At 50.7% G+C, this 69,832-nt stretch overlaps 3 protein-coding genes across 9 annotated transcripts; 1 reads left to right on the forward strand and 2 right to left on the reverse strand.

Moving 5' to 3' along the window:
* The first annotated feature begins 2,770 nt into the window (after positions 1–2,770).
* On the forward strand, positions 2,771–24,315 carry LOC105700914 (RING finger protein nhl-1). Of its 3 annotated transcripts, XM_012427197.1 has the most exons (16): positions 2,771–2,828; positions 5,170–5,275; positions 10,155–10,339; positions 10,463–10,696; positions 12,069–12,418; positions 12,494–12,766; positions 13,112–13,427; positions 14,270–14,481; positions 14,685–14,962; positions 15,060–15,354; positions 15,962–16,141; positions 21,321–21,797; positions 22,102–22,260; positions 22,327–22,471; positions 22,956–23,237; positions 23,522–24,315. In XM_012427197.1, the coding sequence occupies exons 3-16, from the start codon at positions 10,160–10,162 to the stop codon at positions 23,951–23,953; spliced, it is 3,813 nt and encodes a 1,270-aa protein (XP_012282620.1). In that variant the 5' UTR covers positions 2,771–2,828; positions 5,170–5,275; positions 10,155–10,159; the 3' UTR covers positions 23,954–24,315. The 3 variants fall into 3 exon arrangements, with proteins under 3 accessions (XP_012282620.1, XP_012282619.1, XP_023290109.1); XM_012427196.1 differs by lacking the exons at positions 21,321–21,797; positions 22,102–22,260; positions 22,327–22,471; positions 22,956–23,237; positions 23,522–24,315 and adding an exon at positions 16,217–18,987; XM_023434341.1 differs by lacking the exons at positions 21,321–21,797; positions 22,102–22,260; positions 22,327–22,471; positions 22,956–23,237; positions 23,522–24,315 and adding an exon at positions 16,217–18,987 and having other exon boundaries at positions 14,688–14,962.
* On the reverse strand, positions 10,746–11,893 carry LOC105700915 (Golgi-associated plant pathogenesis-related protein 1). Its single transcript, XM_012427199.1, has 5 exons — positions 11,803–11,893; positions 11,623–11,716; positions 11,381–11,535; positions 11,087–11,297; positions 10,746–10,883 (listed from the first exon to the last, which is right to left on the reverse strand). Exons 1-5 carry the CDS (start codon positions 11,808–11,810, stop codon positions 10,821–10,823), a joined length of 531 nt encoding a protein of 176 aa, XP_012282622.1. The 5' UTR covers positions 11,811–11,893; the 3' UTR covers positions 10,746–10,820.
* Positions 24,316–24,782: 467 nt separating the features above from the next.
* On the reverse strand, positions 24,783–59,171 carry LOC105700971 (calmodulin-binding transcription activator 2). 5 transcript variants are annotated; one of them, XM_012427329.1, is made up of 16 exons: positions 58,873–59,171; positions 54,600–54,994; positions 53,894–54,158; positions 46,975–47,066; positions 37,900–38,088; positions 37,367–37,765; positions 36,490–37,245; positions 36,067–36,402; positions 35,700–35,947; positions 35,413–35,606; positions 35,143–35,250; positions 33,898–34,052; positions 33,200–33,690; positions 32,071–32,223; positions 31,932–31,956; positions 24,783–31,549 (listed from the first exon to the last, which is right to left on the reverse strand). In XM_012427329.1, the coding sequence occupies exons 2-16, from the start codon at positions 54,813–54,815 to the stop codon at positions 31,454–31,456; spliced, it is 3,723 nt and encodes a 1,240-aa protein (XP_012282752.1). In that variant the 5' UTR covers positions 54,816–54,994; positions 58,873–59,171; the 3' UTR covers positions 24,783–31,453. The 5 variants fall into 5 exon arrangements, with proteins under 5 accessions (XP_012282752.1, XP_012282753.1, XP_012282751.1 ...); XM_012427330.1 differs by lacking the exon at positions 31,932–31,956 and having other exon boundaries at positions 33,224–33,690; XM_012427328.1 differs by lacking the exon at positions 31,932–31,956.
* Positions 59,172–69,832: the final 10,661 nt, after the last annotated feature.

Here is a 69,832-nt window from a genome sequence, read left to right on the forward strand (position 1 = left end):
TAATAGACAGTTAATTATTCATGATTATAATAAATGCTGACTCGTTGCTCGACTGAAATTTCTGCGTGTCCGAAAATGCTGGCTCAGTTTTAGACCGTGAGTTATCTCGCGACATAGACGTCACTTTACATAGGCAGCAGGTAATGACAACGGGTCTGTCATTGACAGCAGCTGTCACGCCCACACGTGTAAACCCATTCGCTGTGGAGACCAGATCGAGACACACAAATGACATTGCTCGTTACCACATTCGATGTGGAAATTTTCACCACCCCAAGAGCTACTCCACAATATTGACCAAATCATCCACGACATAAAAGTGCGGTCTAACTTAAAAAAAAAAAATAAAAAAAATAAAAGAATTATGACATTCTCGATTTACCTGTCCTGTCTCATCAGCGACAATGGTTTCGGCCATTGTCATGTATTCGCTGATTTTCAAAATCAAGCCGATATGAGAGCGAATCCAAAACTGCCATTCGATTGCCTTATCGCCAACTTTTGTCAACCAGCACATCCAAAATCGGAGTTTCTCGTGAGGAACAGCTTCGAGGCGGTCAAATGTGTCCAAAACTTCCCTGAAATGGTTATTAATTTTTGGTAATCTAATTTCAATCGATCTAGACTGATTTTCCAACTTAACCTACTGCCTATCTAGAGAGCGGAATATTTCGAACTTTTTGGGATTCGACCAACTTTCGGCTTTTTTTTCTATTTAACAGTGATTTTTCCCGTCCTCTTTTTAACCGGAGGAAAATTGTTTTGACTGACCAGGATTGACAAATGCTGTTGATTTTTCAAACTTTGGAGTTTAGAAACCGGTGGGCGTCGGATGTCGCGTGTACGCAATCTCTACATGTATTATCAACGGTCTAGAAATCGGAGAAGATTGACCAACGAGACCGCGAGATAGCTTCCTGTTTTCCTGTCTACGTCATGCAACCTACACCTTGGACTAAAATTACCGATTAGGGATGGTCGGGACTATTTTTGGAAGGAATTTCCCGCAGTCTGGGAGACACTCGCGAATCACTCGCGAGTCTCTCTAATATTCTGAAATATCCTCGGAGAGATTCTAATAATATTTCAATAATATTTCACACGGCTCTAAATTGATCATTTTAAAATGTAATGTATTCTAGAAGTCGTACCCTTTCGGCTGGAGAAAAAGGGGTGTCAATTTTTCGGTGGACGGGGTAAGAATGATTTTTTCAGCCCGTTTCCGCCTCCTCTCTTCCTCGTGGATTTCCTCCTCGGTATCCTCCATTCCCTCCTGCGTCATGGGACATATTTCCGCTCATTAGAGTGATTAACTGTGAATATTAAAAAAATAAAAAAAGAGGGGGGTTCTTCCGCCCCGCCTGTCCATTTCCATCGTCCGAAACGCACTTCCAAATCTCGGCCAGTGAAAAGAAAAACAGTCGACAAAGAGTTTCCCGCCAGGCCGGACACAATGGGCAGAGAATTTCCTGGGGGATCCTTTGTTTCCCATTTTTGAGGCACTCCGAATATATCGGGCCGAGTTTCCATGACTCCGGGAGAGCATAATGACTCAGTCTTTTGACAGCTCGGAAGCAGACAACAAAGCGACAAAGCTTTTTATTTCGGTCGGTGTCGTTGTATCGCTGCCGGGAATATTATTAATAAATTTCAAGGCCGAGCTCGAGGTTTGAAATTTCCCGCCCCCGTGTAGCAGGTTAAGGGTGTCCAGGTGATAAGGAGGAAGAGACTCAGGGGGGTCGAAGCCTATCTAGCAACGGGAATGAAATAAGCCCGTCCTATACTTGACGTGGTTATAAATAATTCGCGGACCTGGGCGAAAATAGATTGGGCAGGTCCGTACTCTCCGCATCCCATCACCCTGGCCATTATCGACACTCCGATCGAATTCGATTTTCGTCCTGGCCTGGTGCGAAGGGAGTGTTGGAAAGAGACAGACCGATGCATGCCAAACGTGAGAGAAAAAGACGAACGCCGAAGAGGCCGCATTTTTGGCGGAAAGAGGGCCAATAATTAACAAAAATTTGCAGACTTTAATGAGGGCCAGGAATTTAGTATCTTCGGGAGAGGGTTTCGCAGCTCCGAGGGAAGGTCGAAGATCGATGGCTCGTAATTTGTATATCGCCAGGGATGTTAGGCAAATTTGGCCGATCGTCGTCGCCGACCCCTGGGAACCATTGTACGGCACGTCAGGGCCAGGCTCCAGTCTCGAGTAACATAATCGATTATTCAAAGTGGAAATGGAAAGGTCCCTGGAATCGCTGGTGGTGGCCTACCCGAAAGGGATTTCGGGGGAAGCAACCGGGCCGCGATTGAAAAAAAAAAAAATGGCGTACCCCGAGATATCTCCAGGAAACATAAAAACCCCATTATCTCAAGCTGGATTTTTCCCTCCCGGATTTTCGCCGGGATCCATTGAGTATCCAACACACGTGGGCGGTAATTCCTGCATCTTGGCATTTTTCATCCGAGGTCCTTTCCTCTCCACTCGAGTCCCAAAATATCCGTCATACTTGGCCCTTGTACATAAACCGATGGAGTAAAATTAGTATAAATTTTCCTTAAGACTGAAATTTTCCGAGTGGAATTATTCCGGAAGGGGGAAAAGTTGGCTCCCGAGGTCGCAGTACGTGGGCGCGCCGGTAGATGTCGCAGGTCCTGGGGAAGGGAGCGAGAGGATGGACGGTCCAGCGAGGGGAAGTGAGAAGGAGCTACTAACGTTAGAAGTGGCAGAAGACGGAGAAGATCCCCGAAGTGGTCCCTCCCGAAATAACTAATAAGAGACACTCACTCTTAGACGGGCGGCCATCCGGCCCGGAGCGAACGCGGTGCGTCCCGAGTCTTTAAAAGATCACCCCAAAAGGACTTCCACCCCCAGCCCACCCCCTACGTTCCTAAATCCCCAAACTCCTTACTTAAGTTTTCCTGGACCGCCCGAGAGATTGGAAAACGCGAGGAAAAGAGAAAATTATCGAAAGAGAACCGAGCGCTTCGTCGGGGATTAGAGTTGACCTCGCGCGGGGGTGGATAGAGGGAAAATTCCAGGAGGGAGAAGATAAACCGTGGAAATACTCCGATTCCTCGGGACATCTCGGTTCCATCTGACGTGTCAGGTTCCCCCTCTCCAGCTGTTCCAGCTGGCCAATAGAAGGCCCCTGTGTCATCTTGGAGAACTCGTCGAGCCTGTGCGAGCGACTCAGTGCAAGTGGTCTCGCGGCTAATCTCGCGATTTGGGTGAACAAGTGAAACTGTGGCAACACACTGAGCCCTCGAAGCCGATCTTGAAACAGTGGCGCCGTTTATAAGTGGCGGTTCCGAGGAAATCCCGGAAAATTCCCGGATCCCAAGTCCGGTGATATCGAGTGCCAAGTTAATCTTCACGCCGAGAGGGACCAATTCCGTGGGAAAATAAAGGAAGGTCGCGAAGGAAATCCTGGAATTTTCGAAAACCGCGAGGATATTCGAAATCCTCGGGAAAATTGAGCTCGATTCGATGTGTCGCACTCCATGGTTTGGCATTTCCTCTCTCCAGGGGCTTCCAGCTGACCAATGACGCGGCGGCCATATTGGAATCCCCAGCGGTCGGCTTCTTAGTGAGGGGGCAAAATACCAATCACTTCTAAACCGACACGAGTGTAAGGGTCTGGCCAGCAGTTCACAATTCGGGAGAATATCTTCCTCGATGTGACGGAACGTCGAAGGATATCGGCCTCTCGTTTTGGAGAAATCTGCAGAAGTCTCATCCCGGCGCCGTCGGACCTATTGACGTGCCTGCTAATTTTAAGTGTTAGATAATCCGAATCCGGCCGGCGTCCGGCTTCGATACTAAAACGGGTCCGGCTGGCCAAGCCGACGCGATTCACGTACTCGAGAGGCGTCGCGACGCTTTTACGTCGGAAGCGAGAGGGTGATGGTGAGATGCCGGTCCCTGTGCCAGCCAAGATGGCGGCCGCCTCGGGACGCCGAGAGGAACGCGTCCCGAGGGCAGTTCTAATATGGCCACCTGGTGTCCAATTACTCGATCTAATTTCTCTCTCCCTCGGGTGCTTTCTTCATCTCTCTCTCTCTTTCCCTATCTCCTGGTGCATCCAAACCGACGACCATCCGTGACGCTTCGGTTTTCCGCCAACGGTGGCGCAGCCGGGTTTCTGGAGATCCTCCCGCGAGGTCTCTCAGAAAACGCGATTTCCTAGAGCGAGGGTCCGTTTCCCAGAGAAATCTCTCTTACAAAAGTTGTAGGGCATGATTAAGGGGTGAATATTCGTTTGGGACTTTTTTTTATATCTTGGAAGGGTTCTGCAGAAAATCGGATCCTTTCCATACGGGTTGGCGCTCGTCGAGGCCACCTCGTCCACTCCCCTGTCGCGATTCTAAGGGAATCGCTCTCGGCTCCCTTAACCTTGAATTTTGGTCCAGAACAAATGGCTGGTTTGTCTGAAATCTCTTTTTAACTGGTACCATCAGTGACCTTGACCCTAAAATGCCCCAGAAAATATGTCTTCGACCCTGACTTCGGTGGCGTTAGGTGGTCTTCTTTTACTCTGGAAGGAAGGAGAGGCGTTGTCGTCTCTTAATCGTTATCATCGTCTTTCTTTCTCGGTACCTATCTTTGTACATATTTTTTTGCGTCCATCGGCTCCATCTCACGGCACACGCATTGTGACGCATTAGGGGTTCATCGAACCTCGCAGAATGGCTCGGGGTTTAGACTTGCATTGCGTTGCACGTAAGAGATCTCGAGGTACGATTAAAAGTCGCCCTTCTATTCTTAGCACGCGGAAAAAGATGGCGGAGACAAGAAGAGGCTAATTAGAAGGCTTGGCCGGCAAGACGCGTTCCATCGCGGTGATCTCTAGTTCATGACACGTCAATTGTCATTTTAAAATTCCCCCGAAAAGCGACTCGTGTCGGATATCACAGATCCAGAAACTTCCGGTGCAATGACGAGCCTACTGACGTGATAAAACAAAAAATTAACACTTAATATAAATTTTAATTATTTTTTCTTCTTTGCGAAAAACGTTCTTGGGGCGACACCCAAACGCCGGGAGTTCTTTACGTCCTCTCCCGTCCTCCCAGAAATGTCCTTTAATAAGTTGCCAGTGAAAAGTTCCGGGTGAGGAGAGGAGGTTTCCTAATCATTTTTAACGACAAGTGCTTGAATTACAGCTGACACAGCGCCGGATTTTGGTGGCCCAAAGTGCAACGACTTGGGGCCCGAACAGGAGGGCCCCAACTAGAGAGAGACCGCCTTAAGGCGGCGCAGAGAGAGAGGGTAAGAGACTATTTCATTCATTTATTAATATCGATCATTTGGCTCGGTTGTAACGATGAAAAACTCCGCATGAAGGGGTCGAGACAAGTATAGAAACCCGGGGTGCCGTCTCGAGCGCGCTTGAGTTCCGCGCCAAATTCTTCTCCAGAGGGGTGTACGAAAAAATTGCGATTCAGAGGCCGAATTAAATGGAAAAAAGGGGAGGGTGGAGGAAGACGGATATTCCGCGCAGGAAATGGCCCCGGGATGCGGCTCGACATTGTCATGCTTATTTTCCGTGTTTCTCGCGACCGTTTCGCGCAATTTCCTTAACCGGCCGCCATTATAAGCGTCTCGTTTTAAAGGCCGTTAAACGCGGCCTTCTATTCCGCGGCTTTACAGCCGTAACCACTCGGGTTTATACGCAACGGAAGGGGACTTTTTTCCGACGCGGATCAGAGCCGTGATTGCCCCCGAGTGCAGTGAACTTCCTTGGCGTTTTTATCAAAAAAAAAAAAGAAAAGATTTCAAAAGATATCCTGGAGTCCCCGAAATCCTCAAAACGAGAAGTCGCAATAAATCAAAAGTAAAATCGTTATAATCGTATCTCACGTATCTGGCGGATGAAATGTCGATTTAAACGCATGATAATTAACATGATAATGTACGTCGCAAGGTGGGGGGGAAATTTAGGGCGAGATTAAAGAAAGGAATGGTGAGAAAAGCTCTTAATTCGTTTCTCGAGTCGGTCGCTCGGCTTTAACGCAACGGCTTAACGAAGGCCCCACTTGAAAGCGGGCAAATGAAAAAGAAAAAAAAAAAAGGAAAATAAATAAATAAGCATCCCGGAAGGAAATGAATTTATAATGTTCCCTGGCGCGGTGGAGACTTCGTCTCCGGGCTCCGTTTCCGTGAATGGGAATAATTGCGTCCAAATGACAATTAATAATCGCTGGGAACGGTGACATAACCTCTGAAGCGCGGGGAAAAAAAGAATCCGCGGAGGAAGTCCTCGAAACGTGGATTTTGTTTCGGTCTCTCGCCTGCGGAAAATCGGGGAGGGGGGGGTATTAAATTGTTATAAGGAGATATTAAACGGGAAATAAAAGGAGAGGAAGAGGGCAATAATTTATTTTCACCCTCGGGCGGCTCGGCCGCTGCGCTTTAACACAGGAGCTTAACGAAGCTTCCACTTAAACTCAGCTGAATAGAAAAATGAATAAACACAAAAGCGCAGGAGGGAAACTCGCCCGGAGGAGCGGCGGTGGTTTCATTTTGTTGTCCCCTCCCCAGAGGCGGCGCACTTCCGGAATTAAACGGCCGTTAATAAATAGCAATAAACATTTCGAGTGGAACCAGAGGACCGGGAAATCCTCCTCTCCCGGGGGATCGTCACGAAGTGGCAGTGAATACTTGTAAAATCATCGGAGAACCGATAAATCCCCCTCTCGGAATTACGGGGGCCGCTATTAAATGGTAATAAATACCTGGAAAGTAATTGGGGGGGGGGGCCGATAAATTACTCTCGCACGACGCCGGTATTACGGGTTCATTTAATCCGAGAGCTTACGGTAACTCGGGCTGAAATTTCCGATGAAAAATTCATGAATAAATAGAGATATTCGAAGGTGTTCTTGGGAGCCGCCATTTTGGTACCCGCGGTTCCCTCTTTGGGCAGGCCGGAAGATGGTCGGTCGTTGAAGGATATTTACTGTTAAATAAATACCCGGTAAACGGGTAAATTACTACGGGCAGGGGGCAGCATTACAGATCCGCTTTAATGCTACGGCTTAACGAGACTTCGACTTAAACTCGGAGGTGGATTCGAAAGCACTCGGTAGAAGCTTCGGAGCCGTGTTCCCGCTAAAACCCCGGAACGACCAGCTAAGCCGAGCCCAGTTAACCCGAAAACGGTGAATATTTTCCGGGCCTGGCAAATCTCGTGGGAAACGCTCCGATCCTAAGAGCTTTCCATCGGGTGTCCCTCTCTCTCGGAGACGTTTCGGAGTCGTTCGAAATAGTCCGTTCTGGCCGCGCTACTCTCGCAAGTCGTAAATAGATCGTCTTCTACGGTTAGCGCTAACTCCGCGCTCGTAACCCCCGACGATCCGCTAACTCCGGTTGCCTTATCCGTGCCAATTCACATTTTTCCGGATTTTCTTTAAATAAGTTCCGCCCCCGGGCTTATCTTTCGATAAATAGCCCCGGGATTATCACTAAGCCTTCGGCGTGCAGACTTTCCGAAGGACGCACCTCTGAACGTCTTTACTTATCGTGACACTCATTCGCCAAAATCTTCGAGATTCTTCCATATTTTTTTTTTTTCGTCTAAATTCTGCTTTTCAGATCCTCAATCGAGGGAAAGCGTTTCGAAAGGTCGTTCCAATCTTCTTTTATATCCGCGGAAATGACTGGTAGCGCCATCTAGCGGTGGCGTTTGGCCGTCTCACTTCGTAGTTCCAGGCTTCGCCGTTCGCGTCGTGCAACTCGTTCCCTTTTGTCGGTAGCATGGAAAATTTCAAGGAATTCTGAACCACGTACCGACGGAGTCCAGATTCTGAACCAGCTTCTCCCGTTTCAAGAGGGATGGCAGCACCAGTGATTCGGACCGGGAGATTCCAAGAGGCCGCTGCGCCGAGTCCTCCCAAAAGACGCGGTTCCACTTTCCGCGGATTATCAATTTAACCCGGAGAATCTTGAAAATGGGATGCAAACTGGATGTACCGGTCCAGAGAGAGAGTTACCGAAGGAAATATCGAGGTCGTCCTAGAGGTGGGAAGCGATCGATGTATATTATTTATCAAAGTGGAACCGCGAGCATTTTTCGGTACCACTTTCCGGCGCTCGGGTAGCTCTCCTTGTCTTGGCGCCGGTCCAAGAGTGGCAAAGGTTGAAAATAAGCCGCTGGAAAAGTGGAAGTCTCGCCCTGCCCCCCGGGACGCGCTTCCGTCTAAATTTAAACGAGACCCGCACGGCACCGGCGGCCACCTCCTTCAGTATATCAGTGTCCGGTTCCGCGGGCCGCTGGAGATATCGATATCCGCGAAATCCGCAGCTAAGCGGCGCAGCGCCCTCTTGCGGGTCTCGGACTGAAGTACGCGAACCGGGGAATCCCAGAGAAGTGGAAGCCAAGTGCGAAAACTCGGGAATTCGAGTGCATCCTAGAATAAAATCGGCCCTTCGTCTCGGTCCCTTCCACGTGGGCGTGTCATTTCCCCTGGACCCGCGAGAGCGTTCGCGATTGGCTGTCGGCCGGCTCCAACGGTATGTAGCGGCGAGCGCAGCGCCGCCTGGCGGTCGAAATCCAGCGCGACGAAGAAAATCGATTTTCTCAGCCTAGGGGCGCTCGAAAAAATCCGAAAAAATTCCAGTATCTTCCCCGATGAACGGGGAATCTTTTCGAGTACTCCGGCGAGGCCGGGAAATGCGCAGGGCGCCAGATACGCGGCTGTTTTCCGCGGCGCTTTACTCGCCGGCTATTTATAGAGACACGTGTCTTTGACTCGAAAGGCCGTGCACCCCGAATTTCGAAATTGCCAGCAGAGAGCGTTTCGAGAAGGAACGTTTGCACGTGGTCTGGCCTTTCTTTTGAGGTTGCCGAAAAGCAGGAGAGGGAGGGAAGATCGGAATTTCTCATTATTTCGGAACTTTAGACGCTTGGGTCGTCGGCAGCGCTTTTCAAGGTTGCTCTTTGTCCTCGCGCGACATCTTTCGCGAGGAAGACGCGGCGACAAAGAAACAAACTACGTGACGCTTTGGGAAAACAGCGGGCGTCATTGTTGCGGGTTCTTGACTTTACTTCGAGATAATGGTTGGGCAGATAAATGCGCTCTAAATAGATCAGCGTAATTGTTCTTCTTTTTTTTTTCTTTTTATCAGTGGAGCGCATTGTTCACTGTTCTTTGTGCGTGGCGTTCAGGATCGCGATGGTACTTGGAATATTTTAGAATGCCTTCCCCAGGATGTGGGGTCCCTAGTTTCTGATGGGAAGGCATTCTGTTCGACTGTCTACTGCCACGGATATTGCTAAAGCGTTGTTAACTATAAATGCAAAGTCTGGGATTATCGATGAGGGGGCGTCGATATTGGGAACGTCCCTGTGAGCCGGATGTTCCACGAGGTCAGGTCTAGGAATAATCCAAGACCCTGAGGAAGACGCGAGAATTTCGGGAATTATACTCTACTCGGATTAATCTCGTCGAATAACTCGAGTACTATCCAAGAGCGATAATAATGCTGGAAATTTGTAAAATCGCCACAATTCGGTGAAACTTGACGCCTACTCTTTAGTCACAAAGACGGGTCGATTTAATTTTTCGAAAGAAAAATTCAAACTCGGATATTCTGGTGAAAAAAGGGGATGAATGCCTTCTTGGTAGCGGTACCAAAATGGCGGACGGTATCTCCGAACGTCCTACGCAGTTAATGTTGCACGTGGCGAGGGTTGGAAATTAATCCGCGACATTGACGCAAAATCCGGGAAGGCAGAGATTATTAAAATAAAAATTCAAACTCGGATATTCTGGTTAAAAAAAGGGGATGAATGCCTTCTTGGTAGCGGTACCAAAATGGCGGACGGTATCTCCGAACGTCCTACGCAGTTAATGTCGCACGTGGCGGGGGCTGGAAATAAATCCGCGACATTGACGCAAAATCCGAGAAGGCGGAGATTATTAAAATAAACTCTGGTGTACCGAATGCTAGCTTTTACATATATGTATATATATAGAATTGAAGGATAATCGAGACGCGTCGATTTTTCTAGAGGGGAACCCCAAGACGTCAGACGACCCACGCGAAAAAAGTAACAGACTAATAACTCGGAGCTTGAAAATAGAGCGGAGGACCGAAGACATCGGCTTAGGGAGTACGAGGTTAAATATTAATATCATGCTTTCAGAGAGCATGGAGCAGTTCGAACAACTGCTGACCTGCGCGATTTGTCTGGACCGGTACAGAAATCCAAAACTGCTACCATGCCAGCACAGTTTTTGCATGGAACCATGCATGGACGGTTTGGTGGACTATGTACGTCGACAAGTCAAGTGTCCGGAATGTCGAGCGGAACATCGCATACCTTACCAGGTGAGAATACTTGAAAGAAAATAATTGCTCGAATTTTTATCCTCACCGGTTAACGAATTAAATTGGATTTTTTCCATAAATCGAGAAGAAAGCTGGGAAATTGTTGCGTCTTTTTCCTTTCAGGGCGTCCAGGCGTTCCCGACGAACGTCACGCTGCAGAGATTTTTGGAATTGCACATAGAGATCACCGGGGAATTGCCGGACCCTACAAGTGGACAAACCATGGAACGTTGTGGAGTATGCTCCGAAAAGAGCTACTGCTCCCTTTGCGTCCATTGCGAGAAAAAGTGCTGCCCGGAGTGCAAGGACGCGCACATGGACATTCTCAGGCGCGAGATAGCGCGAATCAATTCGCAGGTATTTCCCACAATTTGGCATTTTTAATCACGGACATTGAACGGTTATTTAATTTCAAACTAAATATGTAAGGGTGTGATTTCTCATATTTTCGTTTTTTTTTCTCTTTTTTTGTTTCTAATGTTCATTGGCCTCGTTTAGCTTTACCAGGCCCTGGGGCGGACCTTTTCCTCTTTTTCGACCTCACCTGAAAGAAAGTGAGGAAAAGTCGAGTTCTCATTTCTCTGGCCGGGGAATTTACTGGAAATGGTCGCAGCAGTCTGGTATTGGGAAGCATTTTGGATTTTGTCGAGAATTTTCGGGACTTTTTTTGCAAGGCGAAAATGGCGAAGAATTCGGAGCGTCGACGGGAACTCCTTCGTAGGTCGTAGAATTTATCGGAAGCATTACCTTGGAAGGCGGGACCGATTTTGGAAATTGGCCAACGACGTTCCCTGGTGGATCGTAATTGCAGACCACGTACACGGTACCTCCAGTGCTCGTTGCAAGGCCGACTCCTACTTTTAGCGTTTCCTTCCACACCACCTGAGTGAAATGTCCCACTTCGGTCAGATCCTTTGGCTCGTCTTCGCCAAACTTGTACAGAGCGACCTCGTCGTACCTAGGCGAGGTATGAAGAAGAAATTGCGTAAAAAATATCTTTTCCCCAAAATTTATTTCCCGATAGCCTGCAGAAATTCTGACCAGGATTTTACGGCATCTTCGGCGTGCACTCCTTTCCACTCAGGATCGGTATTCGACATTGCATAAATATTCTCTCCATATTGATCCTGATCTCTGTGCTCTGCTTTGTCCTGCTTTGCCAGGCTCTCCGCCCATTCTTGCGCGAATTTGTTCAGCTAAAAAATATGCCGAGAACATAATTGAGTAAAACGAGGGAAGCAGATTTAAAAAATAAATGGACATGTCCTGGGAGTATAGATCACCTCTTCCTCGATCTTCAGATCCGGAGATCCATGCAGAGCCCTGTACTTGTTGTGTACTTTCAAGCACTGTTCTATAAATTCTGGGTTAATTTCCCTAATTAACAGACAAGGGTTAACAATAAATCCAGATGTTCATGGTAGTCCGACCTATTAACCTATAAGGAAGGAAATTCGGCTTACTTCGACATTTTTAGTTGCGGGCTGGAATTTTCGGTAATTAAAAGTTAAGCGATATTTCAGAATTTTGTAAGGAGGTTTAGTTGTTAATTTTGGTCGATGATTTTGAGGCCGAATAATTTTTTAAGATGCCCGAAACATTTGTTCGATCTGATCACAGATCTGACATGACCTGAAGGTAGCTGAAATAGGGGAGAAGAAAATCCTAGAAAATCCAAGAAAATTACTATTCCCGTGGCATTTCGTAATTCTATTGTGTTCAATTACAGGTGCGAAGAGGTCTGCATCGCCTTCAGGATGCCCTGGCACTGGTGGAGAAGAACACCCTGGGTCTGCAGACGAATTGTGCATCGGTTGCCGAAGAGGTCGACGAAATATATCGGAGGCTGAGCAAAGCCCTTAAGGACCGCACGGAGCACTTGAGGAACGAGGTCGATCGTTATCTAGGAGCAGAACTGCGAGGTCTGATCCAACTGAAAGAGAACCTGGAGCTAGAAATCGCGAACATCCAGAGTAACTGCGACCTTGCGGAGGCCCACATCAACGAGAACGTGCCATGGGACGATGCAGAACTGCTAGACACGAAGGAGCTCTTCCTGCGTACGGTGGAGTTCATCAGGTAAACATCCCGAAGCTAAAAAATCCCCTACGAGAGAAAGAAAAAAAAGAATTAACAATGACCTCGCAATTGCAGAAATTTCGAGTACGAGGCCGGTGACTACAACCGCCGAGTGCGTTTCGTGATGGCCCACGACCCCAATCAGCTGGTTCTCCACGTGGCTGGTTATGGAGAACTGAACATCAAGCCGGAAACCGGAAGCGGGGCGCTGCTAGGCAGTACAGGTGGACTGGCACCTCCTGGGGGATCCCCTGGTCTGATGAGGAGCAAAAGCGACCACCGCCTCGCCTCCCAGTATCGGCAGGACGAAGACCGCCTCTCCAGGAACCGTTACGTCCCCGACTATGAGTAACTATCAGTCGTTTAATTGGTATAGTATCGTATGAAAAACGGACCTTGAAAGGAGAAGCAGTAAAAAGGGCGAGGCGAGTAAATAAGGAAACCGCCAAAGGCCAATATGACCTATAAAGGGGCCTTCGATCTGCGTCCGAGATTGCGTTGGACCCGGGCCAACCAGCAGGCGGGATAAGTTTTTTAGAATGACCCACATATCTATTTTGGCAATAGTTATAAATACGATTGCTTCCTTTGAATACCTCTGCCCGTGGGGGGTTTACTAAAAGGCCGGGGAAAATGGCGAGGAGGTCGACCGATCCCCAGGTGACGGTCGCGATTAATTCCCCTGACTTCCAGCTACGACGCCCCGGAGTACGAGCCACCGAGGAACAAGTCGAGGTACCGAAGTCGATTCATGAGACATCGAGATGGAGACGACTCGGACGGGGATTCCAGATCCACGGTGAGATTCACCTCGACCCCTCAGGAGCAGTCTCAGGGTCTTCGGGAACGCGTCCTGGACACCGAGGACGCGGCCAGAGGACCCCTTTCCGGGATCTTCCGTCTGACGGACTCTCCGAGGGTGATGAAGAAGCTGCAAGAGTGCGAGAGGGCCGTCAAGAGGAAGAAAGACGAGCCTCAGCAGCCCCAGCCTCCAGCTCCAAAGCCTCAGGTCAGCGAAAGCGAGGAACCTTCGAGGAGTTAGTCTTGGTCCTGGGAGTCCTGGTCCCGGAGCCCTGGTTCCATCGACGCCAATCAGGAATATTCCTCTTATCGTCTCACCTTATGGTCGGTGTTAAGACGACGCGAGGTCTAGATTCGAGATCCGGATGAGGTCCCGATGAGATCCAGACCTGAGATCAGGAACCCAGGTCCAGAACTCAGGTCTAGAACTCGACCCTTGTCGGCATCGAACTGGTGTAACGAAGATGGAAATTTATGTTTGACAGTGATTACCCCAAGATTCCATGTGTAAGCGCCTCTAGCTGGTCACACAGAGCGGCCAAGCCTCCTTAGACGGCCCACACCCATCGAAAAATAAGTTCGAACGTTGATTCAATGCAGCATGCTGGGGCCTGCACTCGTTTCCTAGTTATCGACTAATAATAGAGCTGGTTTCTTATTTATTCACCGTCGACTCTCACCAGGGGATGGTGTCGGGTCTTACATGTGAACAGTGACGCTCTTGGTTTGCCCTAAACCCCTCTGCCCAGTGTATGTACGAGTGTTGCTGGAGTGTGCAATTGTGGACGTGGATTTAACCCCCTCTAGAGGGTAGCTGTGCGATCGTTTAACCGCCCTCGGATAAGTATTAAAATTCAAGCGAGGGTAATCTCACCCTGGGAAAAATACAGAACTAGAAGGAAACCATAATTTGCGATTGTCTCGAATTTTAATTCTATCCAATTGCGCATTGCACCCGACGCGAGTCGCGAAGGTACTTCCATCTTGCGAAAAAGGGTCTCGGGGAATAATCTCGCCTGAGAACCAACTGGTCCACTCTGCGTGCTGCAGGTCCAAGTCAGGAAGACGCCGACGGCAGTGGCCAGACAAGTCAGCGAGGACGACGAGATCTCGAGGATCAAGAAGCAGAACAAGAACGCTCCACCCCCCGCAGAGACGCTGGAGGAACATCCAGCAACAACCCCAACGCCCACCCATCCAACTCCCAGGGAAACCCAGGAACGAGAACCTGAAGAACCACCTCGAAGAACCCCGATTGCGAGGTAACTTGACGAGCTGATAAGTTATTTCCTAATCGCTCCTTAAGATAGCCTTTTTAACCCTAAAAGAGAATTAAATATGAATTTAACATGGATTTCAAGCGATTTTCAGAAGAGAACTTTAGGATGGGTCGAGAAGGAGCCATCACCTAGTAGTTAGAACGAGATGACATCGATGAAGACCCGGTTTGCAATTTTATTTCCAGCAGGAGAACCTCGACGGAAGGTCACGCACCAGGTGCGAGAAGCGCATCCTCCGACTCCAGTACAGGATCTGAGAGTTCTACAGGTTCTGGGATCCGCAACACTGGTGCGTCCTTCACGGCCGAAGAGATGAAGCAGAAGTACCTGTCGAGGGCCCCGACAAACGTCTCCACAACGACCACGGTGACGTCGGCCCCAGGAGTCACCAGCACCCCCAGCAGAGACTCCACCGGCCCCGCGACCAGTCCCAGACCGTTCCAGAGTCGTTTTTTAGGCGCAGGTGAGAATTTCGACCGGTCCAGCCGAAGCACCTCGAGATCGAGATTCCCCCTGGAGACCAGAATTATCCTCGACCGATTGTTGTGTTGAAAAAACAGGAAATCGGGCGGCCCCTCCACCGCCGGCTCCGGTAGCTAGAGAGGAGCCGAAGAAGAAGGAGGAAGAGGAGGAAGAAGAGGAGACCAGCAGCAGTTCCTCCGAGGAAACCGAGTCGGAGACCGAGGAGGAATCCGAAGCCGAAGCCCAGCCGGCTAATCCTACCCCCAGCAACCCTCCAGCATCCCAGGACCGACATAGGAGCGAATCCGCAATGGCGAGGACCGACATCGGCCCTCTTCTTGCGCGCAGCGCGGAAGCGAGACGCGGCAGCAAGGAAGACTCCCCTTCCGCTAGGTGAATCCAAATTTATTTCAAGTTGAATCTCGTCCAACCACTTGCTAGATTCGCCAACGGCGTCTTCGAGAATGCCCCAAGATCGATTCCGATAGAATCGCTGGTCAAACTCTCCTTGGGAACTTTAGATACCATTTCCAAGGCCCCCGAAATATTCTCGAAGGCACCTCGGCGATTTATTAAAATTTCGAATTCCATCCACGGAACATTCACGGAAAACACGACACGTACAATATGCACGCCCTTGCACGAGGAACAAAGACAGGACACAACAGAGCGACGACTCTTTCACCAGGTGAACCGAAATCTTAATTCTCTGTCAGTCTCACGAACCACGTCAAAGTTCTTGCTTAACAATGCCTTTTTGGAGTACCGAGATGGTAGTTGGTACCAGGCTCGGTTGAAAATGGCTCCGCAAAAGAAAAAGGCCAGGATGCCTGCACCTTGAAGACGTAGGTATAGAATGTTCAGAATTTTTGGGCAAAAGGGTAGCGAAGTTGACGATAGGCGTCGTCAAGGTGCAGGAGGTCCTTCGAGGCTCTTCAGGAGACTCGAGTCCTGAAGAGGGTTCAAAGAAGGAAACGTTAACCTATTTTGTCGCATCTAGATACTCAACCCCTCGAGGGAGTCCCGCCCAATCTGCGTCATCCCCGACGAGCACGACGCCACCCGTGACGACGACGACGAAGACGCACCCGACGCCGACCGCGACAACGCCACTGACGACGACCACGACGAGTAGCTCATCCCCATCAGGAACATCGTCCCCGGGTGGCTACACCAGCAGGTTCGTAGAGTGCAATCACACCAGTGAAGACCCGAGCTCTAATTCCAATAACCCCCTGGATGGTGATCGTTTTAGGGCCGTTAATGACGAAAGCGACTTAGCGTCATCGGGCGATGATAGTGTCGAGGATAGCGCGACTAAGGTTAGCGGTGTCGAGAACGAGCCGATCTTCAGGGTCTCAGGGATAGAGGGGTCGCATCCGGGGAGCGATAGAGGTTTAGAGACTGACGTGGAAGGCAAAAGCGAGGCTAACGACATTGGCGCTAGGAATCGCGAGGATGAGGAGGAAGATGAGGATGACGAGGACGAGAGTCCAGGGAAAGATAGAGATTTAGAGACTGAAGGCAACGCCACGATGGCTACTGACGGTGGAGTTAGGCGGGAGGTCGAGGATGATGACGAGGAAGACGAAGACACCCCATCTGGGGAACTCAGAGTAGAATTAAATGTTGGAAAAAATCTCGGGAACGGGGATGAGTCCTCGGAATCTTACGACGAGGAGAAGAGACCCGATGAAATCTTGAAGAGGGAGAAATTAGAGAGGCAAGGAAGTAAGAAGAAAGAGGATCTCGACAGCTTGTTCGATGACAATGGATGGGTGGTCACAGAGATGGAGGTGCAGTCCGAGAAAAGGAGTTCCAGGAACAGGAGAATCGGAAAGGGAGGTCCGGAGGTGAATAAGGCTGACGAGGTGGAGAAACGCGAAATTCGGAAGCTGAAGAACGGGGGATTGAAGAGTGACGACTCGAAATTAGTGGAACCTTCGAAGCTGGCCAGGAACGGTTCTAAAATGGTGAATGGAGGTCCGGCGAGGAAACCTAGTGGGATAACTTCATTGGACGGGGTTCAAAGAGCCTTGAAGAAGACAGGGAGCGGAAGCAGCTTGGAGAACGTGGAGAACGTGGAGAACGGTGGGTCCGAGTCGAGCAACACCACTGACGAGTCTCAAGAAGATGACTCCAGCGAGCCAGAATCTAGCGAAGTTGCTGCTCTAAGAATCACCGAAGAAGAGTCCAAACAGAGACTGAGACTGGAGAACAGCAATAATTTCAGGAACCAGAACCACGGTGGGTCGAAAATCCAGCCTAACGCGGAGCTGCTGGACCAGGTCCCCAACACCCCAAAAGACCCAAACCCAAGAAATCGAGTTTACAGGCAAAGTAACATCGGCGAAAATGGATGGCTCGTTTCCGATGGATCGGAATCCGAGTACGAGAGAGCTGAGAAAAGATCGGAAGCGTTGAATCGAAATTCTGGAGATGCTGCAAGAATCGAGGTCCAGCCCAGCAACAAAGCGTCGAGGAAGGGCTCCAAGACGCCTCAAGATTCCCTGAAGAGCATCGACGACAGCGGTTGGGTTATCGTCCAAACCTCGGAAAACGATGAAGAGGATGTGGAGGAAGGTGATAAAAATGTTGAAGGTGGAGACAAGGAGCGAAACAATGAGGATCAGTTCAGAGAAGTGCCTCGGTACAAGAGAAGTCGCCCATTGGGTTGGACCGATCGTCGCGATGTCGACGACACTCGGTTTTCGAAACGTCCTGAAAATGGCACCGTTGTTGCGAGTGCCAGGAACTGTCAGAAGACCGGAAAGTCCGGCCAGCTCGAGGAAAGGTCTGATTCCGATATGAGTATACCGATGCAAATGGTAACCACCGTCTTCTGTGTGTCCATACTGTGTTACAGCGTTCTGATTAATCTCTTCCTGTGACTCAAGGGGGAGGACTTGCTCTCTCTCTCCTCTCTGTCCTCGTCTTCGCACGATTAACAGGTTGCTCCAAAAGCACGATAAGCTAGCCAGTAACTACCTCTACTAAAAAGAAAACGTGAACATTGGCTACGAAGAGTGGTAACCACGTAACCATTGGGTCCTCCGACCCCGATGCAATGTCTTGCCACCGAGGAAATGTCGTTTCTTCGGGTTACGACGATGAAGAAACTGAACAATTTCCGAAAAGGGTGGGAGATCGAAACGATTATGACGCCTTCATGTTAAAAAAAAATGGGATAGATATGAGCTTTTATATTTTCGAGGCCCGCGGACCACGAAGTGGGGTCGCGACCGGAGGTTTTCTCCCTTTAGCGCCTTTAGTATCGATCGTGCTGAAAATTTCATACCAGAAGAAAGATTCGTGATAATGTTTCACGGAAAAAAGGTCTTTATGCTTTTTCTGTGTGACGCCCTAGATTAGTTGAAAAATTGGAAAACGTGTTGGAGGGTGACGGGGGGGCCCGTCAGTAATTGGGAGTCGTCCTTTCTTGACGTTGTCACTTTGCTTCCGGCATTCGCGTACTCTGAACAAAGTCACGAGTGAATGTCGGGGAAGCTCGAAGGTTTCTTTGGGAATTGCGAGAGCGTTGCATCGGCATGGGAATTAATCTATGACTTTTGCCTCCACGTCATGGTACTTCACAGGCCTGAGTAGCTAGATCGCTAATAATCTGAGTGGTTACTGAAACGCGAGGGGGAAATCCGCGAGGTCAGAAATCCGAGGAAGGAAAGAAGAGGCGGAGAGAAAGAGAGAAAAAGACGGACGGAACCGAGCATCGAGACGAGATTAATTAGATCCTCGCGTGAAAACCAGGTCCCAGATTTTCATTTAGGCTCGAGTCCCGGTTTTCGCGTCGTCCTTCGACTTCATTAAGCTCGGGGAAGCCATTGCATTTCGTATTAAACTGATTGTGATAACTTTTGGCTAGAGTCGCAAGAACGTTCCTAAATGCATATATCAGCAACCGGAGTAAACGCAATGGATAACGTTGCTCAAGTAGCGGGATAGCTTTTTAGACATTTTTCTACGTGTACTCCTGTATATATACATATAATATATATAGGTTCGTCTGTCCCTCCCTAGTCATTTTTCCAAAAAGAAAAAAAAAGAACCCCAACCTGCCCCGAAAGACTGCCTGTCTCCATTCCCTGCGGAGTTAGCTTCAAACAAGTAAAGAGCTTCGGAGAGTCGAACTAATTTCGAGGTCATCCTGCTGTTGGGCCAGGGATTTAAATTCTCCATTTTCTCAACTCTTCACCGCGACATTGTTCTGTCAAAGTGAAATAGAAAATCCAACTTTCTGAACATCCTGACAAAGGAGAAAAAATAATTGAGGAGCTTAAAAACGGTATCAAGGTCATTCTTCGGCACGTTGGAGAAGCGTCAAAGGGTTGGCTTCGGATTTTTGTAGTTTCTTTTTTTTTTTCTAAGAGTAGTTTCGCTTTGTGGAATTATTTACTTTATCTCGAAGGAGACGTCGTCGTTCAATGAATTTTCAATTATGAGACTGCTTTTATGGGGTTCTTTGAATTAAAGGGAAATGAGAGAAAGTGAAACGGAGTGTTTGTTGCGACCAGCAGTAGGATGAACCAGAGTCATCGGAGGAGAGACAGGAAAGGCCCAAAAAGTGAAACATAAGACACTTCGGGGCCTTTCCTAAGTGCATCCTCCGAATAGTAGACGGCGATACTGTTCCCGGGATCTAGGGAGTTTCCCCGAGTGGCCGAGAAATCTCTAAACTAAATTTAACCGAAGGATCCCTAGTGACTTTTTGCTTCAGGAAATTCCGCGATCCACTATCCGTAAGGCAATGTTCCCAGATTGTTACGTCCAATCACCTTTAAATTGTCTCTGGTACGATTGTGCACATGGGTCTCCCCCCTCCTGCACCGAGAGAACAACCTAACCTCTTCTAAATCTCTCTTACTCCGCAAAACTAGAAAACGCTCGCTAAATGCGAAATAACCAGACTTTTCGAAGAATCGGGATCCGCGAGATAAGTGAGAAAGACTTTCGAAGTTACCTCGCGGTTAGTTAAAGTTAACAATTCCGGAGTGTCCCTTATCTCGGTATGGGGAATTTTTTTCTCCCCCTGTCCTGGCAACATTGTCGCCGCCATGTTTGTGGGCCGATCGCACTGCAGCATTTATCAATTAAGTTTTTGTACTCTCTCCTAGCGAGTAGGCCTGCGTCTTAGTTGTTTGTTGGTGTGGTCAATAAAACTGCATTCTCTGTGATAACTCGCATTATTTATTTCCCTTATACAAACGTATCGATTGACTGTTCCGTCTCGTGGCTTGTTTGAAAGGAGAAAAAAAGAAAGAAAGAAAGAAAAAGGGAACCAGAGAAACGGGAACCCCGGAAAATTCATAAATCTTGCCCCCCTCCCCCCCAGGTCCAAAGTTTGACAAAAGCACGGTGTAGAGTCCTCCCTCCCTCCCTCCCCCTACCACCCCAACGTGTTGATTGTCTCAATTTGTCAATATCCCGATTTGTCAATAATTTCGTTTGCCGTTCAATGTCTCGGTGGCTCGTCTTCGTCCTCTTCTTCTCTCCCGAAGCGAACTCGGCACTTCCGGAGGAAACACCACGAAAGAAAAATCTTAATCAATTGGGATGAAATCAGGCGACCGTAGAAAATCATCTTAATCCCTCATTAATAGTTTAACAGATTAATTCAGCTTGCTGTTTGGATAAATAATCGACCTAACCAGCGGAGTAGGTTAGGCCAGCTAACCCGATCGACTCATTTATTTATTATTTTTTACTCAATTTCAGAAAGGGAATAAATACCGAAAGGAAGGTAACTCCAGGTCTAGTAATCCCAGAATAGCGATACTCAATTTATTCGAAACACTTTGGCAACCATTGCTCGCGTCAGGACTACATTTTAGTATTGCCTCTATGAACCCGCAAAAAGAAAATGGAATTAGCCCCGACATTAGACCGGTATCGACTTTGCGCCCCTTTTCACGGTTAATCTGACATATCAACGAGATCATGTCACCCTCATAATCCTCAATTTCTGCGTCGAATTGACGCTAATGACAGGGTACCTTGAATCGGGGTACAGTAGACTCCCGTATAACGCGACGGATTCCCTGTTAAAAAAATTCCAAAAATAACATAGACCTTTGGTACATAAGATGATGGTAAAAATGATAAATTTCACATTTTTTTTTCTTTTTTTTCTCTATAGCCTACGGTACGCGCTAGGAATTCACGTTGTAAGAAATCCTGCGGGATGGGGATATTTCTTGTATATCGCGCACAATGTATCCTTTTTTTTTTATTTAGTGCGCTGTATGAAGAATCGGGTTACATGAAAAGATTAGTATACTTGGCGTAATAGGAATTCTTTATATGGGAGGCTACTGTATATGCAAAGGGAACGTCGGGATTTGCAGGTTCCTGAATAAGAGCAGAAGCCAGGCGACGGTGGCGACGCCGCGCGAGCGGGAGAGAGAACGAGAACGGGAGCGGGAACGGGAGCGAGAGAGAGAGGACTCGGAAGCGGAGCCGCTTTCCCCTAGATCCCGATACGCGGCCTTGAAGGAGAGGCGCCAGCGATTGGCCAGGTCGAGGAGCTCCCACAACTTTGGGAACGACGACCTCGACCACCTGGACGAGGACCCGCCCTCGCCGACGACTCAATCCCCGAACGCGTACCTGGCGGCCAAGTACGGGGCAGGTTCGGAGCTGGCCAGAAGTCGCAGCACCCACGCCCTGAAGAGCAGAGAGCCGAGCCCGGACAGAGACCGATCAGGTCCCGAGAAGGACGGGGCAGCCCTAAGTTCCTGGGCCCGGTACCTGAAGAACAAGTACGGGAACCGCGGCATCAAGGACAAGGAGCCGCCCTCCAGCTCGTCGATCCCCTCTTCGAGGTGAAAGCCCAGGATCTCCCTAGGCTCCAGGGACTCCAGGCTCGTTGGTCCCCCACCTTCGGAACCTTATCACCTCTCTGGATAACCCAGGAACTTGAGCCCACGAGCTGGTACCCTGAGAAAAGGAACTCAGTTGATCCGAAGGAACAATTGGTCCATCATTTCTTTGGTACCGCTCGTTCCTATTTTTCTCTTTTTTTTTTGTTGATCCTGGGAGTAGGTTCCCAGGGTGGGGACGAGGAACGAGATCTGGACCTCGGCCCGTCGCGATGATAACCGATGATCCTTTCGTTCGTCCCGATAGCGCCAGCGCAGCTTCCCGCAGGCTCTCCCTGGGACTTCCGTTGAGGCACTCCGGGCAGACCTCGTTCGAGTCTTCCGACGACGACCAAAAAAACCCGTCAGGCTCCCCCACGTCCCCTACAGCTCCCGCTATACCCGCGGCAGCAGGTTCCTCCACTAGGTGAGGCCCAGGAAGCGTAGGTACCCCCAGTCCCCGAGCCTACGTTGACCGAACTGATCCTTTCAGGAGTCAGTACCTGCTGAAGAGGAGGCAGCTGTTCAAGTTTGGGATGCGGGGGAGCGAAGCCGGATGCTTTACGTGGCCTAGGGGCCTCGCAGTAGGCCCCGACAACTCGATTGTCGTAGCCGACAGCTCGAACCACCGTGTTCAAGTACGCAACCAACATCGTCCTCGGGTTCAAAGACTCCGATCATACTGTATCTAGGCACATCTCCAGACACGTATATGTTAAGGCTGTAAACTGTCGTCGGGTAATCTCGAGGCGATCAATACAGGATACCGTTGACTCGAAGACATCTAATCAGTCCATTCAGACCAGGAGACCCCAAATCTGCATTGTTTGGCTGCAATAGTTCCTTGAACCCACCCCAAGTGCCCCCGAGTGCTCGATTTCGGCGTAATGCCGTTTAACGTCGACGATGCACGTCATCGCCGAGCCCAAACTTCATTTTTTTTCTTCTCCATTGACATAGGTCAGGAAGTCTAGTCTCGTTGCAGCCGTAGCTTGAAGTTAACTTTCCGTTGGATCCCTGCTCGGGTGGGGACCTAAGATTTGGATTAAGTTTGCAAGGGATCGAGTTTTAACATATATGTGCAGGTGGAGGGCCGACTTAGCTAATTTCGAGTCGTTTTAGGTGTTCGACGGGAACGGGAACTTCTTGAAGGAGTTCGGATCCTACGGGAGCGGCGAGGGGGAGTTTGACTGCCTCGCAGGAGTCGCCGTCAACAGGATCGGGCAGTTCATCATTGCCGATCGCTACAACCACAGGATCCAGGTCCTGGACCCATCGGGTCGGTTCTTGAGGGCCTTTGGATCCCAGGGGTCCGCCAATGGCAGGTTCAACTACCCCTGGGGCATCACCACCGATGCCCTCGGATTCATCTACGTCTGCGACAAGGAGAACCATCGCGTTCAAGTACGCCCCACCTCGGCTGCACCTGCGATTCTTTAACAAGATGTCTTGTCAGGAACAGTTTCGGACTAATCCATCGGGGATCCTTTCGCTTTCGGACGCGTCCACAGATCTCGGACTAGGGTCCTTGGGATTTCGAAACCCCTGATGGGGTTTGGGATACCAAGTTCTTCGGCAAAGACATTCAGCGCCGCTCCTGGTGGCGTTGATGTTGGATAAGGAAGTCCTTGGAGAACGCTTAGCTTTGGACCGAAATGTCCCTTTTCCTAATCTTGGCTGCCTTTCAGGTGTTCCAGTCGGACGGCACCTTCGTCGGGAAGTTCGGGTCCTGTGGTAGCGGTCGTGGCCAGCTGGAACATCCGCACTACATCGCGGTCAGCAACACCAACAGGGTGATCGTCAGCGATGGGAACAACCACCGGGTGCAGATATTCGACGTGAATGGCCGCGTGTTGACTGCGTTTGGATCGGAGGGCTCCGAAGAGGGGCAGTTCAAGTTCCCCAGAGGAGTCGCCGTCGATGACCAGGGCTTCATCGTCGTCGCAGACTCCGGGAACAACCGCATTCAGATCTTCACTCCTGAAGGAGTCTTCCTGAAGGCCTTTGGGAATTGGGGCAGCGGCGACGGGGAATTCAAGGGCTTGGAAGGAGTGGCGGTCACCTCGGCTGGGAACATCGTGGTCTGCGACAGGGAGAACCATCGGGTCCAGGTGTTCTGATGACGCGGATCCGCAGCAGCCCTTGTCCTGGTCTGGGATGATTTTCCGACGGCAGTCTTGACACCCGTTGATGGCTAGATGAAGTGCATCATCACCATAGGCAACCATGACGCCGTTTCCGGGAGGACATCAGTTTTCAAGGATCGACCATCGTCCTCGATGATGGAGTGTATGTGCAGAAACCAGGAACATCGGCAAGAAACTCATGCATCTCTTTCATCCTTGGTCCTCCCTAGGATACATCGCATGGATGCAACCTGGTGCCCTTGATATCGAGAATAATTTAATTTAATTTGTATTCAAACACATTGTTTGTACTGTTTGTATGCTTTAAATAAACCGTTGCGCAGGAACTATGCCAAGATGTTGCCTGCTGGAAGTCAGATTTACGATTGACGGAAATTGGACGCTACGACTTCCGTCCACTTCCTTCGCGTCATCGGTTCTAATTGTTTTGTTCGGAATCTACGGTGAAGCAGGGAAGTGTCGGAAAATCAGCGGGCTTAGGTAGAATAATAAGGTAAGTCAATAAATATATAATTTATTAAATGCAATGATGAAATGGTGTAACAATGGGGGAGGGGGCGGGCGGAAGGAGGCCGCGGTGGACCGCGGCGGCGTCCATCAACAATATTGAACAATATTAAACAATATCGTTGTTCCCGGCACCCCGCCCGACCCCCCCGGATCGGAAATATAGATAAAATATTTTCGTATTATTTACAATATTAGTTGAACGTTAGTCGATAAATAATAAATAGTGGTATAATCATTTATTTAATATATAATATATATACTTATATTATATATTTAATGTTACGTCTTGCGATAATAAAAATATTACAAGAGATGGAGCCTGTTTATCGTTTGCGATTTGTGTAAACTCTAAAGTAGCAGGTATGCGTAGCGTACGAGTTCCGCTCGGCGCCATCTTGGATTTCGGGTGAGCGGGTTTTTTTGAGATTCCCTAAATTCCGAAAATCGAGATCAATGGCGGCGAGCGGATGCGTCCGATAGGAAATGTCGAGCTCCCTTTGCCGAGATTTCCTGTTGCCTGGATTTTCCTTGCAGTTTTCCGAAATTATTTGGGGAAAACGAAGAAAAAGAAGAAATGAAAGAATCATTATCGATGTACCCACTTTTACTCCATCTTGGATATTTACACGCGTTGCCAGGAACTGGCTCTCAGTTATACGCAATTTTGTTAGCCTAGGAAATTAGCGGGACAATTTATTAAATGAATTTAATGATTATTTCGTGACAAGCGTGGTAATCACTGTTTCCATGACTAAAGTAGTCCCTTCTCCTTCTCCCGGGGAGTTTTAAAAATGACCGTTAAAACTCGAACGCGTTACAGGAGTCGATTATTTGACAACAATTGTCTCCTGTCATACGCTACGTCGAAATACCGAACCTTAACACATTCAACGGGACTGAGTGAGAATAATATCCGTATGTACAATCACGATACCGATTAAAAAATGAATTACTTAATAATTAATAGCGCAGCTCGGTACGGACCCTTGAACCGCGGCGATCCGTACTTGGCGCGATTAACGATTCAACGATTAATATACAACAACGACTAATCAACTTCCGTAAACTTAATGTCCACCAATGGAACGGCATAATTTGCACTATTCAAACACCCAACAGATAACAAATATCACGGACGATACATTATGCCTATACGGGGAGGAACAATTCGGCTAAATTAACGTTCTTCACCGAGGTCCTAACGATCTATTTAAAGAGACAATTTTCTTATAAACAAAACCACGGCTCTTAACAATTATAAATGAATAACTAGGCAGTTCCGACCGCCTCGGTCTCGGCGAATCTCGCCTGGAAGTCGAAAGGACTCCGGGAATAATTTGTTTAAACCTCCGCCAGCAACAATACTCGATCTCGGCGAGCTCGACAGGACTTATGGGACGCATCGCAATATATTCCGGGCATATTACCCCAGAGATATATTCTTCGGAGCGCGATAATCTCTAGCGAGTGTATATTCTCGTCCCCGCCTCGAGGAAGTGGGAAACGGGGAATAGAGACTACCTACGATTTTTGTATTCGATTGCAAACCTCTAAGAGTAGCTTGAAATGTGGCCGGAAGGCCACTGACTTGTTTATATCGACTCGTTAATCGGATAGTAGTAAAGTTTACAATTAATCAATTTTTAATTCAATGTGGCAGCAGTTAGGCCATGCGGCTCCTATGATATCTAGTCGTCTTTGACCCTCGGCTTTCGCATTCCCAACTTCGTCACTTTTCCCTCGTTCGAAAAGCCCGCCGGCGCATCGGGAAGAAAGAAGGAACCGGTAGACCTTAAAAACACCAGAAAGTGTCCCCAGAAGGATAATAATTCTCAAAATGGGGACGAGTTCGAGGACTTTTGAAATTCCTGCCGCAAGTGTCTCCTGGGCTTCCTCTTAACTTCCTCGATGACGCCGGTGTCAACCCTTTAAGTCGCTTGTTTATTCATCGTTTAATTGATTTACTTGAGAATAATTCACCCCTTGAGGTGTCTTGAGAAGATTTATGTACCGTGAAGCGCCTACCCTAGCGAGTTTCTCGTAGAGATATATGGATATATATATGTATATTTTTTTTTCCACTTGGATTTACTTCGTTATTTTATCAGCACTCTCCCCTGGCCTCCCGCGAGTCCTCGTCGCGATTCAAAAAGCGAAAAAGTGGATCCGTCGCGGGTTGTTATCCCAAAAAAGCTGCCAGTCTCGCCAAAGGCCGGATCGTACGGCCGACCTCCGACAGATGGCAGCCCCGCAAACGGGATTAAGGATGTTTCCTTTAGACTAGTTAGTCGCTAATGAGAAAGTGAGGTTAACTACTCGCCGCGAGGTCGAGACGGAAGTTCACGGGCGCGCACTCGGGAAGAAAAGTCGTCGTCTTTCCTTCGCTGTTAATCTCTAGCAATGAGAGAGAGAGAGAGAGAGAGAGAGAGAGGTTAGAATCGGACGACCAATTTCGCATCGCAACCTCCGGGGACAACCGTTGGACGCGTAAAAAAATATACGGGGAATTTTGCAAGAACCCGAAGAAGAGGTCGAAGAGGACGAGTTTTCTCGCCCGAAGAGGCCCGACTAAAAGTGCTGCTCTCTAAGTCCTTTTCATTAAGTCTCGGCAGAGAGGCGATTCTGGCTCTACAAACCGACGCCTCCCTCGGTTCCCTCTTTTATTTATTTATTCATTGATTTAGTTAATTATTTATTACTCCTGAATCTACTTTTTAAATCCCTTAAGCGAAAAGTAGTACTGTTTGCGCAAAGCGCGCCGCAGTCAGAGTCGCTTTTGCCTCGGTATGATTTCTTTTTTTTTTACCAACTCCCGACTAATAAGCCTCTCCCTTAATGTCCCTTAAGTCCTCCGTTAAGTTATCGTTACTGTATTTCGATTAATTAAGTATATCACGCGAGGCTCGAAGCTCGATTTCGCCGCGCTCGGCAAACTACGGCCGCATGGAGCGCGATCTGCGCGCCCCACGATGATCCGTGTGCAGTTCTAGAAACTTCCGTCGGTTTGCATGAATATTAGAGTGATTCCACTATTGAGGTCGCTTCGATAATCCCTGAACCCTGCAGTCTAGAAAACGCGGGCCCAATAATTTTTTTCGCAATAAGAACGTCTGAACCGAGAATCCACCAACAAATCAGAATATCAGAATAAAATGAAATAAACGAAGTCTAGTTACTTCTTGCAAGCGTCCTCAATAGAGGTGTCCCCCTTCCTAGGGAGTTTCCACTTCTACACATCGCACATGGGGCGTTCCCTTGCGGCTCGTTTTCTAACTAGACCCTCCTCGATAGATTCTTAAAAAGTCGTAATAAGCAAAAATATGAATACAATAGTAGTTCGTGTATAATAATAATATTTACTCGCTCTCTCGCCTCTCTTTAAGTATCGATAGGATCGTGACGAATTAATTAACAATGATTGAAAGTGTGTACGTGTGTGTGTGTATGTGTGTGGAATTCTGTCTCCATGTGTGGCCTCGTCTCGAATGTTGATCGACACGCATGCGCGTCAGTATATATGCATGAGTGTACTCTATGTACTCGTCTCTCTTTCCATCGTGTCGCCGTTACCTCCTGCTTTCTCTTTCTTTAATAACTAATAATTCTTTAAGCTTAGTGGCATGAAAATGCTCGTTGGAATTGACTCGTGTGTACAATTTTCCCTAGCGCTCGCCTAGGACGCTCCGCGCTTACGTCGGCCTCCGCCAGGGGGTGCCATCGTCACAGCGCGGATGTGTTTCGTAATAGGTTACAAGTTCTCAAGAATTACGCGAGATTACGATTAAGCGGCTCTACGAGGTCGGAAGAACGAGAAAGTGCGCTCCGTGCGATGCCAACGGACACTAGTTTTTGCGGTTAAGTTACGCAGCGGGCTGATCTTCCATCCTAGCCGGACGAAAGGTCCGTTCCCGTCGTAAAAGGCGGACTGTAAAAGTCACCAGAATTCCCCGCATGGGGATGCACAAAAATCCGTCCCCGGAACTGCGTGTACCCCGAGGATGCAAACGATCACAGTGGTCGTTCGTCGCCCCTTTTTTTAGGACGCGGGACAGTCGCCACGACTCGACCACTCGTAAGGTCTAAATTGTAAGATTTACATTAACCCTAATTAGTTCGTATTTGAATCAAGAGGCTCGCAAGTCTGACACGTCGGATTTCATTGTCAGGCCGCGGAAAATGACGCCACTGTGCTGTGGATCTCGGCGATCCGATATGGCGAACGCCGGGCGAGTCGGCGAGTACGCTCTGCATGTCCCAGATTTCCGCCTCTCCCGTGCACTATGTAGAAAAACGGCTCAGACAAAAGTTGCCGCTTACGTTGTCCCGCGGAATGTTTGTTAGAAACGTTTTTCTATATGTCGCTCCGATTGTCAGATAAAACCGTTTTTGTAGCCACGCAGAGAGTAGTTGCCTGCAACGCGCCCTACATGCTGCGCCGAGAAATTCCGGGCTAGTCTCGTGATTCGAAGCCTTCACGGGAAGCTCGCAGCACAGTGACGTCAGTCGCAGCTCCGATTGCAGTGCACTGTCGCATATGCGAGCAATACAGGTGCAATTGCGCGCAAACTCGACGTAAGCTCGGACCGCCAAGGTGGGCCGCATGAAGTTCGCACCGTCCGCCTTCTACGCGCCACTTCGACCGACGGCATTCGTAGCATCGAAACCTCGGAAATACTTTCTTGGATCACCATAGATTTATCACAATGTTTTTTTTTAAACGCCGAGAGAGCCGCGCAAGCGCGGAATCCCCCTGTTGTGCGCGCTCGCGCGCGCCCTCTCTCTTTCCCTCTCTCATACTAGCTTAAAATACTACGACGTAAGAATCCTCGAAAGTTTCCTCTCTCTAGCGAGAAAGACTGATAGATTAAATCGATGACGGTGCTCAAATAGCCCTTAATAATAGGTTTATACGTATAGGTATCTAAAAGTCGAAGAGATCGCTAATACTCGAAGCGCCCGGTGCACGGCAGCACTATCGGGGGATTCCGCCAGAGGACTTTCCCTCTTTTCTCTCTTTCTCTTTCACTCTCTCATGCTCTCCCTCTCTCTCGCTCAGAATCCCGAAAATCCCTTCCTCCCGCCTCGTTTCTCTGTTATACTGTTTCCTACGAATAGCACGCCAAGAAGGATCGGCACAACTCGAGTGACGAAATTCTTGCACCTAGGGCACGACTTTCTATCACTGAAGTCTACTGGACAGATTAAAATACGCCGTAGAAAATGTATCGATTCGGAATTACTAGGACTAGCTTATAGAAAACGCAACGAAACGATCGACGGAAGCGAGAAAGTAGAGTGGCACGGACTAATGTACACGCCACCGGGATTTTAATTGCGTTTGATTAGTTTCCAATATGGCGGATCTTCGCCTCGCGTCTTTCCTTGTTTGGATTTCCCTAGAAATTCGGAGTAGATGGAAATCCTTCGCTGTTTCCTAATCCAGATCGGGACTAGTCTGAAAACCGTTTGCCGGCGCGTAGGTCTCCTTCCTCGATGTGCAATTCGTTGAAAACGAACTTCTCGCCTCTTGCGAGGACTACTACCGACTATTTTCTCGGAGAGGAGCGAATTATTCGCCTGGAGCGTTCGGTGAAACCTTCCGCGAGCGATTTGAATTTCCCGCTCCGACGTTGCGGAGTACAGTAGCGACATCTCAGTCGAGCCCGATTGGCCAGTAGAGGAGCCAATCACTGGTTATCGACGCTCTCGATACGGCGAATTGCCTAGCTACCCTGTTGTAGTGCATCCTAGTGTTTCCTAGTTACTTAGTAGCGTCAACTCTCTCCCAGAAATTCGACTTTGTTCAAAAGAGGGAACCTCGAATTCCGTTTCCGGTGACGCGCGTGTGCTCGTATTCGTTATAAGGTGCCGAAGCTGCTTATCGGTCGCCATATTGATTATCAATCGCACCCGATTGGCCGTTTCCGCTCTAACGAGAATGTAACTAGAACCGGAAGTTCGGCGAAAGTAAGAAAAATTTGGTAACGATCACTGGTTCGCAACGCATTCAATATGGCGAATCCCCTAGCTACCCTGTAGTTGCACGCCCCACATCAACGACCGGCAGCGCCGTAAATTTCATAAGAAGAAAAACCGGGAAAACAATCGAAATCCCCACTGGAGACGCCTCGAGAAATGGCACCAACGCCGAAACTCCCCAGAAAGTGCCGATGCGACGTCTCAGTCTCGCCATATTGATTATCAATCGCGTCCGATTGGCCGAGTCCGGCAGTCCAGTGACCAATCACAGATCACCCCTCAATATGGCGAACACCCTAATAGCTCTATACCCTATTAACTCTAGCATTTTCTATCCAGGAACGTGAACGTCTTCCAAAAACTCATTTCCCCTCGAACGTCTCAAAGAAACAGCGAATCCGCCGCGCATTTTCCCCGGTACTAGAAATACAGCCGGGGAATCACAATGGCGGCCATCTTAAGCTCCGACTGGCGACCGCGACCTCCAATATGGCGGCTTCCCCGACTACCCTGTAACGCCCCGTTACATCCTAACTCCGGCCCACTCGCGAATGCCAGCGTTTTTTCGAGCAATTCCCAGATTTCCGGACGACCTCCCAAATATCCCAAGAGTATCCGAAGGTAATTCCGCCCTAAGTACTCCATGACTCGTGTGAGGCGGTTCCCAAGTTTCGAGGTGGGCGCGCGACGAGGGCGACGTGCGGCGGTCGACAATAGCACCTATATTTCGCGCAGTGGACTCGAGGAGTAGCGATTGCTAGTTTGAGAACCGCGTCACGTGGCTCGGCGTCCATCATGGCGAAGGACCGCGAGTAGTCGACGGCCGCAAGAGAGAACGACTCGGACGCCCCTGGCGGGACGCCTCGGTACCAGGGCTCTCTATGTGCGCTGGCGTCGCCTCTCCTCAAGAGTGATGCCTCCTGAAGTTGGCTGACAATCGACTACGTGGCTTCTGGGCTGGCGACTACTGGGCCGGCCCCTGGGCTAGATGAGGGCGAGCTTTGGGGGGCAACAGCCCCCCGTGAAGTGGGCCCCTGCTGCCTCCCGCTCCCGCTTGCGACGGCCCTGGCGTTCTGCAGTCTGGCGGGAAAGAGAAACAGACTTTCAATGAAATTTCGAGACCACATTCCACCCGTACCCCCGCGATAAATTCCAAATGCGCCTCTCGACGCTCCACGCACGACACTGCATTGATAATACCTCCGGATGTCGCAAACCCGAGGGCGGTAATTCACAAAATAAATAATCGATATCGGCTACGTGGCTTTACGGGGCTCTGGGGGAAAGGAAAGTCAAACCCGAGGCAGCTGCATTTTTTATGCGCCCCCAAGGGCGGCGCTTTGCTCCCGAGTCCTTCGTTTTTTAGAAAGAAATTCGACCGACCCCTCTGAGCCAACATGGCGCCTGGCCGAGACTTTGTTTGGGGATCTCCCGAATTAGACGTAGTTCTTTCTTTACTTACCGGACGGGAATCATCCCACGAGAGGCTGCGTTCAACAGGACAAGATGACTATGACTAAATGTTCCGTACCAGGTATCGGAGAGGACTTTTGTCATGAACAAAGATGGCGGAGTAATTGAAGTTTGATGAAATAACTCACTTGATCTTGGACTGTCTCATGAACTGCTGAATCTTCCGGGCAGCCTGATGGGCTGCCTGCTGGTGCACGGTTTGCTGCCTTGGATTGGACCCGGGCCTGGCCCTGTAGCTTCGGTAGTTACTCTGGATGACCAAAGCTGCTCTGGTAGCTTGTCTGCAGTCACGGGAAGACGGGGGAAAAAAGTTAGCATTGACTTAAGCAAGCGGTTTCATTGGTGGGAAGAACTCGAAAATTGGAAACTAGCGTCTCCCGAGTTGACCAAAAATTTCCCCTAGGACCATCGACTACGCATTCGCGACGACCATCTTTAGTAGTCACTTTGGGCGACGAATTTACGTGGCATCTCACGTGTAAAAATTCATCGTGTATCACTCTGAATGAACCACGAGGTATCACTGAAATGGGAGTAACTGTCGATGCACGGTGGAATTTTTCTGAAGTTGAAACGAGCCCCTAAAATTCGATGGCCAATCAGCGCCACCAGATAGGAAGCTCGCTCGGCGTTAAAAGTTGCCGAGGAAGACAACACCTGCGGCCATAAAAATCGCAATCGTGGCCGCAAGGCATCGCGGAAGCCGTCTAAGAAGCCGCCTGAATTATGTACGAGCCAGAGAGCGAGTTACTCGCTTAGGCGGGCGCGCGTTAATTTAATGCAAGCTTAATTCCGCATCCAAGCCGACGTTCCTGGCTAGGAACTTCCAGGGAAGTTCCGCCGAATTGTATCTACGGTGCCAATTAAAAGTTGCATCCCTAACGGGCCGGGAAGTTTAAAGTTCCGCCGGTGAGGCAAGGTCGTTAGCCTAGCCCAAGATGGCGCGGACGCCGACCTTTATTAATAGTTATTTCATATTTATTGCCAGCCCCGAGACCAGGTGCAAAGCCCCACCGGGAGCATCAAGACCTCCGGCGAACCTCGAGAACTCCGGCGAACTTCCCGGAACTTCCATATATTCGAATGATCCCCGGCATTAGCGTCTCGCTTCTTAGCTACGAGCGAGTCTCCTAATTCGGAAGGGACCCGTTTCGCAATTCCGGCACTCTGGTGAGAAGTCTGTCCTGGGTATCCCGGAGACCCTGATCTATCCCGAAAGGGGGAAGGGAAACTAATGTGCAAATCGTAGTGGGCTACCTGTAGTACGCATACTGCTTATACCGGCGATAGTACTGCTGAATGAGGACGGCGGCATGTCGCTCGGCCTCTTCCTGACGTTGGCGGCCTTTGTAGTTCCTGTAGGCCTTCTGGATCATCCTGGCGGCCTGATAAAGCTCCCTCTGCTCCCGGTCGGACAGGGTCAGCCTGCTGAGATCGGCTTCGCCGCCGTCCCCGTTCCCGGTCGCCCCTGCAGGACCACCTGCGGGACCCAGGCCGCTTCCCAGACCGCGGGTGGCGCCACCGTCGTACGAGTACTGTCCATTCTGGCCGTTCCCACCGTCCAGTTGCAGCTGCAGCTGCAGGAACTCGCAGAAATCCGCGGTGGTAGGTGGTGGAGACGGCGAGTCCGGGGTCAGGCAGCTGCTGGACGGGCTCGACGGACTTGCATCTGCATCCGCGTCTGACACCGACGCTGCACCTCCACTGCAGTCGCGGTAGGAGTCGAAGAGTTCACCAGAGTCTAGGGGCTGGTAAAGAAACTGATTAAACTAATTAGACTCGTTTATTGCAGGAACTGAGATATAGACTCGGAAGAGAGAGACTGGTCTAGCAGAAAGAATACTTCATCCCGTCTTTGAAATTCATGAAATAATTCTTCCAGTTCAAGATTCGACTCCGCGGTATTAGCACTGATTAGGAGGGAGGTTTGGACATGTAGATAAGTATGAGTTTACCACTTGCTCCATCAGGGCATCTTCTAGGGGTGGCAACGGGGACGGAGAAGGCGGCGACGACGGCGACGAGGCATCGTTTTCGGCCCTCTTGATCCTCTCTGGAAGCGCCGCGATGATCTGCTCCGCCAAGGTCAGCACCCTCGCGTCTTCTTCCCCTACGAGGAATAATTACAGCCTCAGACATTTGACATTAACGAGTGCGGTACCATCCAGGAGGCACACCGAAGTACAACATCGAGTCAAGCCGCGTCCAGACGGCAAAGTCTAACATCGAATAGCGTTTTCTGTGGTCCCGCTAATTAATCAAACACTGGTAAGCCTAAAGCCACTACCGCAATAGTGCTCCCCTGTTGTTGAGACATCGGTTCCCCCTTTCCACCTGTTAATTTGACACAGTGAATAATAATTCCTCCCCCGAAAGGAAAGAATAAAGGATGTCTATGCGAGTGTTGCAAAGAGAGTCAGGACGTTCCGGTTAATGTGGAGATAGTGGCGGGGAAATGGAGGTTCCACTCCAAAGAGAATTTTTCTATATCGCCCAAAAGTGGGTAAATACGGTCCAGGGAAATCGGAAGCACGAATTCATGTTGCAAAATTCAGAAGCTGGGAGCGGGAAACTTTATAATGGCCCTTTGCGAAGCGGGTGCATAAAATATACCCCGTGTTGCAGTTTTAGTACGTAACTTTTTAGGATTTCGCACCTGCTGGTAGCATTAAAAATTTACCCGAAACTTTCTTAGAACTAGTCTCCGTGACGCAAAAAGAATGTCTCGAAGTCCATTTCAGCGTAACGTTTCCGTTTTATCCTTCTGTTTTTTTTTATTAGACCAAGTACCGTTCAATGAAAGAACTGTTGTAATTGTTTGTAATTATTTTGAGTCGAGGGGAAAATGTCAGCCTCCTGTTATCTCCAGAAGAAGACGTCGATTTGGTTCCAACTGCAGTTTTTTTTGGTATCAGTGACGTTCACCGATGGATTCAGGATTTTTAGGCACATCTGATGCCAACAGACCAAAACGGAGTTCCGCGAGAAATTTGAGAGAAAAATCGAAAGCCCTATCACCGAGTACGAGAGAAGAAATGAATAGCGTAGAAAGTTGGCTAGGACAGTGGGTCGCTAAAGTGTCACTCGGAAGTCAGGTGAGCGCTTCATGTTTGCGGATAAAAATAATATACAGACAGACAGGCAGACAGACAGTGTACAGACAGTGACAGACACACACGGGAAGCCAGGATGGTACGGACCTACAGTTTCCCCAGGACTCGGAGCACTTTCCATTCCCTGTTGGCCAAGTCCTAACGAGGACTCGTCTTCTTGCAACAACTCCATGTTGTCCAGGAGCGGCGAGCCACCTGTGTTTTTCGAGAAACCCTTAATTCTACGCCATTCGAAACCCTGGGATAAATATTCAAGCCCCATTGGGGCTTCAAGAACCCCATAGCATATTTTGACAAGTGCATTTGTCTCGCGGACAGGATATATAGACTAGAGTAAGAGATTCAAAAGAAACTAACACAACGCTAGGTCGAGCCCGCTGTCCTGAGATGGTCTTCTAGGGCTAGCAGGTCGCAGGAAGAGTCTCTCGTCTTGTCTTCTAGCTTCCAGACGGTTCAATTCCTCAGAAATCGCGGCATGCCCGTTTTCAGCGGCCAGTTCGGTCGCTGTCCGGTTTTGGCAGTCCCTGACGCGAAGAGCCATGGCGTTCCACCTGGAACGAGAAAAAGAAATCTGCGTAACCCTGGGAGGCTATTTCTTGATTGAAGTGGGATCAATATCGACACATCTATGAAAAAGGACCCACCGATAGAGGATCCTGGCTGTATCGGCATGTCCAGCAGCACAGGCCCAAGCAAGAGGCGTCAGACCTGCTCCATCTTGCCTGAGAGCATCAACTTCAGCATCCAACACACTGCTAGGATTCTCAGCTCGCCAGTGGAGAAGTGCACAAGCCAGTCTAGAGTAGCCAAGTCCAGCTGCCAGGTGCAACAACGTGGGGCCTCCTGACTGGAGAGGTTCGGCTCCAGCTCGCCAAGGTCGGACAACGGCATCCTACAACAAGGATCATCACGATTAAGAAGGATCATCGGCATCTCCAAGAAAGGCTCGATGTCTGACAGAGAATGCTCTACTTTCCGTGCAAAGGGGCCGTAAAAGTATCCTGAAGCTACCTGGCAATACGCGACAAGACGTTCTTCAAGGTGTGCAGCCGGTGACGGTGGCCCCGGACCCTGGAGCCTGGCTTCCACATCAGCCAAGCGATCCAGCAGAGCTCGTTCCGGACTTGGCTCGGTTGCTGGAGCTCGTCGATACTCGAAGGCAACGCTGTCAGATACAACAAAGCCATCACAGGCTACTTGAAGGGACGCCACGCCAGGTACATGAGCTGGGCATCTGCATCTCAGCACCCCAGGCTGCACCAGACACGCCTCCACCGGTTCAGCGTCGAAGAGCACCGAGTACGACTGAGACCCACTGCCACCGGTCCATGGTCCAGCAACCAACACCTATTACCATGTAAATCGAGAGGATTGAATAATTATCGCTGATCGATCAACTACCTAGAACCAACCAGAAGCCAAAGGATGTCCTACCTTGACGCCGCCTTCGGTGTAGCTCCACTCAGGGCTGTATTCCGCGATGTGTACTGTAGTCCCTGGGTGGCAAGCAGCGTCGTTGTCAGCGTGGTCATCAGCCTTGACCTGCTCGGCCTCGAAATCATGAAGCTCCGGCAAGTCGCTGAACACGTCGAAGGCATCGAGATTGATGAGCACGTCGTCCGAGGAGTCGATGAAGTCCATCGGGTTGATCATGTCGTTGTCCCCAGGGGAGGTGGACGGCGACGGAGGGACCATGTTGCCTGACAGGGTCCTCTGGATCTCCTCCTGGCTGAGGTCAAGACTCTCCGGGAAATCGGCAACGCTGGTTCCGCTCCCGGGGGTAGGTAGAGACGGGACGGACGACCTATCCAAACCATCCTGGGCATCGATCTCTTGCTGGGTTTGCTGCTCTCTGTCGACGTTCGTTTGCTGGACCAGTTGTTGCTGATCCGCCACCTGCTGCATGTCCACCTGCTGACTCTGCTGCTGGGCCTGAGCCTGCTGCTGCTGCTGCTGGTGCTGGTGCTGCGCTTGTTGGGACTGCTGCTGCTGTTGCTGCTGCTGTTGCTGCTGGTGGTGGTAGGGTTGACTATTCAGGATCAACAACCCACCTCCGCCTTGAATCTGTTGCAGGCTCAGGACCAAAGGAGTAGCCTGTTGTCCTTGGGTCGTGTGGGAATGTCGCGAGTACACCCGGGGAGCTGACGACGCCGTTGTTGCTTGCTGTTGACCCCCGGTCGTCGAAGTCACCTGCAGGTAATATTCCTAATTCAGATCCAAGTGGTGCTTGGAATAGCAACTCCACTTAGGACTCTTCAAACCAAGGTGGAAGCCGTGCAAGGCTTCCATGACTAACGTCTCGGGGACGAACCTGGTTGTCTGGGGTGAGTCTTCTGGGAGCGAGCTGGGCGGCACCTGTTCCCGTGGTTGATGACGCTCTCTGGCGGTCCAGCAGCTGGGTGACAATCATGTCCACCGGATGCGACGAGTGCTGGCCCAAGTGAGGGTCATTGGGGTCCTCGTCTCCACCCAGGAACATGGGCCTCAGCTGGGAGGCCAACTCGTCCCGAGTCCATTCCTTCTTGTCGGGTGGCAAGGCAAGGCAGGACGGTAGGGCCGCCAACTTCGCGTCCCCGTCTGGGTAGGGGACGTTCAGATAATGGACCAGGACCACGTCAGGGTTCTGCAGGAGCCAGTAGCACCGGCGATGGAACGTCGGCAAAATCGCCGAGTGGACGTAGCACCCATAGATGCACTCCACTCCTTGGACCTGGATCAAGGAAAGAAAATATAAATAATCAGGATTCTTAACTTCCGTCATTCTCAAAGACTCCCATCAGCAGGTCGATCCTGCTCCCCATCCTAACCAAAGGTTGCCGATCGCTTATCAACATCAAGACCCACCTTTAGCTTCATGTGATCCTCCCGAGTGGTCTTGCCATCTTTCCTCTTCTTCCAGCAGTACCCATCCCTTCGGTAGCGCACTTTCTTCCTGGAGTAGAGGAGCATCGAGCCGCTCCTGGGGCGCACCTTGACCTCCCGACTTTGCCACTCGACATGCCGTTGGAAACTGATCAAAATCGCCGCGATTTCCTGAAACAAGGATCAGACATTAACAGGGCGATGATACACCAGTTCGTAGAGTTAATCAAAGCTGGAGTTGCCGGGACCCTGCATGCTAAACTGCTGGATCCGTTCCCAAGCCTGACCTCCTGACTGTAAAAGCGGCATTAAGTGGAGGTTTTCGCTTTGGCAAGTCCTCCGATGAAGAGAGGCTCATGCCAGGAATCCGGGGCTCCCGATGAACGACCTGTTCCTTTGCTGAGATTTTCTCTGAGGGACTAGGGGGTGGTTTTCGCAGGAAATTCAAGGCTTTGCAGGCGGACCAAGGAGTCCAACTCTATATCCAGGGTAAGTAGCGAGTGATGGGGAGTACCAGCAAACTGGATTAATTACGCCTAGAACGAGACATCAATTAAGCTTTCGCGTGCAAGTCGGCTGTTCGGCTGCCGAGCCTAGCCCAACCAGGTCCCACGAAAGCTCATCGATCGAAAGCCCTCAACGGACGTTCGTTTCTAAAAACCTGAAGACTTCGGCACCACCTTCCCACTTGGTACTCGTAATGCAACAAGCGTCGCAATGACGATCATGGAAGTTAGGGGATTTCTGAGGTTCCGGAAGACCAGACACCTCTATCAAAAGGATGTTCCCTCGGCTGTGCCAACAATCCTTTTTCTGATGCCCAGAGATTTGCCTTTATCATCCCTACTCGGAATGGAAGACGTGCTTTGGACGCGGTAAAGCGGATTTTTATGGCCTTCCCTGCCGGGAAGAGATTCGGGTCTTTATTGGACTATCAGCTGAGTCCAAGTTTGCGTTCGGGCTAAATGGCGAACGATAGCAAACCGATTCTGCCGAGTTAATTGCGGCTGCAACGAGACATTAACTAAGGCTCCGCGTGCGAGTCACCTGCTGGTTCCCAAGACCAACTCGGCTCGTTCCACCGCAAGTTCTTCGGCCACGTCGACCGTACCACCGTTCTGGCACACTGACCCAACTCCATCGACCACCTTCTTTCTTCTAACGGGTACCTGCCACGACACATCGATATCTTTCTAGTCGTTTGAACTTGAAACGCGAAGCGAAATTACGTGGAGTGGAGCCCATCGAGCGAAACCCTCGACGGCAAGACATTGCGACCCCAAGACCGAGCAAGGTACCACGCCATTAGTGCTGATGGCTGGAGTCGCTGTTAAGATCACTTTGGAGGTGTTACTTCAGGGCATTACAATCCCAAGACTTTGAGCAAGGTACCGCCACCATTAGTGCCGATGGCCCTACTTGCTACTAAGACCACCTGGAAGTACCACCAGGACCATCAACGGTAGTTCAGGTAGACCTGGAGCACCTGTATTCAGGGTAGATACCAGGGTTACGTTTCTTGCAGCAAGTGTTGGTGGATCATGGAAGTCTTCTCGGAGCTCCAAGTAGCCAAAGGCTTCAGGCGAGTCTCATGGGTGCTCGTTCCTTCGAACTCGCGGGTCTCGAAGGACCCCTAACGTCGGGAGCACGTGGCAAATGGCGGCAGTTACCGTTCCTAACCCGGCATTAAAGTTGGAAAAGCTCGACCAGCCTCGTGGATTGCACGCGAGGTGCTCCCGCGTGATCGGATTCGGTTCAGCCGGGTATTGATTGCGCAGCTGCAACCAGCGACCAGAAGAAACGGCGAGTTTCATTCACTACATGAGCTGCACTCGTCCTGGGATGTAGTTCGACGTCAGGAACGTGTCTGGAAGCTCGCAGAAAATTCCTGGAGTCACGTCCGAAGATCTTCCCTCATGGGAAGGGACGTTGGATGAGACTAGAACGGTAAGCATCATCGAGGGACCTCCAGGGTGCTGATCCTCCATGCTCCCCATCGGCATCATTTGCGTCATCGGAGGTAGAAGACGCGTGGATGTTCCCCAGTCATTTTATAGGGAGAACCGATCAGCTGCAGGGCAGAACTTCCGGGCATAAACAGGGAAGGAAAAGTTCCATCATCGAAAGTTTCCTGTAGAAGTGCCCGCAACCTTACCATATTTCTTCCAGGATACCTCCCCCAAGGTGGAGGGAGAAAAAGAGTTCGAGATCCCGGCAGAAAGTCCGAGCATGGACTCAACGCCCATCCGGAAGTCCCATCGATCACTCCAGGGGATTTACGATCACTGGTGGAATATCCCTAGAGCCCTCGTCACGCAATAATATCCTCACGGAACACTCGTGGAAACTACTCGCGGATCCGGGCCGAGGATTTCTCGAGGATGGAAATGCATCCTCCCCGATGTGCGGAGGACGTTTCGAAAACTTTCAAGCCCCAAGACGTTTCCGGGCGAAATCCTGCACGGCAGAGTTAGGGAGGTTCTTTCATGCGCTGCATTTAACCGCAGCCTGTCGTGGCCATCATCCATCTTCCACCTCCTGACCGGCGCGTCCGACCTGGCCCCGAAGTAATACTCCGTGTAACTGAATTAAATGGTGGATTTTAGCGGAACGGCGTTAATAACATGCCGGGAAGTCCCGGGGCATGGGTGTCGAGGCCGAAAGAGTATAAGAGCCCCACAAACGAAGAGAAATGGCGGCGCTCCCTTTGAAGGAATCTTAATAAAAAATTCCGTTTCTCGGTACATTTGGCAGAGATATTAAATCCGCGGTTAAAAAATCCTCCAATTGTCCAGGAGGCTTAGATCGCGCAAGTGCACCCAAGGCCCAAGTCTATAGGAACGATTTTGGACTTGCAAAACGGCGGCGTGGGATTGATGATTCGTAATGAAAATCAATAGAAATTCCGTATCTCGGTATATTTGGGGAAGAGAAAATTAAATTCGGGGTGCAGCATGTAGTCTAGGTGCACGTAGAGGGCACCAGTCCCCAGGAAGCGAGTCTCAGGTTGGCTGGGAAGTTCGGGCAGGCCACTCGGTGGCCTGGTTATAGATATTCCGTGCCTTGTCCGTTCCTCGCCGGGGGTGGAAAGGAGTTGGCTGCCATTGGAACGGCCAAGTACCGGGGGTGCGGAGATAGATCGGGGCTAAGGGCTGTGCCCAGAGCGTCAAGGTGATTTACAACTGGTTAATTGATCATTTGCATTCTGGCCGGGGTGCATCCCCGGGGTCGGAGTCGGCGCACGTCCCGGGACGGGTCGGCCCCCACCTTTCCTCCATTCCCTGGAGATAAATGGGTCAGGGGATGCACGGAAGGCCCCGACCCTCTCCCAGGGATCGCGAAACGTCCCCGGGATGACGCCGAAACTCGTTTCAACTTCCAGGGCTATTGGGGGGTCGAACTCGAGCCGATAATCGGAGACGAGGGAGGCGGGGTCCAGACGGGCTGCTACGGGGGAGGAATCCCAAATCCGGAACCACCCCTGGAAGAGAGCTGACTCGGCTGGGAGTTCCAAGGGATGCTGCGAAGAACCGAGTACCGGCAGGGAGCAGGAGAGATAGAATTGATGAAATTGAGGGTCGATGTTGATCTTTTTTCTTTTTCTTTTTTTTTTTATTAGTAATATTTCCATCATTTATTTTGGGCAACTAATGCGAAATTTCGGGCTCCTTCGGTGTCCACCTCGGGCCTCGAATATTGCCAAATTTATGGATGCGGATTGTGAAAATGGGAATTTTGCCAATGTGTCGGGATTTCGGACCTCCCTCAGGAGAGCTGCATGCAATTATTGAGATAATCGACGATAAATTTTAGTTTACTCGGAATGGCTTGCAATAACTCGCCTTAACTCCGGCGCTACCGCGACTGCAAATCATTTCTGGAATAATTCGGGACGTGTGGGAGGAATGTTTTTTTTTACCTTCCGGAGGGGTGATTGATGAGACGAGGGTGGAGGGAGCCCTAGAAAGATCCAAGCGATCGCTCAAGGAGGCTTATGCTCGCCACGGTACTTTTCCTTAATCGAATCCGGTTTTTATGCACTTTTGAAAAAGTGCGGAAATAGAGTGCCAACGACTTGGCAGGGGTTCAGCGCAATTAACCCGAGCCGCAATAACAATTTGCTGGGAGTTATTTCCTTTTTCCCACTTTTTCCCTTCCTCCTCTCTCTTCTCTAATGCTTGAACTAATGACCTAAATAAATAAAGGGTGGAGGGGTTTCCCGATATTCAGGGTCCATTTCCGGATTCGCTATTAAAGGCCTCTCGAAGTACCGGGTCCGATTTCTCGCAAACGTTGGATACGATTTTGGATTATATAGGAATTTTCTCAAATCTACGGCTTAAATAAAAATGAAGCGCATTAAGGGATGAGGACTCGCAAATATACACAGTCCACGTTTCCGGCAAACGGATCCGCCGAAGACGTCTCCTTTTCCGGAATATCCAGGCGAGGAAACTACGTGTCTCGGATGATTTACGGGGTGAGAGGATCGATAAATCGATCCAAAGCACCGAGCTGGGTACGCCAACTGCGCGACCTAGTGACAATCGACGGGAAATATTCCCTAGGGTTTCTGGTGAGACACTCCGCCGTTTGCCCCCTGCATCGATCTTCCGTGGTCCGAACGCATTTCGAGGAGTTTCTTCCCTCCTTCGTGCCCAGTCGATGTAAATCATCCTAATTGCCCGAGGAATTATACCACGTAGCGAAGTAAAAAGAAGTAGGCTCCCCAATAAATATTACCGGGAGTCTTACACTGGTCACTGTATGTAATGTAGAAATTACAGGAACACCTAACGACACGTTTCCTTCCTCCCTCGCATTCGTCAAACGCCACGGCAGGAAGAACGACGACGGAAGAAATTCTATTCCTCCTTCAAGAAGACGTCCCTAAGTGCGGGTTTAACCAAGAATGATAAACAGCAAATGAAGACGTTCAATTTGCCGATAAATAAAAATTCCCGATGGTTCCAGCTTGCTTTTTCTACCGGCGGCCCCTCGTCGTTCCCCAGGAAAAAATTAGCCAATTTCCGAGACCCCTTTTGTAGCCGACCGAATAATGGATCCTGAATGGAGGGCCTCTACTCTGAGGAGCGTCTCTCGATATCAATATTTCATGGCCCTATGTCCGTATGCACTTGCGGGTCGTACGGTGCTCGGATAAAAAATATTCCCCTAGGGTGAACCACCCTCAAGATCTGTCCCGCCCCTCCCAAGGCTCTTCGAGAAGATTTTCCCTCGTCTTCGCAAATACGAACCTCCCAGTTCTGTACATTAATCATTTGTTAATGACAAAACCAGCTCACGATTCCGATAAACTCCGCCAGGTTCGCCCTAGACCAGGTTACGTGGCTTATCGCGGCTTACTTTTTGGACACAGCTCCGCGTATCGATCTGCGCAATTTTGTCACAGTTATGTTCATTGTAATCTGCTACCCTTGCATCTCTCACCGATTCGCGGATATAAATTTGACAAGCAAAAAGGACTTCGCGCTCCAGCGGGGCGTAAATGACAAACGTCGCTTCGACGCAAACGGGGTTAACACTAATTTCATATTTCGAGAAAATCGAGGGAATTCCTGCTGAGCTTCCACGAACACTTTATCCCAATGAAATGAAACATAGGAATGAAATTAATAACTCCTTTGTAGCTAATTAGTTCCCCGATTAAAAGAGTCTCTTGCTCGAGCTGTTAAAAAAAAAAATACCGTGGGTATTGCCAGGTCGTCAAGGAAATTAGATAAAAATGAGGAAACAACCGCAATTAAAAAAAAAATCAGCATGGGGGATTATTGCTATTCAGTTGCTCTGCAAATTTAGAAATGAGGATAAACCCAGAAGGGTTTATTAACAAATTAAGGTTCCGATCGACTTTTTTTCCCCTGTATAGAAATTTATTTTACATGAACTCTCGAAGTCAGATCATGTTTATGTATGTTCATGATATATATAATTTTTTGTCCCTCGTATAGAAATTTATTTCAGATGAAATCTCGAAGTCTGATCATGAATCGCCGAATCCACTTCGCGAGTCGGCCCTCGTGGGGTCTTATCGCGGTGGTTTTTATCGCCGACGTCGGCGATACGGTGCGAAGAGGGGAACCTGAAGAGGACCACGAAATCCGTGCCGGCGCATCCGACCCAGGGAAGATCGTTTCCTGGCACTCGATCGTTTCCGCCCTGCGGAATCGCACCTTAAGCATCGACCGGGCGAGTTCGTTGCACCGTCGATTAAACGGTAACGAGCGCACTCGCGAGCGTGATTGCCAGTGGAACGATTTCCGGGTCGATCGGTGAGGCGATAAGTGAGGAAAAAAAAAAGAAGAAAAGTGGAATAAAAAAAAAATAAGGGAGGTAGCAAAAGCGAGGGCAGAGTAAGGGAGGTGGATTCCTAAGAACTGTGGACGTAGGACTGACAAAACGCGAGGCCTTGTAAACGGCGCGGGCAGCATTAAGGGGGAATGCAAAGTGCACACCATGAAGGGGTGGGAGAGTAATTTCGCGATGAACGTTTCGATTTTACGTCGACCGGGAACAGGGTGGAATTTCTGATACAGGTTGGAGGGTGTAGAAAAGGTGAAACCAGGCCCGGTGAAAAAGCTCGGCCGTATCCACGGCACCGGAGCCGAAAATAATCCTCGGTCCGGTTGCATGCACTCGCCGGTGCAATATCGCCGGTATAAATGGCACCTGATCAGGCAACACGCTAATGCGAATAAAGAGGAGCTATCAGGGCAGAATGTGAGGGAAAAACAGGCCGAGAAGGGGGCCAGATCGATGGAATTAACGGGGAGTTCTGGAGAGCGCGATTAAGTATACCCGTTTCCACGGCTGGAATTTATATATCGAAAGAGGTAGAGGGTGGATTTCCACGGTCTCGATTAAAGGGACGTTACTATTTTTTACTTTTTTTTTATATATATATAATTACGCGGGAGAAATCCTTGGGGAATCTCCGGGTAGTCGAAAGACACATTGCATCGCCTTTGGAAGTTGGCTTGGGGTCGGATGAAATTCGAGAGATTTACGAGGGGGCGAAAAAGCGTTCGCGCGAGGTCGCGCGGAGCGAAACAGTCGGCGAAATAAAAGGCCTCTCGGTGGGAGGGAAAGGGGGTGGTTTCTCGGAGGGCGCACAGCCAGCCAACGGAAGAGCCCTAATTTGCCGGCGGCGGATCTGCGGACGTACGTTTAACCGAACTTCCGGGAACAACTTCCGCCTTTGCCCGGGACGCGGCAATTAAACGATTCCGCCGAGTCGGGGGTGAAAAAGAAACGCCGCGAAAGGGGTGGGAGAATTCCGAGGGGGGGAGGGAGAGAGAGCAGTCCCTCTCCACCCCCTGTCAAGTGCTGCAACCCTCAAAATGCCCGGGACGACCCCCTTTATCCGATTAAGCCCGTGCCAAGATACACGCCGCGTATTCCGCTCGGAAGTAAATCCTCCAATCTGATCAGAACCCGAGTCGATCGGCCGATTACTTTGATTGGGAAAAAATTGGGGGGGCGAGAAAGGCCGAAAATCCGGAGACTTTGTCTCTCCGCCTCGTCCAATCCATGGCAAACGAGCCTCTAAGGCGAACTTATCCATCCCCGTCGAAAAGACACTCGGGCGGCTGCCACGTGCCTGCGTCTTGCACTTGTCGCGGAACTCAGTTTCAAGATTAAACCTTGGGAAAAAATTGGGGGGGCGAGAAAGACCGAAAATGCGGAAACCGCCTCTCCGCCTCGTTCAATCCATGGAAATCGAGCCTCTAAGACGAACTTATCCATCCCCGTCGAAAAGACACTCGGGCGGCTGCCACGTGCCTGCGTCTTGCACTTGTCGCGGAACTCAGTCTCAAGATTAAACATTCAGAAAATGGGATAAGACGCGCTCGATCGAAATGCCGTGGTAAATATTATTTTTAGTAGTTGAAGTTTAGTTCAGATAAGAACGCTGTTCGCGCGCCTGATAAGTACCCGCGGTTCTTCTCGGGTTTGCCCGATGGCGGCGCCACGGTCGCGTTCTTCTCCCTCGCTCCGGCACGCGTGCGACCTAGAGGCGAGACCGCGCAGGGAAATTCTGCTTTCGAGCTGAAGGGCGAGAAAATTGGACTATTCGGCTCCGCAGCTGGTGTCGGAAGGGCTCGAGCTTAGCTGAACTCTCCAGTCAACTCGGGCGAGCGCTCGGTCGCTCCGGCTATTGATCGGAGGCCAAGCGGGGTCAGAATAGCGGCGCGGACTACATTGCCATAGACTGTGCATGTGAGAATGTAGAGGAGCGCACACACATGAAAACGGCCACGTGTGTGCCGTGGCCCCGTGTCGCCCGGCGCATCTGTTTTCCCCTGGATCGGCCAACCAGCGCCGGCTCCAACGGAAACATCCCTTCTCGGACCTACAGATTGGTATATAATTTATAAAATAAATAACATAACCTCTAAAACAATCGAAGGTGTCCAATAATCAAGAATTACGCGAGGAATTGAATTTACGCGCTCTGGGCCATTAGGGAGAAGCGAACGAAGAAACGAATTGCTTTGGATATTGGATACGGACATTTTTCGAGAGCGTGGACGAAGATACCCTCGCCATTGGTGAGGACCGCAAAACCGCGGAAACTACTGTAGCTATGGTCAGGTTTGGTAGCTACCGCGCGAAATGGCCGCTCTTCCGCGCTATCTGGCGGCATCCTAATAAAGCGGCCGCCTGGGAAAAAGCCGCACGGCCCTGAAAAGAGCGGAAAGAGGGGAGGTAGAGAAAAAAGAGGAGACCTAAACCAGACAAGGGAAACGAAAAATCGCTACCGCGGCGAATTCCAATAATTCCTTCCGCTCTTTTCACCTCGGCGCACCGCTGGGAATGTAGCGTTGCGGAAACGTCCCCGCGCGGCCTCCTGAGCATCGTAGACTAGGTTCCCGTCCCCGTGAAACTAGACCTCCGAGGGAAGGGCCAGCTCTTCGGCTCGGATGAACAGATACCGGAAACGGTGCAACTGGGCATGTACTCCGGTTTTTATCGCCCGGAAGTTGGCCTAATGCTCGGCTTAAGAATAAACCAAGATGGCGGAATGCTGCTCACCTCGTTGGTGTTCCATCGATGCCTTTGGGTAGGGAAGTGCTCGGCTCGTGGTAACGTTTCCAGATTCTCGGGTAGCTTAATCGGGTCTCCATCTACAGCAACAGAAGAGAGAATTTTACATATTAATCCAATGTGCGAATCAAAGTTTTCATTGATAAATCTTCAAATATAGGGGGCGAAATGCTCCCACCCTCCGGCTGGGTGAATTTCAGTTCGGTCTCTCCGCGCTTGGAAATGCGAAAAGTTTGGGGAATTAATTGTTAACATTAATCACGGGCCCCGGGGTGGAAAATCACGTCGAAGCGGCGGAATTAACGCGCGGAAAAGAACTCGGGGAAAATTGATACGTCGTACGTGGGGCAAAAGTTATGGGACTGCCAACCCAGTTTCGGAGGAAGCTCCGCTGCCAACCGGCGACCAGGGGAGTCACACTCTGTGAAATTTTAACAATCGGTCGTGCCGCTGAAACTGGGTCAACCCTACTCCGGAATTCGGCAAGAGACGTGCGTTAAATTGCCCGGGGATAATTTTGCCGACGAATCGACAGCGAGGCCTCACCCCGAGGGATATCGGATTTTTCTTAAACGGCGATAGAAATCGGAATCCCAGACTTTTCATATTTTCACCGCAAGGCCCAATGGGAAAAATCTTCGCTCCCGAATTATCCTAAATCGTGATAAATTAACGTCGTGATCGTAATTAGTTAATCGTTACACTCAGAGTACCCAATAGTTGAAATTACTCGGCAAGGACTCACTTGGTGCAAGTGGTGTTGGATAAGTTGCATGGTAAACAACGCGCTGTTGACTCGCGTGATCGTACCCCGCCATGATAATCCGCTCACTTGGTGATAACAGAGGGACCGTTCGATTAGCAAGGGCTGCCTATCATTTCTTCCGAGGTGAGGTCAAGTGAGACAGAGGCGGCGAGAAGAGAGGCCACGAAGAGGGACGAGACGAGGCGAAGACGAGGACGGTTCACATTTTCCTGAGCAAGGACCCCCGATAAGATGCAAAATACGGACGGCAGGTCGAGGGGATGCCCCGGAAAAGTGGACTCCAGTAGGAAGAAGCAGACGTCAAGAAACGCCGGATTTATCCTGGGAGCTGATCTTCGTTCGGCAGCTTCCTCGATGAAGAACCAGCCAGTAAATCCAAGTCAAGTTCTGGAGAGATCACGTCCGGGATACGAGATCCTTGTTAGAGCCAGGAATTTCAGGACGAACGACTTCCCTTGGGAACCAAGGAAACGTGGATGACGACTCGTTACGTTCTTCCTAATTTGGAGGTGAGGGGTGTTCAGGTGTCCCAAATCCGAGGGAGTACTGTCCAGAGAAGAACCAGGGACTCTTCTCGTTTGGTCTGAAGAGCTGGAAGTTGAAGAGAGCCTCCAAATTAGGATGGCGGTCCGCAGCCACGGATCGACTTCTGTCTGAAAGTCGATCGTCTTCGAGCTGGAGGATCCTCCGGGAAACGTGGTTCTTGGATTGTCGGAAGGACTCGAAATCGCTGGCGAACTTGGAACACGAATGTCCTGGGTATTATCTTTCGGAGAGCAGTGGTTCGTTGAGTTATAAAAGGTGGCTCGCGATCCTGCGACCGATTGTCCAGGATCCGAGGTTGACGAAAGGGTTGATGAGGTTCCAGCGATGGTTCGGCGTCTGCCAACCGGAAAAGGACTTCCAGAAGGGGATCTCTCGACACGAAGAGTGGATACAAAGAGGGACCCGGTGATCGCGGGATCTGCCCGTGTCAGGACACTTTGGTGTTGGGCTTCTGGACAACGAAGATAAAGGTCGCCGAGTGGCTTCCAACCGAAGGGATAGTTGGAGAACCTGCGCGATTGGGACGGCAGGACATCCCCAAGATGTCTTCTTCCCTGGACCAAACTTCAACTCCCTGGATAACCGCAAGCCAGTCTTCTCCAGTTGCAGGGAGCCTGAACTAAGGATCCTGTCCCTGATCCTGACGATCCAGGACTTTCACAATTTTTAACTCAGTGGAAAGACTTCCTAGTTCCTGCGTTCTTCATCGACACATCAGCTGGAGCCTTCTTTCAGTTACAACGATTTTGTGTAAAAAAAAAACAATGATTACAGTTCTCCTAATTGTTTTTTTTTTTTATTAGAGCTCTTAAGAGCCTTGACGTACTAAGTGCACGCACTCGACAACGTTTAAGGACGTTCTTCCACCAGCCATAAATTTTATAAGCGATGTAGGATTAAACGGAAGCCTAGCTCTTGGCCTTGGCGGTCTTCGTCCACGTCGAGCTTCCAAACCTCATGGACCAGGTTCTCCCGGGTTGGACCGAGTCCTGTGTGCATCCCATCCAACTGGTACTCATTAACCTCGCGAACTGCTAAAAAGAAACGGAATCCTCTCCTTTGAGATCCACGAGAGAGCCGAGTCCTTACGCGCGGACAATTAAAGAGAAACGAGGTCCTAACCGTTGAACAGACGATGGTCCTACTTGAGCGTCCAAACTTCCTGACAAAGAAGTCCGGACCAGCCTAGCTCCTGTGTGGAGGCACTCCACTTGATAAATCCTCCCAGGAACCTTTTCCCCGAACCACAACAATTCAGTTCCTTGGATCTTTAAATGGAACCAGATCTCGACGAGGTCCACGTGCGTCCTAAATCCTGGACCTTTTTGTAGCTCCAGTCTTCATCAGCCGAATCCTCTTCAGGAGCCCCTTTCTTCTGGATCCTCTTAGATATCTTCAACTCCGTGATCCTTGTTCACCAGAACCTTCTTCCGACGTATCACCTCCGTCCCTTTTGTGCGCTCCGGAACTCCGTTCCCCTTATATCCTAAGTTACAACACTGAACCCGTCCCGTCGAGGGGACAAAATAATGTAAGGGTCACACGTATAGAAACAAAAGGCGCTTTGACGTTAGGTATCCTTCACATTGGCGTGGTTGGCGCACCCGCTGGCCTTCTCGGTCGATCGTCGACCAGCTTCCTTGCCCAGGTTCGCCGGAACTTTCCCAAATTGGGGTCCATCGACGGCTGTTCGTCAACCTCCCCTCTTCGACAGCGCACGCCTTGGTAACGTCGACGGAGATCAGCCGTGAGCGCGTGTGTGGTGTGTGCACGTGTGGCAGAGTGTGAGGGTGTGTTGTCGCGAGTGTGTGTGTGAGTATGTACAGGTAGAGTTTTCTGGTTTCCTTAACAAAATAGTTGTGAATGGGTGTCTTTGGCCCCGCGTGTCTGCTCCCGAGCGGCGGGAGCCGCAGAGTGAGCCGACCCGCGATTCCCGACCCCTTTGACCCTCGGCCCCGAGGCACCCCACTCCGCCAGGTCTGCCAACCCCCGAAGCCGCCGCTTCCAGCCCAGCCACAGCCCGCCCTGGCTTGTATCCCCTCCAGAACCCTAGGCTCCGAATCCCCACCGGCCTCGGCGCTCCGGTATCGGGTGTGCACGGGGTGTTCCGAAAACCCCACTCGCCCCTCTCAGGGTCTCCCAGGATGGGTTCCTAAAGAAGCACCCAAGGAAACGTCCTTGATAACCCCGAGTATTACTTAAATCGACGTTCATAAGAAAGAAGTCCACCACACGTTTCCGTGTGGGTGGTCCACCCTGATGCGTTCCACCCGGTGGTGACGGTACTGCATTCGAGAGGGATTCTCCTAAGACCCGATGTGAGGTTCCTGATGAACGATGTGCTGTGGGGTTGGACGTCGGCCCTCCGGATCTTCCATGTACCGTCAATTTCTAGGCTAGACGAGAAGTGTGGCACGGACCGGCAGTTTACACGGCGGGGAACATGGCAGCAAAATACGAATCCCATTTGCACGCGGCGCCGGAGTATCGCGATGTCGCCCGGGTTCGGTCACGTTTCTCACGTAATGCTGCGCTACTTCGTGTAATATCGACGAGGTGGGGGGTGGTACCCGGAATACCGGATAACGTGGGTACCTAAATCCAGGATCTTGAAATTATTCACGCTCATAAAGGGGATCGCCAAGCAGAGCTTGGAAATCCACAGCCACGGTCAATCCGGCGGCGTTAATGTGGCGTGGGAGTGTGGTTGGTAACGTATCGGACGGGTGGGTGGATGTACAAAATTCTGCCGAATTTCTGGGCCACTCTGTGCACTGCTGGCGGCACGGCGTGTCCCACTCACACATTAGGAGGCACACTGCTCGCGTGCAACCCCCTCAAGTGCGTATATCGTCGATGGGTGGTTAGAGGGTGGCGAGTGGTGGGTCCCACACACACCGACTTGGCGAAGCCACCAACACCCCCCTGCACTTTCACCCAACCCTCTCGCACCCACATCGCCCAGCTCGCGTGTGTGATCTTGGATCCACACACATCCCCACACCCACACAACCGCGGTCGGGCAAAACGACGGCGATAATGAATTTCGATCCTTCTCCACTGGAATGTAGTCCAGTTTATTTGATCTTGGCACTTCGAGTGGGTCTACATTTTCTTTTTTTCTTTTTTCCAAAACGCCGAGTTTTTCATTCCGTCTTCTCGTCGGCTGGAAGTGCTGGCTCCTGCTCGCGTGTCGGTCCATCTGATGCATAAGTCATGATGTACGTTGACGTGCGATTTTTTCTTTTAATTCTTTGTCAAACGGAAGTGGCGACTCCTCCGTTCGCGTGCCCGGCCGCCCCGTTGGGTTTCCGCTTGGGCGAGCGTGTAACGATCAATTATGTATATACGCGCGTATACATATAGACATATACATAACCCGATAAAACTGGGTCACGTGTCAAAGCGCGGAGCCATCCCCAAGGTGTCCAACTTTTTCGGTGTAAGCTCGTAAATTACCGGCGAGCCGGCTCCAACCCTCCTTTCGTCTTTAAATAGAACGTTGGCAGAGGCTCGTGTCCAACTAGTTCTTCGGCGCCCTGCCCCTTTCTTCGTTCTCGAATCCGGTTTTTTTCTTCGTCTTCGAGTAGACTCTCGTTTCCTCCTCGATTTTTATCCGCCTCCTGCCGGGGGATTTCCCGTTTTTACGAAAGAGGAGGCAAGACCGATGGATGATTCTCGCTACGGGGAGGAGTCCTTCGAGACCCATCCTAAGGACCCTAGTTACCCTAGCCTAGTTACAAATCTCCAAGAGGCCGAAAGGACACTCATACTCGTCTAGCCATTGACATTCACGAGGGCTGGCGACAATGTCCAAGTCAATCGATAGGGATTGGCAGCCCTACACGAGTAGGGGTCGGCGATGGTCCTGCTCGACTCTTAAAATCCTTTTAGCGGCCAGGGACCACTTCAGACCACCCAGGGAATCGGTGACCATGTCGGTTCCTAATCAACCGATCCCCTGATAAAGGGATTAGGACATAGCTGACCAGCGCATCTGCCTTTCCTGGTTCAAAATGAGGTCTTATCCGGGGAAAAGTCGATCATGATCGGGTGATCGGTGATATGAAAAAGGTCCAACGTCCGAAAGCTTGAAGTGGAGTCGCCGGATTGGAGCTGGTTAATTGTCCAATCGACTCTGGATTTAATGGGGAGGTCCTTTCGGGGGAGAATCCGTCTATCGATTCCTTTCTCTGTCGAAGGGATTCTCGAATTAGAGGAGGACACTCGGTCAGCCTGGACCCTGAAGCGGATCCCTGGAAGGACGAGAAAGAAGACGAGTCTCCAGGACCAGGCCGGGGTCGATACCCAGTCTAGTCACCGGCAATCGGATAGAGCAGGACAGGACCTAGGGACTCGGCCCAGGATAAAACGGGACGCCGCTATGTGCCTCCGCGTACATGCCGCCATCTATGTACCCGGGTCATGTACTCCGACCATCCACTGGGGCACAGGGCTGCCGCCCTGGCGGATATTGCCGGAACTTGAAATTGCACCGGACGACTCGGCTACTTTCTTCTCTCCCTTTTTCTTCCCTGCTTTGAGGGATTCCCTGTTATTATAAAGCACGCGGCGGCACGACACATAACGTGTCCCCGGTATTTCCGCCGAATTTAATCGCACCCTCGACTGGGTACTTATTTTATTGCATAATTTTCCGCAACCAAAAAAAGGCAGGATTCTTTAAGACACGAGATTTCCAAAAAGTCGAGGATAACGCGATATAAAATCTGGTTAGAACTTTTTAGGAGGTTGGAGGGAGACGATTGACTATCCGAGGGATGGAATAATGAAAGATCGACAAAGAAGTGACGGACCGAATCCTGCAAAACGTCGGCAGCTTGCTCCCGGGAAATATGGTCTTGAGTTCCACTCCGCACATTTTTAGGCCAGAGTTTTCAATCTTTGAATTGGACAGGGTCCAATGTCGATAGGATCAGCGCGGGCGAAAACTTATTCGTAAGTTCCGGATCTAATATGGTCGGGAGGTGTTAAATACTTTTTAGTTTAGGTATCTCGGCTATAATTCCAAGGCGAATTAGGAAACGCATTAAACTTTCTCGATCGACTTAGTTGGATGAAGACGCGTCCATCGAGCCACTCAGAGCCGGTGCTTTTTTTGGCCGAGGCTTAATTCAATCGGGAGTCACTTCCCGGGGAGCAATCGAGGTTTTTTCCTCCGGGGGTTGCAGTTAATGCGACGCTAATTTATGCCGGTAAGGGTGTTTTTCGTGTCCGGCAGTAGAATCGATCGGCCGGCCTCGTTTGACTCGCAAATCGCCTTTCCAAAAGTGAAGGAAGTCATGGCCGCAGCTGGCCAACCACCAACGGAGTTGATGCTCTGGCCTAAGGACTTCCTCCAACCTTTTAGAAAGGAAAAAAAAGAAGAAAAGGACCAAAGAGAACATTGCACCACTGTTGTCCCACCAACAACGTCAACAAGGAGTGATTTTCCACTTTCTCCTAGGTGAAGTTCCGAATCTTGAATTCCTAATTCAAGTATTCGTGCCGAGGAGCGTTCCGATGCTCCCGAACCTCCTGCGGAACTCCCAATGGAAAAGTGGCGAACAATTTTAAAAGTTTAATTCCACTCACCGGCGACGACATCGGCCGCCTCGGATTTCCTTTCGGCGCCGATCGATTCCTGGCTCGTCTCTTTGCCGGGCTTTTGCCGGCTCCCGGAATTGGATTCCACGCCGGAGTCCGAATTCTTCAGCTCTCTCTCGTTTTGCTTGGAGGAGGCTCCGCCGGGACCAGCCTTGGACGTCGCAGAGACTTGGCTGGATTTGCCGTTGACGGTGGCATTGCCGTTGACGACGACGTTGCCGTTGACATTGCCATTAGCGACGGAGGGGTCGCTCTGCAACAAAAACGAGACCAAGATAAATCATCGATTCCATGTAAACCAAATTCACAGCCTAAGTTCCTGCCTGAAAGTACCATAAGCTCGGGTTGATCACCATCCACGTTGCAAAGTGCCACCCCAACAAGGCCCTACCACACACCAGAGGTAATCCAGACATACCGATAGTCCCAAGTTTTATTAAAGACACGGGTAGAGACTATCCGGCAGTATCTCTGACTTTAACAGACCATTCGGACACTTTACAGGCTGATATAAACCACGCGAGCCTATTACAGGCGGATATAGACCACCCAGACCTATTAGACCCCCAGCAGACGTTTGCAGCCTACTTCAGACCCCTCAGCGAAATATCTCTAGGAACCAGACTAGGACCGATGATGATCTCCCCACCATCAGCACTTAGATTAGTGATGAAGCTCTCATTTAAATGCTCACCGAGGACGTCATGCAGGTGGCCGAGGACGTCCCAACGACCACAATCCTGTTCTGGTTGTGGTCGCTGGCGGAGAGCGCGGAAACACCGCCATTGGACAACCCGGCGGTTTCGTTGGTGGTGCCGTTGGAGCCGGCCGATGAGTTCCCATTGCCGAGCGAGGTCTGCCTGATCACCAGAACGCTGCCTGCCGGCTCCAGGAGCACCACCTGCCTCATCCCAAATCCAAATCCAGGTGCAAGTCGCAGGTTGAAGGTCGCCTCGCAGGTTGCGAGCCGCACCCGAGGTTCCCGGTCTGCCTGGCCAGGTTATTTCCAGAAGATAGGACCCCTGGGCACCAGAGGCCCGGGTCGTCTCTGGAGGGTCTGGACCTTCCTCACGGCGTCCTCGGGTCCTCCTGTGGGGAATGAAGCACTGAATACCGCTTTCCACCGTTCCTTTTGGGTTCTTAACATAGACCGAAATAGAGGATCTTGGGAGCTGGTGGGTAGGACAAGTTCCAACATCCTGGAAGGACTTAATCGGGTAATGGTTTCCGGTCGATTGGTCGGTGCTCGCAAGAGCGCTCTCGGGGTCCCAGGAAGATGGATGATGTCGGAGATGGAGACATCGAGTGGTGAAAACTCCTGGATGGCGTTGTTAGATCTCCAGAGAGCACCAGACCTAGGGTGGCAATCGATCGAGCAATCGGCAGTCTTTGATAGTTTCTTTGAATCACTTAATCAGCTGTGCTGGCTGCGTTAATCACGACCCATGTAACACGCTGACGATGGCATCGCCGGAACTAATTCCCCGGCTAATTCGAATTTAGGGAGCGGGGTCGCAACGCGAATCCCCGATTCCCGGTGGCTACGGCACCGGTCCCCGCCACGGTTTCCAGCAGACCTCGGGGAACCAGCAGGATAAACCTCGTAATTTACGGGACAAGCCATTTTGGCACGGAACATTCGAAGCCGATCGAAACACCGAGGGGTTCCCGCTGGAACCGCGGCTTTTGAAGCCAGCTTTCCGTCCGGGGCTTGGTTCATCCTAGGATCGTCCACTTGGAGTTTCCAAAGGTGTCCAATCGTCAAATGGTTAATTTAAACCATTCCTGACACCGGTTTCCCATTGTCCAGGGAGGTGGGAATGCTCTATATGTAAATAAAAACAAAAAAAATAATAAAAAATTGATTTCACCGGAATTTGTAGGTGTCGGTTGGTTGCCCGGGGAGGGACCCTATGAAACCCTCTGATGGAGAAGTAGCGACGAATGGTGGGACGCAGTTCTCGATGGGTGTATCTGATACATCAAGGTGCCCAGGAGGCGGAAAGAGAAATAAAGATCAGGAGAGAGCATCCCCGTCCGGTGGTTTCCCGGATTTCGGCAGGCAGGTGGCCAATCTTTTTGGGCGAAGCCCAATGTCACATTAGGTTTCTTGGCGTAGTGCTCTTCGGCACCGAGGAATCGGGACGTCCTCCCCCTCGCTCCTCGACTTCCTTGGATTTTACCGCGAGTTTACCGGCCCGAGACGTTAAAGGAGACACACGATGGATACCCTCGAGGTCGACGGAGAGATGCCGAAGATACATCGTCGGCCTTTGATAAGTAACCGAGGCAGGAGGGTGTTTCTCGGTGACCTCGTCGGGGATTTCAAGTTACCTTTTTACCTTCTTCACGCTCCCAACCCCGGAGAAAGTAGTTCGGCCTCGGACAGACGCAAAGTGCCGATCATCGGTCGTTCCTGGCTCCGAGAGGGTCTACACCCCAACATCGGTGATAAATATGGGACTTTTTTAGAACGTGGATCACCATCCAGGTCATCACCTGTCCAAGCTGAAAGGATCAGGAAAAAGTCGTCGCATGACGGTAGGGCTTCCCAATGGACACGGACTGGCCAGAGGGCCTGGGGCACCCGAAAGCGGGGCGCCGATCGTATTCCACCCCCGAAAGCTCGGCCCTAACTTTAGCCACGGCCTGCAATTCACTTTGGGAGGGCAGGCCTTCCCTTTGAGAAGCGCTGACCCAGTTTCTGGCCCGGGGGCCAAAGGGGCCTCCGCGTCGCGCGATGCCCCCGACCGCGTCCGGAGGCGAATTCCTCCCACCCGGTGGGTGGTGGGTGGGAAGCTCCCTTCGGATGGACGGTGGGTGGTTCGAGAGCGGGCGGAGGGTGGTGCTCGGTTCGCTGGTCTCAAAAAGGGTTTCTCTCACCGGTAGAAAGGCATCCGCCACCCTCAGTGGGTGATTTTAGACTGGGTGGTTCGAGTGGGTGGTGTGCATGGGTGGTTTTAACGGATAGCTCGAGTGGGTGGTTCGGATCTAGATGATTCCACAGCAACTGTCGATTAGGATCCAACCGATTACGCGGTTAAGGTAGATCGGAACTGGGTGGAAAGTGGGTGGCAAACGATTTCCCGCAGTTCCGAATGACAACCGTATCACCCACCTCGACAAACATGTTCTAAGGGAGCTCCCCCAATAATGCATGACCCTTCCCCGTGTTTGGCTCCCTTGACCATGTCCGTCACACCTCGGCTCTAATTAAACCGAGTAACTGGCATGGCCGAATGACTTGCAAAGGGGCGTTTCATCGAGGCGGGAGAAAAAGTCACCTGTACAGGTGTACGTATGTTTATGTACGAACTTATCCCCGGTCCTTCGGGAACACCGCTAGTTACCCTATATATTGATAGGCCATCGTCGCTGAGATATACGAAACGCTCTATGCGATGCCAAATCCCCTCTGGGATCGCGAGGTCTATCTCCCCCCAGGCCTCGATAAAAAGAAAAGCTTGACCTCCGATTTCTGATCATTGATTGCGAAATCAGAGACCCGACCTTCAATGGAGTCATAATGAAAAGGGGGTGCAAAGTGAAATATGAAAGGACTTCTTGAATGGTTCTAGGAACGAACTAGGTGTTAAAGTTGACTAATCGGGAATCGCCTTGCCCCATTCGTCCTGCCATTGGTTGACCCCGGTCGACGCCATGACACTTTGATCCGCGCCCGGCCTGACCCTCGCGCGAATTGCCCGGATTAAGCGGGATCGATTAGTCGGCCGATTAATTACTTAAATCGCCTGCCAGACCGTGCCAGGTCCGTCCTTCGCGAGCACCGATCGAACTCGATTGTGCAGCACCTTCCGGCCACCGGAATCTCGAAACGCTAAGTCTAAAATTCTCGTTCATTAAAAGGCTAATTAAAATAATCACCCAGAAACGAGCTCCCCATCGCAGTCAATAAAAAATATCAATTAACAGTCCCGTGAAAAAGTTGAAACTCCAGGAGTTAAGCAAGTCGGCGAGGTAGAGGATGCACTTGGAAACCATCCGACACAGGGTTTCTTTAACTAAAGGATTACGACCAGGCTTCTAAGTATATGTGCATTAAATCGACCGGTCGTCTTTTAAGACGCTTAACCCGTGACTTTGATCGAACCTAAGGCAGACACTTAAAACCGTCCCCGACACCAGTTCATTAACCACCCCCACCCCATTAATCCGAATAATCCCTCCCGCAAAAATATCATTCCGACTCTACAATCCCACCCCTACTAACGTAAACGTCGTTCACCTTCCCCCGGAAAGGAACGACTTTCCGAAACTTCCTGCCACTTCCGGGGTTATAATTCCCCGCGGTAAAGGGGTACCGTGGTCGCCGGTTGACAGCGTCAACCTCTCGGATGACAAAGCCCGGAAACCTATGAATAGCGAGGGGTTTCCATTGACATGGCGCACCCTCGCGAACGCGTGGCCCCCCAGCCCAGCTAAAAATAAAGGCCCGGAAAAGTGGCCCGATCGATCGGTCCGCGAAAGGGGAAGTAATTATAATAACCAGGGATGAAGGGTTAAAAAAATAACCTACGGAGTGTCGAGGCTCTTAAGGGATAAAACAACATCCGTCCAGCATGAACGCGTTAATACGGGAGGTCTGAGTCGAGATGCACGCACGGCGGTAGTTGCCTAAGAATAGAGAATAACCCATAAAACTGCGGGCCGTGCCGGGAGCGGTCGGCCAGGCGTCGGTACCCTAAGCCAATAAGCGTCCAGCATGGATGCGGGCGCGCGATTAAGGCGCTCGGCGGCGTGCCCTCCGCTTTTATAGGCTCAGCGGGCCCGGTCACGTGACGTCTGGCCAGCGGCCAGGAAGGCCCGCGCGCCGCCGGAAGCGCACCTCAGGGGCAGGGGGGAAGGGGGTTGGAGGAGGAGGTCCGACACGGGAGGGGAAGGGGGCCCGGGTCCCGGGGATCGGTCAAAGGTCGGCCAGGTCGCGCGTCTAGGTCCCCACTACTCACGGGTTGTCCTGGCCGGGCGGCGGCGCGCCCGGGACTCATTCCGGAGAGCGGCGCTCCCCTGTCGCTGCGAGCCGACGTGGGACGACGTGGGACGACGTGGGGCGGCGTCGAATGGTCCGGAGCCTCCCTCGGTGGCGGGCGACGCTTCACCAGGGGCGCGGCACCTCGACGTCGGGCGGCACCACGAGGTGGCCTCGAGGTTCCTCGACGAGTCGCCACTTGGAGGGCCTCGGGTTGCGCGGTCTCTGCGCCCGCGGACGATCCCCAGGTTCCATGACAGATGGGGGGGAGCTCGGCTCGGCAAGACTCTGCGCGGAACGGAGAACGCGCGCCGCGCGCATGCGCCCCGACAGCAGAAGACAAAACGCCGCCCGGATAATCGAGGCAGGATGTAGAGGATGGCCAGTCGGACGCGAAGCGCGGAGCGACCACAGCGCCATGGCGGATGCGGGCGACTTGCGAACCCGGTGAGTCGCCATCTTGGCCAGTGGACCGTTGAGGGAACTAAACTGGATGGCGTTGAATAGTCGGTATTGTCGGTTTCTCTGTTGTGCCTAATACTCGCGCGTTTATGAGTACTCTTTGATTTCATTCGCCCTCTCGATGTGGATTAGGAGCGGGGCGTAGTGTCATGAGATGAGGAGGGTCCCTGAATTGGGCCTTCATTGGGGTGTATCAGATGGTAAGTGGGATAGCCGCCCACATCCTCCACCGGGAGCCAGCACTGGACGCGATCCGCGATCGTCCCCGTGCTCATCTTTGATAGCCACGTCCCCTACTTCGTAACTATTGCGCGTGCTGCCCTCTCGGTAGCTGAAGGTAAACGTAGAGCCCATGAGCAATCTCTCAACTCATCTTCGGAAGCACTTTTGGCTATTTTCATCTTCAATAGATACTGAACTGAGCCATCATCAGCTGGGAAGTAGTTAAAGTGTTATTTACCTGCAGGTGTGACCGACGAGCGTCGCGGCGAAGAGTTGCGCCGCTCACGGCAGAGATGGCGCCACAAGCACCGAACGGAAGGGAAAGAAAATACGGCGCAAAAAAGGTCCCGTCGCTGCCGAGGAGAGTTTTAAGAAGAAGAAAATTGCTAATTTTGTGGATCCTGCCTGAAGCGGCCCTCAATGGACCCGCCGAGGAGAGGGAATGAGGGGAAAAAGGAGACTCTCGGAAGAGGAACAACGAGAAGGCGGCGCAGAAAAGGTGAGCATGGATATTCAGCGGGATTTCTTGCGAGCAAGATGGCCGGCAAAAAGGACCGCCCATGCTCCTGTCGGAATATTCAATTATATCGCGAAAAAGGGCCGCGTGCCTGAGACAAACTGTTTCCTGGCCGGCGAACAATGACGCCAAATAAGTCGCCGGCATAAATCGTCGAAAAAACCGTACAGGTCGGCGGCGAATCGGTCGAGGTCTGATGGCCGCGCTAAACTCTTATTCGCCGCCTAGGGGATTTATGAGATTTCCTTTCAGCTCGACATCGGATGCTAGGTTAAATTCTATCCGTCCTTGGTAAAGCTACGATTGGGACTGGGTCGGAAATTGAGAGCTGCGGCGAAAGTGAACCGCGCTCCGATCAGGGAGTACTAAATCCCGCGAGATTGCTCACCCTGGTACTCATCTTGGCCGAGAGTCGCTACAGATCCGATAATTATCGGGTGCCTGCGTTTACGCCGGATTAATCCGCCTAATGTATTCCCGAGCCGACGTCTAATTACGGGGCCGAGGTGGGAGTTTTCGCGGCGGCGCGCCTTCGGCCTCTTTCCATTGAAACGATCGCCGGCAATCGAGTCGATGATGTACGACCACGCTTCGGTTTGGCCCAATTTTCTGACCGACTTCGAGGAAGGGTTCTGCAGGCCTAATTTCGTGTATGTCTGCAACCTTCCCGGTAATTAATCGCTTCAGCTCGAGCAGGAATCCGATATAACAGGAAGACAAAGCGAAGAGACCTCGATTCTCAAGTTCATAAAAATTTCTTTCATGCGCGAATAGATCCGCATAAAAAATTTCCCATCGTTGTGAAGTCGCGTCACTGGTCATTGTTAGAAAGTCATTAACGGAATTCTCAATTTCCAGGGCGAAAGTTGATCGTATGGACTCAAGAATAAGGTCTCAGGGCCGAAGAAACTGCAAGAATGCGGGGAAGATGCGGAACGGTCGCAAGGACGAAGAGTGCGGCCAAAGAACTCGGGCGAACCTCCTGCTAGACGAAGGATCCTGGACGAAGGGTTCCCACGTGGATCGCAGGGACACCTTGGACCGTGAAAGAGCCGATTTCCGATTTGCGGCTTCGTTTTTGCCGGGCGGATTCTGCGGGCCGAGGACGACGTGGAAGGAAGACCCAGGCCAGGATCAAAGGAGTCTTCCGTTCGATCCTCCGACCGGTCCCACTCGTTAGTCGAACCATCCGTGCATAATTTCGGATAATCGAACGATCGGAAGAGGGCGATCGGCCGACGCGCCTCCCCGACGTGCGCCAGGATGATTTTAATCCGAGGAAGGCAGTCCTCCCCTGTATCCCGACCAGAGGTCCAGATCTCGGACGCGGTGAGATCTGCCGACCGGTCCGCGATCGGGCCACAGGGATCGGCGGAATGCCCGCACCGTGTTCGGTGCTAATTGCCCGCACGCGGCCGGGTTTTTGCCTTCCGCGACGCCAGGGACGCGGACGAAGACGTCGGTTTGCCGAAATCCCGAGCGAGGCTAGCTCAAGGGTTCCCAGGGGAAGAGAACCGGCTCAGGCCGGAGAAGTTCGTCGGCCGGGTCGCTGCGGATTCCTCGGGTTTTTCGACGACGACCTTCGAGGCATTCCGCGGGGCGGCCAGCCGAGATCGCAGACAGGAAACGGAGATAGCTGGACGATCCCGGACCGAGTCCGGTACATCCGACAGTGAGTCGGAAGAGCGCGATGTCCGCTCTCGACGTCTTCCAGACTCGAAACTATCACAGCCTAAGGACCTCGATTTTGGGAGTCGGAGGTCCCGAGTGACCACACATCACCTATACCGAGTATATAAATCAGCTCGCGGGGGGCATCGGGGAGAGATCGCAGACAGGAAACGGCGATATTCAAGCTTTAACGGCGGTGGTCGGCGTAACGGGCAGCGCGTCGCGTAAAACCGGCGTTCGCCGTTTCGCCCCCGGCCGTGGGATGAATAAAAGATGCGAGCGCTCATTAACGGGTACGCTGTAGGGAGGAATCCAACCGGGGACAACCAGGCGGCGAGGGAAAAGGGAGCCTGGACGCGCCGCCGCGTAAACTTCTTTAATAACCGTGTGCTTAAGAACGGGCCGAAAGAAACGAAACGCCGCGCGTGGGGCGAGAAGAGAGACGAGGGCGGCAACGACCGGACGGGAAATCAGGTCTTGGAGATGCAGACGGCCCGGAACGCCAGCCTAAGCCACCTCAAAGAGTTTCATTCATCCGCAAGGCGGACTCGGACACGTGTGCCTGTGAGGGCGGGCTGGTTGCATTGTAAACTGGGATTTATGCCCTTTCGGCAAACTACCAGCCGAGCTCGCTCTCCGCCTCGTAATTACCAGGCTAAGTCAGCCCGCGTCGAGCCAGCTTCCGAGAGTCTTATCGCGCTCCTCTCGTTTATGGGGATGTCATGGCCTCCCAAGGCGATGCCTCCGTTCGCTGGAAGCGACGATTCCAGAACTCGAATCCTTTGGAACGGAGGATTCACGAATTCGGGGGTGCCCGTGAATCGCACCGCCTGAATGCAGGCTCCGATTTTCCGGCCCCGATTTTCCGAGGTTCGGAGTAAATGGGTGCCGTCCCATGAAAGTAAAAAACGCAGCCTAGAGCCGAGATGGGGTAAATCCCACAAAGGTTTGGCGACCCCTTCCGATTCCTTTAAGGATTCTCGAGCCTCTCCTTTGTGGGAGAATAAGAGCGCACTCGTGAGAATTGCGGAGGCGGATGGGTAGCGAAATAGGTTCTTGGACCGTGAAAACAATAGTGGTTCTTTCAGAGCGCCTCCTGGGGGAGAGGAGAGTCATCCTTTGCTCCAGGGTTCTCCAGGATTCTTGGCGAACGCACCATCATCGATTTTAGTATGGACGTAAATCTAACAGGATTTGATATTCTATGTCAAGACTTGGTCCTTGTTAGACTTCTTCGCCGCTCTCCTGGAAGCGGAGGGGATCAATATTTTCAAACAGGGATTAAACTACGAATGAGATCCCTTTCAGGGAATTTCCTCCGGGAGCTCGATGAAGGGATGAAAATCCTTTCGACGGCTCCGAGGAGGAACCCTCTCTCATCGTGTCATTTAACGTCCAACAAAGCTCTATTGATGCGCCGGTTGAGCACATAATATAGCGTTTCCAGAAATCTGGACGCGGATCGAAATTGAGCTTAGGAGTTCCTCGAGGGGTTTTTACTGGATCCCTTTCTGGGTCAAAGGACGTCAGATCGCGTCGAACCTCGGAATGGGAATTTTTTCCTTGCCCTTTCCTTTCTTCAGGGACCAAGAAGGTTGCGTGAGATTTCTCACGGTTTTCCAAAATCGGTGGGATATCTCTTTCACCTCCTGCAAACATCCAGATGGCAAGGATTGGTTGGGCAGACAGGGTGGTACCTTTTCCTCGACGTGGCGATATTTTAACTGATATCGTCCATTAATTTCGGAAGAACTGCGGTTAGGCTAGTCCGAAAATCAACCCTTTCAAATTCCCCGACCACCTGCCTGTGGATACTTTCGCCGATGTTTTAAAGTGCGTATAAAACCGTGAGACGCCATCAAGGAATTTGCCTGTACCACAGCTGTGCGCAGTCTCATTTCGCGACGCGCCGTAAAAATTAATCCGATCGTTAAGGACCGCCATAACTGTCAAAATATACGGCCCCGTATAGCACGGAGAGGAACCCTTCCGCGAGACGGTATAACGCCAAATTATTTTTCGGCTGGCACATCCCGTCATCCAAAGACATTCCGTTAGCCGGGGGTGAGCTCACGAGGCTAATGAAAAATCATCGAGTCAACCCCTCGGTAAATCATCGGGCCGGAAGGACGATTTATGAAAGAAATCCCTGTAAGGATTTACCGGAGAGAGCAGCTAACCTCGAGGACCATTAAAGACACTCGGAAAAGGAGGAAAGATTATTTTGACATCGAGGCGGTGCCATGGAATCGTTTCCTGGGCACCAGGACACGTTTTTCAAGGATTTCCATGGGGGTTAACGGACAACTACCGGTCTCTAGAAGAGATGGGCATCGGATCTGTAAAGGATCGGAAAGGATACCTGCAAGGGCAACGCGCTAAAATTCTAATGCACCGTGGAATACGAATCGCAGCCTCTGGCCCGGATTAAAGCGATCAACCCTCGTTCGCCTATGTGCCAGGAATGACTCGAAGAGGCTCCCATAAAGGGAGGATAATAGCCCCGACAGGACATAAACCCGATACAGGAGGCTTCTTCGATGAAGGCCTCATGCACACCATAAACTACCCGGCTTGCAACGAATTTGTAACATTTTATTAGCGAGGCGTATATCAACGTCCGCGGTGCTTCTGGAGCGCTACTTTGTACTCGAACTTTTAATGGCTGATTTTGTTCTGGAGGGCCCTGTTAGGCGGTTATTCCTTAGCAGTTGCATTCATCCGCGGAGATTTATACTGGATGCCCATATGAGAGACGGGAGCACTTTTATGATCGTTTCTGTTACAAAGTTGACTCTTTATGTTGGCCGGGCAGGAGAGTCTCAAAGGCGTGGAGACGCCTTCAAAGGGCGTCTGCGAAATTCGATTGAACTCGCCCTAGCGATACTAAAGTATCGTTATTCTATTTTTTTTTTCTTCACGTCCTGTCACGTGTCGCGTCAACCGTGAAGAACGTCTCTGGGAAAGTCTTCGCACGGTTCGCGGGATTTCGTCACACGGATCGCGAATGTTCAATAAATCGTCCATGTATGCGTTAACTTTTGACTCCGATGGAAAGTGGATAGTGGAATTAATTATGCATCGCATCCTTCCTACATAGTACGTGGACCCTCGATCACAGACGTTGAATCGCTTCGGCAACAATGACGGTATCTCGTAGGATACGCCTTTACGTGATAGGCATACGACCAAGCACATTTCGGAAAGATATCGAACGTCCTTCCGAGGCTGCACAATGAAGAGGTGGGAAAGGTAGTCGTGATGGAATTTAAGATGCGCCTTGACCGCCTCTTCCCTCTAGGGAACAGAAATACCAGAGAAGAAGATTCATCTACATACGTTTCACATTAAAATTGATATGAGGCCCGGAATATAGCGAATTAAAAGGACCGCTTGAAATATAGCCACTCTTCAGCCATAAGTCGAAGGAAGCCCGACGTTTAGGTCCGCTTAAAACCGAGTCCGGTGTCGCAATCGAGTCTGACCGACATTCCCCATCCGAGGAATGCCAATGGTTCTACGAATAGAATTTAACTATTTCAGTGACGTCCAGCATCCGCTTGCCGGATCGAATCGGAGAGTCCTTTGTTTTTATTACTTAAGGCGATTTTATCGGTTCGTCAGGTCTTTGATTAAATTTCCGGATATCCGGACAATCGGACCATGATCAAGGTCGGCTAAAAAAAAATGGATACCCTGAAGAGAATGTCGAGGTCTAGTGAATGCAAGGTTCCCTTCTTGGCGGTCGCTTCGCGGACTCTTGGACAGCGGTCGGGTCGTAACTTAATCTTTCGGAAACGTCGGAGATGCATCGCGGTTGAGCGGCGCGACCAGCGGCTGCATCGACATAACTTTCGTGGAAGAATCGAAGGAGGACTGCAAGAAGAGTCCAACCGAGGATATTTCATCACGGCGACATCGGTATATTCTGGCGCGCGTGTATACGCAGAGTCCGCGCAACTCCACGTGGCTTCGAGGAAAGAAACGCGCGTCGAAGTCGCGGGCCACGCGGGGCATAAAGTATCCGCGGAAGGACCGTAAACCATACGATATCATCTTCCAGCCGGCCCCGAGTCTTTGTCTCCGCAAAACGTGTGGCCGCATTGTTTTCCGTCGTTCTTTACGATCCGCGATCCTTCGCGTTGCCCACCGAGATTCAAGGAAACGCGATCGAACGGAGGAGGACCCTGCGCGGCACTCCACCCTTCTGTGATATCCTATGCTCCCTTTCAAGTTCCTTTTCCGTTTTCTTTGTGCTATAGTCTTGAGAATCATGTTGCATTATACTTCCACTTTATATAACACTGAATATTAGAAATAATTGAGGACTAAACAAGGTTTCTACTAATATTCTCATTTTTTTTCTAGGTTGTATTCTGACTCATCGAGGCGTAGCTGATCGACATTTGTAAGTAATTTACAGTATGCGCTCTATTGCTAAAATATTTCTAAAACAATGAACTAAAACAAGAAACTTCTCCTGGGAAGCTTCGGACTACCACTTTAACCTCATATACAAAGCCACCAATCGGAAATAAATCAAGCGAACCGTCATAGCTAAATTGTTTAAAGCAGTAATAAAATGAAAGTAAATAATCTAATTAATTCCGTATGTTATAAGATATAATAATATATGTTATTTTATAGGGTTAGTTAGAAAGTTTCGATTTCCGACTTGGTAACAATTCTGCCCAAAGGGCGGAATCGTTTTTCGGTGTAGCCTTGGTTAAAGCACCGGCACTGCATCCGTGCCACCGTCGGTTTTTCATGAATACCATTGGTATCCTTGGGGCTGACCACGGTTACCTGGTTGGGACATTTAAAAGTTAAATTTTCTACGAATGGAAATTTTAACTCCACCGCGCAGGCCGGCGTTGTAGTCGCTGCCTCGTATTCAGATGCATCTTCTTGCCGAACGTGCATCAATCCGCTTTGACATGCAAATATTTCGTTAGTAAAAGAAGAGACGGAAAGAAAGCGGTCCCAGCGCACGTACGTCGTCGCGATTAATCGTGCGACCGCGGAGCGCATCGGTTGCCCAGCTACCGAAGTCACAATTTGTTACGGCCGACAGGTTCGAGGCACGGATTCATTGTCGATGCACTTTTTGTTACACTTTGCTCCGACTCAAAATATACACATCACATGAAAGCCGCACAAGGACAAAGCTATTAGAGATTCCCGAGCGCGGCTTTAACTAGATGTATTTCTATGAATTTTTTGCATTATGCAGCCTCTTGCATCACCGGACCTGTCTTGCGGCACTTCTTCGGACTTCTGAGACCGGGTGATTATGATCAAGCCGAAACGTCACCTCGTCAGGATCCGGTTGATATTTTTGTTAAGTCAGTTACGAACGCACGAGAATTTTATATCGAACGCGACAGCGATTCCTAAGGGCGACGTTACGGAATGTACTAAGGGGGGTGTATAATTTTTTTTCCGGTCAATTTAGTTTCACGCATCCTCGCGTCATACCACTCATTTAACCAATCCATGAACCCACTGTCTGCCTACGATAGGGACGTCCATTAATCACCTGTGGTCAATAGCAATAATTTAAATATTTACTCAACTCCTCTCCCTCTTGGGACGCGTTCCATGAATACGTTTATGCTTGCCGTTTGAGAGTCGCCGATCAAGATTAATGCATTTACCGATCGACCTCTTACAGTCGGGTCAGGATGCCCGAATGCCACAGGGAACGAAGATAAATATTTGTCCCGAGCAGTCAAAACTCTCGGTGTAATCGCAATCAGCTGTCTACTGGCTTGATTTCGACTTGAAAGTATTCGTCTCTCCTTTTTTTAACAGCATCGATCCGAACAATATTCATGACCTATCCTGATATGGACCGGTCTATTGGATTTCTTCCCCTTGTCATCGATACCTATTATATACTTTTAATCCATTTGAATGAAATTTAGGAGCTAAGATCACTGATCCTACTTTTGTAAGGAGACATTGCGTGCCCTTTCCTGCAAGGATGCCTCTGATGCCTAGATATGCAAATCCGTGAGAGGAGAGTGAAGAAGAGAAGCAGGTTCTCGGCACTGACTGATCGGTGTATGTAAATCCGGTAATGACAGATCAGTCAGGATGCCGACGGACTCGTGACGTCATGCTGTGCAGGGGATAAACGCGATTTGGCCGAATTGAAAGGGTGCTACCTTCCTCATCCGAGAGGGGTTCATCTATCAATATCATCCCTTGCGAGGAGACCCCCGTATTTGTATCTATAATTCATTGAAATTGTCGCCATAAAACCCGAGTCGTCGTTAGTCGTTTTACTACCTTAGATTCTATTTTGTACAATTTTTTCATTTCCTCTCAATGGGGAAATTCTCTCACTTTAAATCGACTCCGAACCGTTGGTTCCAATGCGGGGGAAGTCCGTGAATGACTAAGTCGATCGGAACGTGAGAATTCGTGGATCGATCGATGGTGGTTGATCCGATCCTTCTTCAGGGGGGCGTAATGTAGGTCTGCGGTCCTGGAGGTTTTCGCTCCCATGTAATCGCGATGTCATGTCGCTCTGATCTGGCACGAGGCAAGACGATTTCGAGAAAGAAATCGAGCGAGCGTATCGCCAGCTCGTGCGGAAACACAGCCCTAAAAAGAGCATCAAATTAGTCTCAAATCGTGCGTCACGTCCGTTTTATTAACCGGCAGAGGTCAGTCGTGGTTTCGTCGTTTCTATCCTTACTCTTCGCGCCCTATCGAAACCGCGTAAAAAAAAAAAAAATCTGAATCGGATTCATTTTTGTGGGTGGAATTTTATAGAGCGAGTAGTCCAGCTAGGACTATCATACGTACACGTGTGTGGTCACGACATATAATAATTTATTCCGCGGTTTTTAACATCGAAGTTTCTTACAGGTCAAATCATAAACGGTCCGCGACAAAACGACCGGTTCTCGGCGCATCCGTTCTCGTCTTCTTTCGCGTCTCGGCGGTCCATAAATATTGATGCGTTTTCATTGAGCCGCCCGAACGGCTGGCGGGCGCGTGGAGGAGGCGAAAGGTTCGACGAAGAGAGTCGTCCGAACGAGGGTGCAAAGATGGAGGGAGACGAAAAGCGACCGAGCCGAGGAGAGGGAGTCGCAAGAGAGAGACAGAAGCGAAGAACGTCTGGGAAGGAAGGAAGAGGACCGAGAAGAAGAAGGAGAAGAGGAGGCTAGGCGACCCACGCGACGGGAAGCGCGTCCACCCGTTTCCCCCGGACCCCGGAGGAGATTCGAGATTCGAGGAAGAACGCCGAAGAAGAATTCTGCAGCGTCCGACATCTCGATTACCCCCCCACCAGGACCAGAGGACCATCTCCGAGATGATTCCTCGGAGCTCGGGAGGAAGTCACGAGCCCACCAAATCCCAGTCACGCTTCTCAAGGCTGGCGACGGAGGATACTCATGAGATATTGCGGGATAGATCATCTTACGGCTCGCGTCATTATTTCTCCTAACCTCTGCACCCGAACGCGATCCTTTCTGCATGAGCAAAGTACGTAATTTACGGATCTCGCGTTTCTCGGGGCCTGCGAGCGATTTACTGCCGCTAGGGTGCCCGGGGTCACCCTAGCGGGGGGTGTGCCCCCGGGGCCCGGAGATTCGCCATTAACGAGGGGCACCGAGATGCAACCTCCTGCCCGGCCCGAGGAAACTGAGTCCGAGCTGGTGCAGCGACTTCGGAGGACCCACCTGGTCCATGCATCGCATTTTGCACAACTTAGGTCAAAGTGCCGCCACCAACTGGAGTTACTCCAGGCTGCCATTCTCAACCACCTCTGGGGGGGGCGAAACGCGATGGAAACGAGCGAACCTACGGCAACCGTAAAAGGTGTAGCCTGGGAACTCCTGCCCCGCCGAAGATCTCTTCTCGGGGTTATCGCAGTCAGAGGGTGCGCGGTATCTCCGAGGTTATCACCTACACCCGCTCGGGAGAGGTGTCGCATCTTCGGCGTATTCTCGGAGGTCCCTTGGAGAGTCTCTCGGCGGTCTTGGGCCGGATAATCGTCCGAGGATCGCCAACCGGCGAGCATAATGCGGGAATGCGAGAGCGGTATATGCGC

Source organism: Orussus abietinus, unplaced genomic scaffold, assembly GCF_000612105.2.
Source record: "Orussus abietinus isolate OABI.00-Male unplaced genomic scaffold, Oabi_2.0 scaffold9, whole genome shotgun sequence".
Lineage (NCBI taxonomy): Eukaryota > Metazoa > Arthropoda > Insecta > Hymenoptera > Orussidae > Orussus > Orussus abietinus.

Bases quoted from the DNA above. Each gene is read 5' to 3' on its own strand.
- LOC105700915 (XM_012427199.1), bottom strand. The intron at 11,298-11,380 runs GTCAGAATTTCT...TACCTCGCCTAG, and splicing joins GAAGATGCCGTAAAATCCTG to GTACGACGAGGTCGCTCTGT. The intron at 10,884-11,086 runs GTAATGCTTCCG...ACTTTCTTTCAG, and splicing joins AATCGGTCCCGCCTTCCAAG to GTGAGGTCGAAAAAGAGGAA.
- LOC105700971 (XM_012427328.1), bottom strand. From the start codon at position 54,815: ATGAGGCAGGTGGTGCTCCTGGAGCCGGCAGGCAGCGTTCTGGTGATC. The intron at 36,403-36,489 runs GTAGGACATCCT...ACATGGTAATAG, and splicing joins ACACCGAAGGCGGCGTCAAG to GTGTTGGTTGCTGGACCATG. The intron at 31,550-32,070 runs GTGAGTTATTTC...CTTTCCCGCCAG, and splicing joins ATGAGACAGTCCAAGATCAA to ACTGCAGAACGCCAGGGCCG.
- LOC105700914 (XM_012427196.1), top strand. From the start codon at position 10,160: ATGGAGCAGTTCGAACAACTGCTGACCTGCGCGATTTGTCTGGACCGG. The intron at 10,697-12,068 runs GTATTTCCCACA...GTTCAATTACAG, and splicing joins TAGCGCGAATCAATTCGCAG to GTGCGAAGAGGTCTGCATCG. The intron at 12,419-12,493 runs GTAAACATCCCG...TCGCAATTGCAG, and splicing joins CGTACGGTGGAGTTCATCAG to AAATTTCGAGTACGAGGCCG.